This window comes from Nothobranchius furzeri, chromosome 15, assembly GCF_043380555.1.
Source record: "Nothobranchius furzeri strain GRZ-AD chromosome 15, NfurGRZ-RIMD1, whole genome shotgun sequence".
Classification (NCBI taxonomy): domain Eukaryota; kingdom Metazoa; phylum Chordata; class Actinopteri; order Cyprinodontiformes; family Nothobranchiidae; genus Nothobranchius; species Nothobranchius furzeri.
This window is the reverse complement of record NC_091755.1, coordinates 52176933-52247685: the sequence shown is the minus strand read 5'-3', so window position 1 is coordinate 52247685 and position 70753 is coordinate 52176933. Positions and strand designations below refer to the sequence as shown.

The 70753-nt window shown below is 40.6% G+C and overlaps 4 protein-coding genes across 7 annotated transcripts; 2 read left to right on the top strand and 2 right to left on the bottom strand.

Moving 5' to 3' along the window:
- Positions 1-12386: 12386 nt before the first annotated feature.
- mapk13 (mitogen-activated protein kinase 13) lies at positions 12387-28161 on the top strand. The gene is made up of 12 exons (XM_015968529.3): positions 12387-12587; positions 15346-15475; positions 15588-15646; positions 17963-18068; positions 20033-20062; positions 23786-23833; positions 24414-24528; positions 25001-25072; positions 25505-25584; positions 25750-25828; positions 26011-26184; positions 27772-28161. Exons 1-12 carry the CDS (start codon positions 12475-12477, stop codon positions 27855-27857), a joined length of 1092 nt encoding a protein of 363 aa, XP_015824015.1. The 5' UTR covers positions 12387-12474; the 3' UTR covers positions 27858-28161.
- Positions 28162-29189: 1028 nt separating this feature from the next.
- brpf3b (bromodomain and PHD finger containing, 3b) lies at positions 29190-37774 on the top strand. Its single transcript, XM_070545244.1, has 13 exons — positions 29190-29371; positions 30091-31643; positions 31800-31956; positions 32053-32184; positions 32650-32778; positions 33478-33790; positions 34033-34317; positions 34930-35484; positions 36001-36082; positions 36169-36254; positions 36367-36461; positions 36533-36687; positions 37364-37774. The coding sequence occupies exons 2-13, from the start codon at positions 30115-30117 to the stop codon at positions 37545-37547; spliced, it is 3702 nt and encodes a 1233-aa protein (XP_070401345.1). The 5' UTR covers positions 29190-29371; positions 30091-30114; the 3' UTR covers positions 37548-37774.
- Positions 37775-38563: 789 nt separating this feature from the next.
- nr1h5 (nuclear receptor subfamily 1, group H, member 5) lies at positions 38564-50201 on the bottom strand. 2 transcript variants are annotated; one of them, XM_015968528.3, is made up of 11 exons: positions 50088-50201; positions 46627-46764; positions 42438-42836; positions 42226-42366; positions 40461-40585; positions 39857-39955; positions 39677-39776; positions 39430-39546; positions 39260-39349; positions 39077-39190; positions 38564-38971 (listed from the first exon to the last, which is right to left on the bottom strand). In XM_015968528.3, the coding sequence occupies exons 2-11, from the start codon at positions 46721-46723 to the stop codon at positions 38766-38768; spliced, it is 1488 nt and encodes a 495-aa protein (XP_015824014.3). In that variant the 5' UTR covers positions 46724-46764; positions 50088-50201; the 3' UTR covers positions 38564-38765. The 2 variants fall into 2 exon arrangements, with proteins under 2 accessions (XP_015824014.3, XP_070401346.1); XM_070545245.1 differs by lacking the exon at positions 50088-50201 and having other exon boundaries at positions 46627-46924.
- A 655-nt stretch (positions 50202-50856) lies between these two features.
- On the bottom strand, positions 50857-55802 carry slc66a1 (solute carrier family 66 member 1). 3 transcript variants are annotated; one of them, XM_015968531.3, is made up of 10 exons: positions 55712-55802; positions 55003-55038; positions 54721-54856; positions 54100-54293; positions 53879-54008; positions 53677-53764; positions 53366-53520; positions 53190-53282; positions 52471-52656; positions 50857-51368 (listed from the first exon to the last, which is right to left on the bottom strand). In XM_015968531.3, the coding sequence occupies exons 4-10, from the start codon at positions 54288-54290 to the stop codon at positions 51273-51275; spliced, it is 939 nt and encodes a 312-aa protein (XP_015824017.3). In that variant the 5' UTR covers positions 54291-54293; positions 54721-54856; positions 55003-55038; positions 55712-55802; the 3' UTR covers positions 50857-51272. The 3 variants fall into 3 exon arrangements, with proteins under 3 accessions (XP_015824017.3, XP_070401347.1, XP_070401348.1); XM_070545246.1 differs by having other exon boundaries at positions 55003-55380; positions 55712-55784; XM_070545247.1 differs by lacking the exons at positions 55003-55038; positions 55712-55802 and having other exon boundaries at positions 54721-54857.
- Between the last annotated feature and the right edge of the window lie 14951 nt (positions 55803-70753).

Genomic DNA, 70753 nt, shown 5'->3' with positions numbered 1-70753 from the left:
TTGAAGCAGCAGTGAAGAAAATCACTGTTGCATAATTTAAATATAGATAGCAGGACGCTGCAGTACAGGCTTTTTGATAACTCTCAGAAAACTGGTAAATATAAAAGCCAAATGCAGAATTGAGCAATGTTATGTTCCCGCTGCTTCCAAAACCTTTCTTTAAATTTAAGTAATAAGCATCCAAAGTAATGAGTCATTTTCTTTTGATGAGTTTAAATATGGTTTATAGTTGCACAGATGTTTTAATCTTACTTTATGTTTCTGGTGTTCATTGGATTTCGAATTAAACTGAAAATTTACTAAATCCATTGAGTAATACTCGTGAAAAAAACAAATATGTTTTGCAGAATATATCCGTGTTTCTGGTGTTTATAACTTTAAATTAATTAGTACTCATTTCTTGCTTTTTACATTTTGCAGTGCCTGTGAAACAAAGAAGCCTTAACTGATAATGTGCTAAATAAACTGTGTTACAGGTTATTTGTCCATTGCAGTTATGGCTCTTAATGATTGTTTTTGCATTTTTGCATGTTTGAATGAATGATAACAAGGAAAATGTGTATTAACAAATAAGTTGAATTAAACCGAGTCTGCACAATTAAATTTATTTTTCTTATAATTTCACATTTTCATCCTTGAGTTTACAAAACTCTAGTTTAATAATTTATTTGTATGGATAATTTCCACTATTATTCCATATCTTAAAGATGTGGAACACTGAAAAACAATTTTATAATCATTATTTAATCATAATCGTTCACTCTGAGTTTTTCATGCAGGCTGAACATGAAAATAGTCTCCTGCATTAACCTCTGATAGAAAATAAACAATGAAACTGTAGGATTAGAATATCCTGACAGATCTACGTCACACTGTTACTTGGTATTCAGGGACTTGCTGCAGGGAAGGCTGTTGTTGGTTTAGTGTCCAGGAAACAGCAGAGAACATTTCAGCTAGTAAAAGCTACCTGTTAGCATTAGCAACTCAACCACACAGCAGAACTCCTCCAGGCATCAACATTGCCAAGCAAACCGGGTAGAGCCAGTTGCTGTTATCCAGTTCAAGGAGAGATGTCCAAATATCAGTAAATAAGACTCTAAATCCTGTCTTCTGAAACTACTTTCTCCTCCAGCTGACTTGTACTTCCTGATTCAGGTGTGTCTGAGCAACCCTCAGCAACCCTGCTGGCTCACAGATTGTAAACAAAGACTACGTCCCTCTTTAGTCTTTTTCATGGAAGAAAAACTGACACACACACACACACACACACACACACACACACACCCCAGCAGACTGAGGAGAAAATCTGCTTCATTGTGACCTTCCTTTCAACATAAATGAGACATTAGACTGTTTTATGATTATTTCACTGCAAAATTCTTATTTGTTGCATTTTTAACTTGTACAAAAATAAATAAACAGATAAAACAAGTGATTAACAGCGATAAGAAAAAACCCTTAATGCTAGAGTTGTTTTCAGTGTTCTGCCTGACCAGAGTCTTACTCGTCGTGCTGAGACTTTTTGTAGTTCAGAGTTACATTTGAAGGAGTTCTGCTGGGCTTGTTTTCCATGATTTTTCCACCAGGTGTTGCCCCCCCCCCCCCCCCCCCAACTCGTAGATGAAACTGCAACCCCAATTTCTCCTTCATTACGCCTTCCTTTAAAAGCTGTCGAACTCAGCAGATTATGTCCAGATTACAGTTTATCCAGAAATTTGCGGCCGCTTTCCTGATGGGAGTTAAGTGAAGAAGACAGTCTAATACTCCACTTTAGCTCCACTTCATTGGCAAGTAGAGCAATTTGGAATTGACTGTAAAATTTTACTGATCAGCACTTGCTGCCCTTTTCTCCTTAAAGTGACCTAATTGCATCACATTGTTCCACTGTTGCTGTAATAAAACAGCCATATAAGCCATGCTGAATAAAGACATAAAGACGTTTTGCGGACACGGGCAACTGTCTTATTACATCTCTTCATTCTCATGGCTCTATAACCTCTGTCACTATTTGTGTCATCATTCTCACAAATGAGTACACTAACCTGGATAACGCTCATTATTATGTCTTTTTCCCTCAGTTGCACGCCCGTGAATGAAAAGTCAATGTTCTGAATACTTTATGAGGCTGTAGTAGGGTCATTATGCCAAGGGTCACCTAAGTAACTGCCTCCAAGAGTCCATTATTGCTGAATGCTTTAGAGAGGCTGCAAACATGCCATGTATACTATTAGAACTGGCGAGCTTTGCTACAAAACAGCCAGTAGACAAACATTAGTAAAGCTGTTTGTTATGTGCTGGTCAGTAAGCACCATTAATGTGTGGGTGAGATGAAACATGGCACAGCAACGCCTCCAAAGCTCTGAAAAGTGGCACCACAGGGACTTCCTGTACTGCATGAAGAGCTATCATTGTCTGGGAAATGCACCAGTCTTTGCAGGTTTTGGCAATCTTACCCATCTGTTACTGAAAGTTAGTTTATGGTGGAGGGGGAAAAGTAAAATGCAACATCTGCAACGCTTGAAGAGTTGTATAAGATCATATATTTCCCTTTTCATCCTCATTACTGGGTGATCTGGGCTGACCTGATGTTTATCGAGATGGAAACGGAGCCAGGTGGCTGCCTGAATGAAATGGATCGTAATCCGTGCACGATGTGGATCCTGATTGTCACAAATGATGTGGCCGTTGGTCCTCAGTGGAAGCTGTGACGTCCCATTTTAATTGCGCCATTCTGTCATTTCAAAACCTGTGCATACATACACACACACACACACACTCACTCATAAACTTGTCTCTGCATATTTGTGTTGGCTTCCATTCATTGTTGGGACTCCACTATGCCTAACCCATACCTTATCCATAACCATTGCTGTTCTATTTCTAACCCTAACTTACACCAAAAGTTAATTCACAACATACCTCTAAAATCACATTTGAGGGGATACTGTTATTGTGTAGACCAGCCAAATGTCCCCACAATGTGGAAATGTCCACACCCTATAGGTTAAAGGTTAAAATGTGCCCACTTAAGCATATAACGACAAGTACACACACTTCAAAAATAGATCAAACTCTGACTTGAAAAGAATTTAAATTGCAATTTTGAACATTAAAATGAGAAACTGTGTGGGTTTTGTGCTCCAGACCAATCAAAACTCATTTTTATTGTAAAAAAAAAGATACTATTTTCAAAAAGCAGGTAGATATGATTTTGCTCCCCAAAAATACACAAATAAAACAGTAGCACACGTGAACGCTTTGGCACGGTTAAAAAAACAGTTGTTGTTTCCAGTCATTGTCACCAAAAGTGAATTTTAGTGTTTTTCCTATACAGATTTAACAACCAAATCATAATTTGGATGCCAAGAAGAGCAATCATTGTGCAGATTAATGCATCTGTCTTTTTGTTTGCAGCACACCTACCTCACTAATTCTCACAGGTCCTGAAATCTTTATCCTCTAAATGAAAGAATATTAATTTTTCCTGAATTCACTAAAAAGGTTTGAAAGCTGACAACTAAACAGTTGTGGGATTTTTGTTGCTTTAAACCTTTTTCTTAATGCATGACAGATTTTTTTAACTTCATCGAGTTTAATTCAGGTAAATACAGTTTTAGGTCTTTGTCATGTCATTGCCAGATGAATGGTATTCCTATGCCCACTAACCACAGTTGCTTATCCCATCAAAAGCTGTTTCAGCTCCACTTTGCATCATCTACAGTTCAAAAGCATAAAATAAAACCATCCAGCAATTTTCTTCAAATAGCCTCTGCAGTGTTATGAATATAATACAAGGCTTTTGTAGCCCAGTAAGCTCTTTGGCTGTAAAAGCCTAATGCAGTCCTCATTATCTCCTGTAACCTTCCTGCTTCATGAAAGAACTACAACATGAACGTACTCTGTGGAACATGATATGTGTTCACACATCTACTAAAATAAATTCAAAGGTTCTGACTGAAACTAAGTGGAGACATCTTCTGTATTTAAGGAGTAATGTAGATTTGAAGACTATTTAATCAGCCATAAGTAGACGTAAAAAATGAGTAATGAGCAACAGCTCAGCAACTCCAACTCTTGAACCCCCACACCTTGCTCTCCAGTCTGCGCCGACAGAGAACTGCAACCCCTTAATCTGGGCGGACACTGTGCGACCATTTCACTCATAGCACCCAGCTTCAGCTCAAACTGTACGACTTCCTCACAGGGCAGATCTCACGAGTCATGTGCTCACACTGTACGACCCAGTTCTCGGATGCGACCTAACTGCTTACACTGTACGTCTGGTAGCAACACGTCGGACCTAAAAATATGCTAAAAATAGCCGTTTTTACTCAACACGTCAGAATTTTTTTTTACTTGTTTTGCCTGTTGTCCTTCGGGAGTGCTGCAGGACGACACACAGGGATTTATGGGGGTTGGATGAGGAAAACGAAATAAAGAAAGTAAATCTCTGTTTTGTGATCAGTTTAATTTGACATGAACACGACAAACACACTTTCTTGACAATCTTTGTGAGTAAAAAAATGTGTAGAAATAAAAACGAACAACATGTGTTATTAGGGAAATAGCGGGCGAGCGGTGTTGATGCATGATTGCGCATGCGCCGTGAGCAGTTCTGGTACTTTTGGGGTCGCAGCTGCTCGTAGCGCCGCTTCAACAGTGCGATACCCTCACGAGGGACGAGCAAAATATCAAACACGCCAGAAGTCCGTGCGAGCTCACGATTGCTGATCGGTAGCTGGTCACGTGGTGTTGATCGCCTCTCGTAACCCCCTGTACACTACACGACGCTCAGCGCTAGACTCGCCCCGATCTTGTGGATTCTCGCACGAGTGGAAAATCGGCTCAAAAAAGTGAAAAAGTCGCACAGTGTACGCCCGGCTTTACACTCACTACTGTAAAGCTACTGCAGGGGGGAAATCCTGGTGTTGCCCCTAAACTGAGCTCTGTCTATGGGTCGTGGCCAGTCTATATATTTACATAAATACGATGGCTTTTATATTTACTGGGGTTCATTAGAAACACAAATACCACCAGTAAAATGTGCTACTGGTGCATCCAAGGGTTGAGTACAGCATAGTTCTGCCAGAATTACAGTCTAATACAAAACAGGCTTCAGTGTGAAGGTTTGAAAAATAAACTGCAGTTTTGTGTGATATTTAGGAGATTGTACATGTATTAAGGAGACAGCAAACACAATTTGGAGTTGGGTTCGCATGGACAAGCCATTTTTTTAGATTGTCAGTTATTTTATGTATTTTATTATGTAATTACATAATAGCAGTACAGCATTACTAAATAAATAAAATTGGCCCAAAACATTCACAGAAACATTTCAAAATGGCCGAAATGGCACTTTGAAGTGTGTGAGCACTTTCACCCTCCTTTTTCTTGAGCTGCATTTGGCCTTCCTGGGTCTTTAAGGAACTACCAGGAGTTCACTTTACAAAGAGTGATGACACATTTCGGTCTCGTGTCATCTGAACATCCCGAACCGCTCTGACATCACACCTCTGCATCCACACCACCGTCCACTGAAGGACGTTCATGTGTATGCATGTGTGCGTTTTGGTGTGTTTGGATGCTGAGTGAATGGGTGTTCCAACCAGACCCCCCCTTCCCCCCAGGAGGTCACTTTGAAATGGAATAGATTTTTCAACATCTCAGCCAAGGCTGTAGGGAAGGTCAATTCATTAATCACAGCTAAATGCCACTGTCTGCGTGTCTCCCTCTTTAACCATCTAACACCCACAGATAACATCATTGATTGATACTAATAATTAATTCTCAGTTGGTACAGGACAGCTCAGAGTATCATTGAGTGTGGAGCCTTAATTACTATGTAAATCCTCATTAGGTTAATGTCATTGTACGCTTCGTGGCATGGGGGCCAACACATGCCTTCCTCTAGCTGTGGCCTTTAGTGAAACACGACTCCCCACTCCCCCATGCTCCTTTTACTTCCTGTGTTGTGCCATTTAAGTCTCCCTTCTTCACTGATTCAGTGTTGCAAAATGCCAATTATGATATTGCTTGAGAAGTTTTTGGTAGCTGGAAAAAGGACACAAAGAGTGCATGGCTGCTGCATGACTCTTTTGTATTTATGTCTGCAGTGACGTACATTTATATATAAATGTGTATGTCTTGACTTTGTCTCGTTCACATGCAAGCCACAAGTCATGCCTGGTATATCTGCATCACTGGCAAAAATAGAGGACATGCCAAGTTATTTTATTCTCTGCCCATCTACAGTGTGCAAAAGGAGCTGATGTAGTGTGCGCCCAAAGGCTTTCTCTTTTAAAATAATAGTCTCTGGCATGTTCACATAAATAAATGTGCCATGCTACCATCTTTTTATCTGTTACCAGTTATTAAAGAAGAGTAAGGAAAGCTGTTAGCTGCTCTGAATAGTTTGTGGAGATCTTTCCTGGGACAAATCCTCATTCACACAGGAAGTGATCCATCCATCCATTTTCTGAACCCGCTTGTCCACATTGGGTTCTGGGGTTTTTTTTTGGGGGGGGGGGGGGGGGGGGGGCTGGTGCCTATTTCCAGCGTTCAATGGGCAATCAGGCGGGGTACACCCTGTACAGAGAGCCAGTCCATCGCAGGGCAACACACACAGGGCAAACAATCACACACACACATACACACACACACACCTAAAGACAATTTAGACAGACCAATTAACCTAACAGTCATGTTTTTTGACTGTGGGAGGAAGCCGGAGTACCCGGAGAGAACCCACGCATGCACAGTCAGGGAGAACATGCAAACTTCATGCAGAAAGACCCCAGGCCGGGAAGCGAACCCAGGACCTTCTTGATACAAGGCAACAGCTCTAACCAGGAAGTTATGTGTTTTATATTTCTGATTTATCATGAACCAAAAGGGGGAAAAATCACATTTTCTGCATTTGCCAGGAAGTATCAGCTGCTGAAAAATCAAAAATCAACACTTATCAAAGCTGAAATACCACTTGAGGATAATAAAAATGTAAAAATGCGGATTTTTGGTTTATATTAGAAAATATGTGATGGTTTAACTAAAAACCAGCATCTGAACAATGTTGTCCAGGTTTCTGCTTTGATTCAGTGAACCATTTAGAGGTACTACTGCTTTGTTTACTCTTTGACATCAGCGCCATCATGTGGTCAGACTGACCAAAATGTTCCAGCCATTCATTCAAATTTAAATATCTGCTGTCATAAATGACAAAATCCGATTGAACTTCTGTGGGAAAATGATCATTATCCAGCTTCTCCTGATGGCATTAAATTATTTAACCCCGACTGGTGCAATGAGTTGCTTCTCATTTCTTAAACAACAATGTTGAAAGACCAATCTGGTGGTCGTGGAAAAGATGGTGGTTCGTTTGAGAAGAGTCAGATCACTGCATGCATCAAGCACAGAAAACAGAATAGAATAGAATAGAATAGAATAGAATAGAATAGAATAGAATAGAATAGAATTCATTGATCCCACAGTGGGGAAATTCACTTGTTAAGCAGCACACACACTTAGAAAGTAGGAAAAAAATATAATACAGGTAAAAACACAAAGGCAGTAGGCTTTTATTGTAAACTTCAAAAAAAATTATAAAAATAGAAATTTGAGTTTCCAGCATAACAGACACAGAAATACAAATGTTCATCCGGGTATTGCACAATGCATATCAGAAGATTGCAGAAACAACTAAAACTGGGTAACAAACTGTCCAACACATTATTAAAAACTGGTCTGATGAGTCCAGATGGACCCTGTTCCAGAGGGATTGGTGCATTAGGGTAAGAAGAGAGGCAGATGAAGTGATGCACCCAACATGCCTAGTGCCTACTGTACAAACCTGTAGGGGCAGTGCTATGATCTGGAGTTACTGCAGTGGTCAGGTCTAGGTTCAGCAACAGGATGTGCTCCAAGAATGAAGTCAGCTGACTACCTGAATATCCTGAATGACCAGGTTATTCCATCAGTAGATGTTTTCTTCCCTGATGGCACAGGCTTATTCCAAGATGACAATGCCAGGATTCATCGGGCTGGTGACACTGCAGAAGCTTATCGAAACTGCACAGCGAATGTGTGCCATAATCAAAGCCAAAGGCAGTTAAATGATATATTAGAGCGTGTGACCTTTTTTGTTAGTGGCGACCTTTTTATGAGCTGGGTAGAATTAATTCCTTCTGATTATGCTTCCAGTCTCCTCCCAGCGGAAATGCTCAGAAAAACTCTTGAGGGAGCCCATAACAACCTCAGCTGACTCCTTTTGATGAAGAGGAGCAGTGATTCTCCTCCAAGGTCCTCCAGGACAACAGAGCTCCTCTCCATATGTCTTAAGTCTAAACCCTGCCACCCTAAGGGAAGCTGATTCCAGTTGATTTGACATGACCTGACAGGGGTTATCATAGAGAAGGGTTTTGATGCCACATGAATGGATGCATGATGGTTAAGCTTTGGTTGCTGCGGCCAAACACCTGCATGAAGAAGAATCGGGTTTGGGAGCACTTGAGGGTGAAGGCTTGGGTGTGCTGATTTCCTCAGAATCTAGTTTCATGTGTGCTGATTTTTCTTCAGGGAATCAATCAAAAAACCTGTTTGCAGACTCACAAATCCTGAGAAAATCTCGAAAAATTGGTATTCCTCTGACATTTACTCAGGCAGAGTAGCGGTGGCCCCTCTGTAAGCAGTTGATTGAATGTGATTTAGGAAATGACCTTAAAACACTCGCAAATGCAACTGGAAGAGAAGGAAGAAAATAGATTTCTGATTAGTTTTGGCAATGTGAGCGAACAACAGATGTCTCTCAAACTGGGTTTTCTATGTTTGGATTCATTTTGTCAGCAGGGGAATAAAATTAATAACAAAAAGTAGTGCAAAAAATGACCTTGGTGTAATTTCCATCATATGAATTTCCCCACTGTGGGGCAATAAAGGGCCGTTCTATTCTATAGAAATGAATCTAGTATAGTACATAAAATGCTAAACTTAATAGAAAAAATAACCTTTATGTCTGACAAAATTCAGCTTCTGAATATTTTCCACCTAGAATATCCAATAAATGTTCTTTAATTGTAAATGTCTTTTAGCTTTGTTGCAGAGATGATTGCTGTTGAACAACTCTTGGCTTGTTTGCAGAAGCTGTTTGATATTTTCTGTCATATTAACGATTAAAAAAAATCAACAGAAAAAAGACCCTAAGATCAAAACCCTTTAGAAACTATTCATCCCAAACAGAGATTTGGACAATTTTGACACGTTTTTCACTCAGAATAAGCTACCATCAATGATCCGTGCATTTGCAAGTTTTTAGGCAAAAAGTGTTTTTGTGATTCAAAGATTTTTGTAAAGGGTAGGATTCTTTGGACCCAAAAATTCAGCAAACACACAAAATGTGACCAACAGTCCAGGTGAGGGCAAAGAGCAGGTGTCCAGATGGCAGGAACAATGTCATGCTCTCAATGACTCAGCTTAACCTAAAAATGCTGAATTTTATCTTCATGAAGCTTCTGATAATCTGACGAGGGATGCAACGATACCACTTTTTTCCAAACCGATACGATACCAATACTTGGATCTGAGTACTCACCGATACCGATTACCGATACTGATACTTCTACCACACAAAAAATGCAATAATTTGGAATACAGATTTTATTTTCTTCTCTGCTTTCAACAGGAAAAGACTGTGAGGTAGATAAAAAGTAAAATATATTAATATAAATCATCACAAAACTAAAATATTAGGTGAACAGAAATGACAAGTTACAGTGAAGCCATTTTCAAGCAACTGCATCGGTATCGGTTAACTTTTACCGATACTGATACTGGTATCGTTATCGGCGCCGATACCGATACCAGTATCGTATCGGTGCATCCCTAAATCTGACACCACGACTGTTGCTGGAAGGATTTTTTATCCTGCAGAGCACAGGTGATCAAGGTTAAGGGATTGTGTGTAGAGATGTGGAAAACCATTCATAGAAAAGGTGCAGACACATGAATCATGACACCTATTGGTGACGTAGTGTGCTTATTGGCTAATTTATATTTTGCAAGAAAATAACCTCTGCAAGCAAAGGTGAACTGCACCTGCATGCATGCTTTTCTCAGGTGTTTTTATGATTTCTAGAATGTACAACTAAAACCAAGACTACAAGGTAACTGAGTATTTTGCAACAGGATCTTTAGTACATCTTTTTGTGCTCAAAAAAGCTCTATTACATTTTTAAAAGGATAAACAAAATAAAGCCTGTTTATTGAGAAAATTAATGTGCTAAACACTATAGTGTCATGTCATAGCAAGGAGGGCCTGACCATGTGACCTCTCATTCACCATGGAGACCTGGATAAGGGCCAGACAGCACAAAAACAGAAGAATCGAAAATCAAGGACATCAGGTTTGGCACAGATTGGCGAGACTCGGGCTGCTGGTGAAAACACTCTCAAAGATTCAAAACATTAAGGGGGAGTCAATAATTGTACAAGGATGAGAAACGCTGTGGTTGTGTCTGCCACAGAGGCATCAGTAAAAACAGTGTTTGAGGAAGAGAAAGAAGATGGGGGAACTGTTCCTGTATTCAAGAAAGGACAATAAGAGCACTGGTTTATCATCAGCAGAAACATTAAGCCGTAGCCATTATACACCTTCGCTATTAGAGACAAGCACAGTAAAAATGGATATAAAAACACAAAGAACTACACATGCCTGAGGCCAAAGAGATCATTTCCTTACACTAGCAAACAAATTAAAAACATTTATTATCTAAAATGGTAAAGAAAACACTTGCAAAGTTAAACACTTGAAAAATATATACATAAATTGTAGTATTATTTACTTTAACTTTAGCAGTTGGGTCTGTCTGAACCTTAACAAAAATGGCTAAAAATAACATTTTCTGATATTTAATTAATTGTAAATGAGATCATTTGTGTTCATTTGACATTGTTGTTGTTGTTAGAACTGTTGTTAAAATGCCCAGCTCCAGTTTACTTTGCTGATATACGACTAAACAACAGATTATAGGCCTTGAAACACCAGTGAGTGTTTTCACTCCAGACACAGAGCCCGTAAAGTCAGCTTTAAAAGCATAAAAGCCCATCGGCCTGCTGAGTCACTAGTATTGATCCAAGATGCTTTCAACCCACACTAATATTTATATATTTCATTTCAGGCCATCAAGCAAAAACCCTTCAAAACATTGACATCATACTTTTTTTTTCTCTTCAAAAGCTGCCTGAATTTATGTTAGCAACATGAAGTAATTCCCTCCAATAGCGTGGCATTTTAGTTCCGTAGAAATTTACATTTTCTTTTAATATGCAGATCCAAACATGTACCAGGAGCACTTTTACATTTTCTATCATATTTTATACTGGATTAAATAATTTATAGTCACTATTTAACAGGATCTAGTTATGAGTATTCCTGAAAAGCTAATTTCTTTTAAATCTCAAAAGCAATTGTTTGTTTTGTTATTTTGTAGTTCTTATCCCACTCATACTGTGAGATTGAGACGCCCACCTGCAAACATCAACTTCTCATATGTATCAGTCAGTATATCGGTATCAGCAAATATCGATCAGCCATAACAGTGATCTTAATATCGGTATCGGCCCAAAAATGTCATATCGGTGCATCATTAATATAGATATATATCATAACAGTTGGTCATTGTAATGACTAAAAAACACGTTTTTATGTAGATTATTAGCTTAATATTTTTAACAAACCTTTTTACTCAAGCATTGTGTAACGTCAGAATCTGGTATTTTCATCTGCTCCTGTATGTATGAATGTCCCATTGTAGGCCTCCATGATTCATTCAGCTCTGGCCCCATACAGTAATTATTCATGACAAGTAACAGCTACAGCGTGTGGGTGGGAGCAAAGAAAAAAACGAGTCATGTTGACATGTTTCAGCAAGCAAAGGCGTCAAAATTGTTTATATGGGAGCCCTGGTGATTTCTGCACTGTTTAGCCGTTTGGCACACGGCAAATCAGTACTAAGTATACCGGTATGTTATTTTTCAGCCAGAGATAGTAACACGTTCAGGAGTTGTTCAGGGTAGTAATCAAGCGTAAAATGCGAAATTTAGCTTAAAATTGACGAAAAACGTTTGAGGAAAAACACCAGAGACACACTAAACCGGAACTTGTAATATTTCTTATAAAAATAAAGCGTTATTTCCGGAAAATCATGACTGGTTGTGCTCTAGTTTTATAGCTTATAAATAGTGCCGTTCCATCAAAAGTTGACAAAAACAGTTATTTTAATGTGAAATGTCAGTTGTTTGTTTTCACTTATCTTCCTCTCACGTTATGGCAAACAGCTGGAAATTATTTTGAAAAATCTTACCGGAAGTGAAAAGAAAGCGTCGTACCTGTACAGTGTTTTGCTTTTCTGTCTTAAGTCATGTGACAAGTGAGCAAGAGGAGGCAGGTGAAGTTTTCTGTTGCTTCGCCTGCTCCTCTTCATCATGGAGGCTCGGTCACATTTCTACCGACAAGAAATCAACAGCACGATGTGGGAAGTTCCGGAGAAATACACGCGCCTCAAACAGGTCGGAACCGGGGCGTACGGATCGGTTTGGTGAGTGACTACCGTTCACCGGACGCGGGAGTGTGTGTGGGGGGCGTTTGCGACTCGCTTGTGCACAAACGAGTCGTTAACGACTGCTACACTGGCTGCATGTCATCTTTGGTGGGCCTGAGAGACATTATAACCTGTATACAAACGTGTTTACATCACTGGTGACACACAGACAAAGTTGGCACCTTTCTCCACAACCTACACGGCTTTGTCACGTTTAAGCTCTTGACTTCCATCCTTTCTACCATAACGATTTTATTAACTTAGGAACAATATGGCTATTAAAGATGGGTCCTTATCACTAGCTTATATGTGTGTAGGGTGTTATAGCTGGAGAATATCGTGGATTTTATAACCATGCATTAATGTTTGTCTCATCCAGCTGATTATATAAACATAACAGATGGGGTGGTTTGGGATGATAAAGATTTTCAGGAATCTTTTAAGAGACCTGCCATTTTCCAGAACTGGAAATAAAATAAGTAACCTTTTAGGGGGATTTTTACTGGTTGTGCTTTTTGTTGTTGTTGCCGCCTGCTGTGGAATATACTGCACTATGCCTCTGTGATGTTTCGTGAATAACTAATATAATATTGTACTGTAAAGTCCAAATGTGTCCTTGACTGTTTAAAAAACAATATATGTATGTATATGTATATATATATATATATGTGTGTGTGTGTGTGTGTGTGTGTGTGTGTGTGTGTGTGTGTGTGTATAAATGTCACTCTTCAAAGTTGTATGGATAAAGTGTTATGTGGATAATAGAAGTTATTTGGTTGAGGACCTCTGCTGTGAGCTGGTCCTAATTTTTCCTGATTTCTCCAAAGGGAGACACCCCTCTTGTCATTAAAGAGGCGAAATCAGGCGTTTTAAACCTTTGAGAGCCAAAGTAGGCACAGCATATGATAGAATCGTACTGTCCGCTCTATTAAATTGTCATTTTATCTTAAATGTCAGCCTGTCTTTGTAACTAGAAATAAAAAGGTTTGTTTCAGTCAGCCCCACGTTAAGACGGCAAGGGAGGCACGCCAGCACACGCGCGGTTTGCAAGGACGGTTTCTTATCATTCATTGCTTTGTAGTGGTCCATGATTCTTTGTGGGTAATGAATGGGTGGAGTAAAGCTAAGTTCATAACTTAGATCGCAAACGTGTGTGTGAGCTGCGTCTAGGCAATTCAGTCGAACTGGGTTTGGTGGTATAGCGGTTAAAGCATCTGCCTTTCATCCTGTTTTGCCATTTCCTGATGATGGTTCAACCTCCCGTGATGGCAGCAATTGTTATTAGTGCGTCTTTGTGGACAGGATGTGTGATTTTTACGGCTGTACTTTGTCCCCAATGCAGAAGTATATTGTCAGAATATTCACTTTGGTACCAGTGGAGGTTTAAAGCAGTCATATTTGAAATGATGGTCAGACAAAAACATACCTAACTGTAGCATTGAAATTGACTGCTCTATACTCACAACTTGGATAACGTTGAGCATTAGTGACCTACTTCCAGGGAAGGCGTGTTTCAGATCTTCATAGGGAGGAGACAGGCCTGATGACACGCTTAGTTTTTATCTTTGTGTCGCATGTTTTCCCTTAAGAATCTGATGCAGTTGAGACAGGAAAAACGGGTTTGGGGGAATTTTTCATGAGAAATACCTATATCATATGGTAAAAAGCTCCTTAAACTGGATTTTCCATGATGGCCCCTTTAGGTTCTAGGCATTTTTCAAGGCATGTTTAAGCAGAAAGAATAGGGAAGAGACAGGTGTGTTAACAAGGGCTGCGTTTCCACTTCAGCAGCTGTGCATGGTGATTCTGTTAAAGATGCTTCCTCTAAAGTGAATGCAACATCTGTCATGAAATAGACCTATGATGCGTGGTTTTAGGTGTGTGCTTTAAAAAAAAGCTTTTTTTAAAGTTTTTTTGACTATCAAATAAATATTTTTAGTGGAAATAATTGGGATGGGCTCCAAAAGCCCTTTTATGTTTTATTTTTACATGCATCCTAAGCACTTTAGACCACACTTTGGACATTCAGACACCTCAGAAATAATTATGCGGTAACGTGACATAGCAGTTTTGGAGCACATAGTAATTCTTTCCCCACTAAAACATGAATATTAAAGCTGTTTATAACACAAAAACATCTTTATTTTAAATATTAGATGGTGGCAGAAGTCTAAAATTTTAAAAGCCAAAACATTTTGTGAACCGGTTTACCTTTGTTTGTAATTTTGCTCTGTTTAATAACCCACAAACTAAAGCAACAGTAGGTAAGATAAATAGAAACATTACTAACATCTTTCGTCTGTCCTGTCTGCAGACCTTGATGTGAATGTGCTGCTGCGGATGTAACTAACTATGAAATCCTACATTACTGTGTTGGTGTCGTAAACAGAGCTGTACTCACTGGATTGTATAAAGTGTGTTGGTGGATGCAGCTTGAAATAATCCAACAAGCCTCTCCTCCCACACATCAGTGCCCTGCAGATCACTACAAGCGCGCACATCAAAAGTTACCAAACATTTAAACAAAACCAATAGACCATCACTCCGAGTGCCCCGTACATTAATGTATCAGCATCTGTCATCGCTTGTGTTTGCTACGAAAGTTTCACCATTGAAACCTCTAAATCAATCATCCTGTGCTTTTCCCCACTGCTCTGACTTTGTCAGAGGTAAACCACAATGAAACGAGAAACGGTTGTGTAGTTTTGGCACTAAGCTAACTATGTGTTGTACTGTCTTTGGATTTTCTCTGCAGCTCAGCAATAATTGAGAAGACTAAAGAGAAAGTGGCCATCAAGAAGCTCCACAGGCCCTTCCAGTCAGAAATATTTGCTAAGAGGGCTTATCGAGAGCTCCGGTTACTCAAGCACATGAAACATGAGAATGTGAGTAGATTTAGCAAATATAAACGATTATAGGTCTTACGTGTTTTCTTTACTGTACATTTATGCCTTTTAGACATAATCACTTGTGATTATTCCCTCTCATTGCATATAGGTGATAGGACTTCTGGATGTGTTTACACCTTCCTTAGGCTTTGATGACTTCCAAGACTTGTGAGTACCTTTGGCGTATGCACCTTAAACTAACAACAAACAGCAGGATTATTACACATGAGCACGAGCCATCTGCTGATTTTTATTTCTTTTATGGTTTACTCAATTACTTTTTCTGTAAAATGCTAAAAGATCATTTCACTTGGCATACGCTGTCTTTTTTTGTGCAGGGGTAGATGAGGTGACTGTTCGACATGTTTCAACGTGTTGTGCTATAACAGAAAAAATCCTGGAGAATTAAGTCAAATGTTTTTGGTCATTTGGTTTGAATGAAGGTTTGTGTAAATGCATGTTGAGGAAACCGCACGTGCTGAAACCAAAACACCATCAAATGTCACTTTTTCACAACTTCTTCAGGCCTCAACTGGAATTACTGCCCTGAACAGTAAACATCAGCCTCAAAAAGAGTTAGCGACAGATAGATGAATCACTTGATTAGATGACCTAAATGTATAAATAAGTCATTAACTGAGCACATTTAAACTGGATGTAGCATGCAAGTTTGTAGATTTTGCGCATTAAGTGATTTTTGTGTTTGGTTTTTTAAAGTCTGTGTTTAGGCAGCTTTTCATAACAGTGTTAAACCATGGGACCGTTTATCTCGGGGTTGTCAGTCTTCCTGTTTTCAAAATGGCCTAAGAGGGATGTAGTCACTGTTTACACCCCTGCGGGGTTGCTGAGCCTGTGCCAATTCGGCACTGCAGTGCCAGAATTTGGAATTCAGCAGCAGCCGGGAAAACTCGTAAGCGTTTTCTAAAGATCCTAAGTAGGGATGGGTACCTTTGACATTTGAATCGATCCGGTACTAATTCCCGGTACCTAGGAATCGATACCGGTACTTAACGGTACCAATTTTCGATACTTTTGAGTGTTTATTATTTTAATTATCTTTTATAATTAAATATTTTTTTCTCAATATATAACAATATTTGATAAATATCTCGATAAATAACATTCAACTGTTTGTATTTTAACATCGTCCTTGTAGTTTTATAAGCTGATAATTAAACTGAAGCAAACATCTTTACTGTGAACTAAATTTACTGTGTATCTTCATTCCTTTTGCCGTCCTTTTTCATTTGACTTTTCCTACTGGGAAGTTAGAATTTCCGAGGAGAAAGCAAACGCACCATTAGCTGATAACAATGGTAGCAATGGAAGCTAACATATCAAGCTAACGTTATCTTAAACAGTTTATTTAGCTGCTGGAGCAGATTAAAACGATGCTGCCTCACACTTAGATCGTTGTCGCTGGTTTCATCTTCATCCAGTCACCCGTCGCATTTAGTAAAGTGAAGCCAAACTTTAGAGCGCGTTCATGTTCTTCCAGTCGGAACTTCGGAGTTCCGAGGAGAAAGCGAACGCACCATTAGCGGAACGGAAGCTAACATATCGAGCTAACGTTATCTTAAACATTTTATTCACCTACCGGAGCAGATTAAGATGAGGATGTCTCACTTAGATCGCTGTTGCTGGTTTCATCATCACCCAGTTACCCATCACATTTAGTGAAGTGGACCCAAGCTTTAGCGTGCGTTCTTTCTACCATGCTGCTCTGTTTACAACTGGCTCGCAGCGAGCGACGACATAACGCTCTTGCGCATGCGCAGCTGTCTTGGCAAGTTCTCGTTATGAAGGACGGGTACCGAAACGAGGCACCGTTTGAAATGACGTGAATCGGTGCTCGGTCGGTACTATGGAATTCGGTCGGTACCTTAAAAAGTACCGAATTCAGTACCCATCCCTAAGCCAGTAACAGGAATAACCCACAAGTAATTTCTTGTACCCCTCTTGTATCTTCTAGTGCTGAGCCATAACTGGCAACAGCCGTGAAACTCATGGAACGGTAATAAGAAGGTGACTCTGTGTTCAGAAAATGGGCTGCAGTAACCAAATTTTGCCACAGGAAGTCATCCAAGCGTCTCTCTTACATAATGCACCTTTAATTAAATTCAGATTAAAAGACATGAGGAGTTCATAGATTTCACATCATTCAATTAATGAATAGTTTTTTTTTTTTCATTTATTGGAGGATTTAGACTATCCTCAAAGTGTTCTTTGATTTAAAAATATTATTTTCCTTAGATCTGTAGTGGAATGCATTGAATTGTACACTTGATTTAGTTTAAGATACACATGAAAACCTTAAAGAGGCTGACTACTGTCTGTTGAACATTCAAAAATAACACACACTTCTAATTGAGAAGCTTAAACTGCACAAATTATCAGGATGTGGGTTTTAACAGAACATTAACACCATCCACACCCCTCTGACTACACCTCGTCTTGCTCTGCCTCTCCTCATATTTTTCTCAGCTATCTGGTGATGCCCTTCATGTTTACTGACCTGTCGAAGGTGAGAGGTCAGCTCTCTGAAGACAAAGTCCAGTTTCTTGTCTATCAGATGCTCTGTGGACTCAGGGTGAGACTTTTCCCAAATATTCTTTCTTTTTTTTATCACAATGCATCAGAAATGTGGTTTTATTAAAACCAGGCAAAGCTTCACCTTTTCCTGTCATTTTGGGATGTGTTTCTGTGTAAAAGTTAGTTTTGTAGCTAGCTTCCTAAACACGGCTAGTTGCCTAAATTTCCCAGCAGTTCCTATTTTAGTTTATAAACTTTTACAAGCTATCAATTTTTCATCACAGTGCTGTTAATGTGGGTTCACGTACAGTGTACAAGTGTACTTAGCAGCCTACGGTGGCCTAAAAGGTTTAATGAAGTATAAAAGCCACTACAACGTGGCAAAACATGGAAGAAGCCGCAACTCAAAGAGAAAAGCAACAACACAATGACAAACTCCCCAATACAAATACAATACAACAACAAAAACCACAACAGAAGTCATAAAAAACTTCTACGGGCGTTGTACTGGTCTTTCATGGTGAAACGAGAGCTGAGTCAGAAGGCAAAGCTCTCGATTTACCAGTTGATCTACGTTCCTACCCTCACCTATGGTCATGAGCTTTGGGTAGTGACCGAAAGAACGAGATCGCGGATACAAGCGGCCAAAATGAGTTTTCTTCTGAGAGTGGCTACTTGGAGTGGCTCCTTATGGGCCATTCCCATCTGTACCGGGTCGGCCCGGGCCGGGTAGCATAGATTGTTTACATATCTGGGTGGCCTGGTATTTTTCCGGGCCAACCAAGGCTCGTTCTCAGCCCTCTTCTCGAGGGGGTCTGCTTCAGGCCGACCAGGGCCAACACACCCATTGCTGACAGCAAATTCACAACTTCCATTAGAGCAAGCCTCTGATTGGTGGGTAGAATCAGCCCACATGGGCTTAAGACAAGGATGTGTGGAATCAACTGGGCCAGGCTGGGCCCGACTGGTGCTACCCGGCCCGGGCCGACCCGGTACAGATGGGAATGGCCCATTTGAGATAGGGTGAGAAGCTCGGTCATCCGGGAGGGGCTCGGAGTAGATTTGCTGCTCCTCCACATCGAGAGGAGCCAGTTGAGGTGGCTCGGGCATCTGGTTAGGATGCCTCCTGGACGCCTCCCTGATGATGTTTTCCGGGCACGTCCAACCGGGAGGAGACCTAAAGGTAGGCCCAGGACACGTTGGAGGGACAATGTCTCTCACCTGGCCAGGGAACGCCTTGGGATTTCCCCAGAAGAGCTGGCCCAAGTGGCTGAGGAGAGGGAAGTCTGGGCCCCTCGACTTAGGCTACTGCCCCTGCGACCCGGCTCTGGATAAGCAGATGAAAATGGATGGATGGATGGATGATGGATGAATAATAAAAAGAGATAAAAATTAAGTTAAACGATTAAAAACATCAGTACATGCCTCTGCATGCTATTGGACAACAAACAACGAAGTTCCAGCTGACCATGACTTTTCTTTTTTACTATTTTATTTTACTTTTATTGCTTGTCGATGTGTTGAGGCTTTTGTATTTCATTGAACGTTCTGGGCTACCATAAGCAGCTCATCCAATCCTCCAGTGTTCCAATCTAGCAGGAATTTTTACATATTTAAGAAAATAACCCAAAATGTAAAAGCAATGTTAGTAAAGTAATGTTGTATAAATCCGCTTTTGTACGGGCTGCATTCAGACTAGCTGTTAGCTCATTAGTCTTGTGGCAATAAAACAATTATCTTAAAATGTTCTGAAGTAATATTGAAACACAGGTATTTGATTTCACGCCAACTCAAACACAAACATGTTCCGGATTTACCATGGTTAATGAGGAAATATGTTAGAAATGCAATACTTCACAGTAATTTCATAATGCACAGTCTTCTCAGCTTGTGCTGTTAGATGAGTTTTAAGTACAACCATGATGAACCAATATTTAAATGAGCGAATTAAAACTCATGAAATGCTATAAATTTAGCTTGTGCAGTAAAAATGTTTGCTTCCTTTTTCGTTTGTCTCTGCAGTACATCCATAAGGCAGGAATCATCCACAGGGTGAGTACCAGTCATCACACAGGCCGACTTTTATCATGGAGGGATTCTTTTCAACAGAGTTTCTGTTGGGCTGGTTTTTTTGTTTGTTTGTTTGTTTTTAACTTTGTAGTTTAAAAAGTTATTTTAAGTCAGACTGGGACCTGCTCAAACAGGTACGATGAGTGGTGTTTAACTGCCTGGGGTTATTAGGCCACGCCCTTTGGTTCCTGTGGCAAAACTTGTTAAAGATATTTGCCAGACTCTGCATGAAAATTGTAGAAATTAAGTGTAACAACACTTTACTATCTATAAAAAAAATTAACTGGGTTCAGTTTGTCATTTTGTTGAGAAATTTTGTCATAAATCATTAAAGGAAATAAAAATGATCTCCTATAAACAGTGAAGAGCTGTGTTTTGCATATGTCACTCAAAGACGTCTTACAGGCCAGCTGCTGCTGCCAGTACATCGTGATTTGCGGTATTTTGTTCAAATTTGTGCTCTCAATCATTATGGAAATTTGCCTTTACAGCTACAGCAAAGATTTTGAGACCTACAGACATTTCTAACTAACATGAGTTTGATTTAAAATAATAACCTATATATTCCATTTGGAACCTCTACCGGTGCTTATGGCCGCCTAACGAGTCCCGTTAGCATGACTGCAGCAATACTGCTAACCGTGTTAGCTCCAGTAAGAAAAAAAATAAGTCATTTGGGAAAGCTACGAGACACGCACACATAAATTGGATATAAAAGATGATCCGCTTATTCACATTCAGCATTAGATCCTCCTGTGATTGGTAGAACCTCTGTTCCATTCTGGATTACTACAAACAACAACCAGAGCTAGCGAGCTACTGCAGCATCCCAGTCAGTCAGGAAAAGAGTAATTCTGGTAAGTTAATTAAAAATGACAAATTTTCCAAAGATGTATCAATGTATACACGCAGTAGTAACACTGGCAGCACATAGTTTTATTTTTCTGTAGATTATTGGATTATATGCTGGGACAGTTTGATGGAGCTAAGATCTTTATAGTCCGCTAAGAACTTGACAGCTGAGAGCTCCTGGTGGGAGTGCTATGAGCACATTAAATATTTAATAAAAGTAAAGAAACTGTACCGGTTTTGGTTCTGAAGATAAACTGAATCCTCCTCGGTGTCCAGGTTGGCTCGTAGGTCTTCTGAGTCAAACTGTCGTTCCTTAAAAACATAAACAGTCCAATCTAAGACATAATCACCTCCTAGCTTGGATTTTATTGTTGTCTCCTGATTATCCAACTATTAAATGATTAGATATTGGATAAATATATATTAGGGCATATCAATTGAAACAAAAAAAATGTGAACAGTTTTTAAAGTGATTTTTTTAGTATGATTGTGTTAATGTTTTTTTTTTTTGGCACCTTTGATCCAAAGCTTTCCATACACCCCCTAGTGGGTGAGGCAGGGGTGTGAAAGAAGGTGTGTTTATAAAGTGAGAACATCTATGGTGCAGGAGCAGTTTTTATATAGTTGATGTGGCATTTTGACCGTGATGACATCTCGTCAGAGGTAGCAGAGTCTCTCAGTAATCGTAATAATAATAATCTGTTAAAAATAAAAATAATCTGCACTTTTGAGTCTAGTCAGTCTGCAAAGCGAACCATTGTCTTGTGCTCTGCACTGCAGTTGTCCTGAATGCTGCTGAAACCACTCAAGGACCCGGGACTTCCTGTTTTCTCTTTGTCCCACAAATCGATTTGATGTATCACTTCTCCCGGCTTTTCCTTGTGGATGAGCAGCGATGTAAATCAAACATTTGTTTTGGGACATGCTAACGCAGAAATCTCACAAATACAAGATTACTGAAGTCTTTCTTTGTCTAATTTATAAAAGATTTTGTTCTTCAACTTGCATTGAAAAAGCTTTAGTAAGAATGCATGATATATCTGCATAAATATTCAGTATGGGCTGATGTTGGTCATTTTTAACATATCAATATCGGTCCGATAAGTAAAACCGAGCCAATACTAACTACCGATATTTTATTTTTCATCTTGTTGCCATTTGGTCATCTGTTTAGAGGGTAAGAGGAGTGATGTTGCATAATTGTTTAGTCATGTGACAGTGATGGCAATCATCTCAGAAGCGTAAATGTGTGTGGTGTGTATATATTGGGAGGGGTGGATGTGCGAGAATATATACCATATATATCTCAATATTAAACAGAGGATACAATATATTGCGATACTAATGGTCGGACAATATTTGCAATTTTTTTAGACTGAATTTAAAGAGCAAGTCACCCCCAAATCAACTTTTTTTGTTGATAAATTATATAAATGAGTGTCTAATCGCTCTGTAGACACGTGCAGTCAATAATTTGGCACTTTAGTTCATCTTAGTTAAAATTTAAGTAATCTGCCTAAAACTGTCAGTATTGCGCCGTCGTCAGGTAAAAACTGCACTGCATTTTAATTTAAATCTGCCATCGCTATTGGCTAAGAGGTACACTATGACATTAGCTGGTACATTATGATGTCACAATGCTGTTGTGAGCCTGTGTATGTGTGCATATGTTAGCGGCTCCACCCTCTTGATCTTCCAGGCAACAGCATTTGTTGCATTTTTCAAACATGAAGTGGGAGTGGAATAAGACTCTGATAGGGGTGACTTGCTCTTTAATTGAAAACTGGTCAGACGCTTCTAAAACACACCCAGTGCTATCAGGAGATCTTGTTCCATCTGAATGAAGGTGGTGATTACTGCTGCTACCTAGCAGTCAGACTTGAATTGCACCACACAAAAGAAATAAAGAAATGTTTGCATGCAAATCCTCAATAAAAAATCAATACACTGCTTCTTTATAGCAGTTCAATACCTGAACACAAAACGTAGCAATATTTGAGTGTATCTTTATTTTCTTACATCCCTTCCTATATTCATTAAATGTTGGTTATCGGATATAACAGTGACTTTAACTTCGGATATCAATATCTGCCTACATTTTCACGTTGGTGCATTCCTGGTGCTTAATTTTTAAATAAAAATACAAAAAATAAATGTATTTAAATCAAATTCCTCTGAAATAAGATTTATATCGATATGGCTTTAATAGAAATTTATCATAATCTTACAAAGAGAAGGGCTTTTTTCCCACCTGGCATAAAAGATGTTGTGTAAAAGGTTGTCATGGTGGGCAGAAATGACCTGCTGTAATGGTCTTAATTGCAGTGGAGCTGAAGAAGCCTTTGACCAAAAACACTTTGCCGTTTCATCAGTTTTGTTATATAAGAACTTTTAAGGTCTTTATTATGTTGAGCGACTCGTGCGGCATGAGAACGACATTAATCCTCCTTGTGTTTCCACTTTCTTCACTCCTTAATTTTATTTAGCTATTTTAATGATAACATACTAATTCATTGTTGCACATATTAGCTGTGACATTGGATGGATTGTAAACATTTGTGTTTGTGTGTAAAAATGGTGTTACCCTGCTATTACTGTGTTCATTTGTAAAGAGGTTGAAGTGTGAACACTCAGTGACCAACTTTATCACATCTGCAAAAATGCAAATTGGATTTTATGCTTGATTTGTTGCCGAGTTGCATAATTTAAACATTCAAAGAAAACAGTATTCATGCATTGAGACAAGCAGCCGACCCACCTGGAATTAATACAGAGAGTTTGGAGTCTAAGCTCTAAAATCTCTTAATTGCTACGTTCTGTAAGTAACCATCACTCAACTCATTTTCTTCACAGGATCTTAAGCCTGGAAACTTGGCTGTTAATCAAGACTGCGAACTAAAGGTTGGTACTTGTGGGGATTACATTAAGAAACTCTTACATAAAATGGCAACTTCAAGAGCAAAATCAGGTAAAAAGTGGATTTGTGTGCGGCATGGCTCAAAAAGGTTGCCTCGGGACACATCATACAATAGTTTATGCTGTGGAATAGGGATGCAAGAAAATATCAATACACTGAAACATTGCAACATAAATATATTGTTGATGTAATATTTATAATGCCATAACAGTGGATGTGTCTTGGAAGAATCTAGCCTGAGTTTTCCAATTAAATTCAGTCTTTAAATGGCTGAAATGTTGTATTATCTCACCTGTATTTTGATATGCATCATATCTTCAGATTCTTGCTAATACACACCCTTAATGTGGAATGCATGAAAGTATTATGTATGTATGTTTTAATGAATGTTTACCATTGGAGTCCAGGTGTAAACTGTAAAAAAAGGTGTTTGAATCGATGGGGGGCTACTGATCGTGATTCTTTTCTCTAATTTACCGCTGGTATTAATCTCTAATTTCCCTCTGGGATTAATAAAGTATTATTGAATTGAATTGAATTGAATTTTGCTTGCTTCTCCATCAGATCCTGGACTTTGGGCTGGCTCGTAGTACCGACGCAGAGATGACAGGCTACGTGGTGACCCGTTGGTACCGGGCGCCTGAGGTCATTCTGAACTGGATGCACTACACCCAGACTGGCAAGATAATTGTAGCTGTTACATATTATTACAGTAACATTGCGCTGCAGATCACCCTGGTTTCACGGGTCAGAAAGCTTTGCTAAGTCATTCACTTGTTTCTGAAATGAATTTGAAGATCCAAAGACAGACAGGATTTTTCTTCTTCAGCTGGATAGTGTTGTTGCTTAACAACCAAACTGCCAATGCAATGAGACTTTCTGACCCAGGATTTGTGTTTCTGTTAAATAAGATGCTCTTTTTGGTTTTTTAACTTCTCCTGCTGAATAAAATGTGGCACAGAAATTGACCTTTGCACCCTTAAGACAATCTCACTCATTAAACTCCCCCTTGGTTGAACCAGCACAACAGATTTAGCTCTCTGTTGTAAATAAAAACCGGACTGTTAACTTTATTGGACTCGACTAAACTCAAAGCTTTGCTGTGTGATCTTTTTGTTTTACTGACGTTTAATTTCTGTTTACGTTTCTAGTGGATATTTGGTCTGTAGGTTGCATCATGGCAGAAATGATCAACGGGAAAACCCTCTTCAAAGGAAAAGACTGTATCCTTTCATGTTCTTTGTTTTTATTCTTGTAAAAAATTGCTTCATAATGTAAAGATGGAAGTGTTGTGTGATTTCTAAGCAGTTTTTTTTATTTATTTTTTTTGTTTTTACCTTGCCAAACAGCAAATTAATAACTTTTTTAATTAAATGGTGACCGTTTTTTTATGGACACAATATAAATCAGCATGAGTAATTAGAGGAAATCACATGCAATAAAACCAACATGCACCCTGAAGGAAACGCCTATAAAGTTATTATATTTTACTGATTTATGAGGCCTGCTTACATATTAAACGATCAGTTTTATTCAGCTGTTTCTTTAGCAATATTATTCTTTTTTATGGGGTTTCTTGGTAACAATATATCCAACCTATTTGTGAACATTAAGCTTAAAAAAAGAAAAAACTTCCTTTACTTGTTTACTACCAGACATGGACCAGCTGACTCAAATCATGAAAGTGACTGGAGTACCTGGACCAGAGTTTATTCAGAAACTGGAAAGCCAAGAGGTCAGATAAGTCCTCACAAAGTTAATGAGTTCTACTTTTTTATTCACTGGAAGCGACTTCTTTTGAGATTCATTTGTTTTGTCCACTGTTTCATTGTCTCCTATCGATATATTAAAACTCATTTTATTTATTTTCAAATCTGTTTATCTTTTGGCTCCAAAACAGGCTAAAACTTATATAAAGTCCCTTCCTCGTTACCCAAGAAAAGACTTCTCAACATTGTTTCCTGTAGCCAGTGAAAGGGGTGGGTATATATGTTTGTTGTTCTCAGTGTAATTTGTAGCATTAATAAATGTGATCTTTACTTTTAGTAATGGGTATAAAAACCTGCCTTGTGGAGCACATGAATTAAATTTTTATTGCTTTAGGTTTTGAGATTTTATTTTACGCTTGATTTAATGGCTGCATCTTCTGTTATACTTTCAGCCATCGAGCTGCTTGAAAAGATGTTGGTTCTGGACGGAGATGAGAGGCCCACTGCTGAACTTGCTCTGGAGCACCCGTACTTTGACAGCTTACGGGACCCCGATGACTTTCCTGAGCCTAAGCCTTATGATGACAGCTATGACAATGCAACACTGGCCCTGGATGAGTGGAAACGTATGTGAGAAAAAATATAAAATGAGCAAACATTCGTAGAAAAACAGTCCATGTGTTCAATATGTTAAATGCAACATCAAATATAATGACAATTGACATTAAATCAGAAATCCAGAGTTTCCCCCCTTTCACGAATTGGGTATGATTTCTTAGAAATTTATAAAAGCAATAGTCTTACCCTGTATTGTGATATAATGTAGGCAGTATGTCAAAAAAATTTATTGCTATGCCCATCCCAGTCCTGTAGAGCCCCATGCACTTTGAACTGGGTGCCATGCAGCATTCGCCAATAGCATCAGACATCTGCCTACTTACTATGTCAGTCACAGAGTGGAAATACCTAAAATGATACAGAGTTGGCAACTTTTCTTAGGACAAGTAATTCTTTAAAATATATTTATATATGAACAAACAGCACAATGTGAGACTAATATTTGTAAAACAGCATGTTTTAGCAAGAGGCATTGCTTTTGGCCGTAAATACAGAAGTGGGGAGAACGGCTTAAGGTGCAATGCACTTTTCTGCCTTTAGATGGTGCTGTCAGATAAAAACTCCAGATTTCTGCTTTGTTTTTTGAAGGAGATGAAGAAGAAGAAAGTATCATTTCTATAGCACCTCTCAAGATAAAAATCACGAGGCGCTTCACAAAAACAAAAAAAAATTAAAAAATATAAAAAAGCATTTAGAAGATGTTTAAAAATAAAATGAGGAAAAATAGGCAATTGGGATTTAAAAGAAAAATGTTAAGAAAGAGAGAGTGAATAGGAAAGAGGGAAATCAGTAGATCCTGAGGAGGTGTTTTGATGGAGCATTTCCTGTCATATTGCTTGAAATTCTCTTCACCTACTGATGGCAACCATTGAATTAAATGTTTACTCAAACAAACAGAATAGTTTAATCGCTTTGAAATGTACAATCCTGGAAAAACTTGTCCACTCATTGTGAACATCTCGTTGTTAAAGATTGGATCCTTATCCTTCCATCAAATTGCCCTCTGACCATCTCTCCCTCCCTCTCCACATATCCCTCTTTGTGCACGAATCGTGCATTCTCAGTTCGGAGCAGCTGAACAGCAAGTCAAGCCAAATCTCGGCTAGCTATATTAGTTAGCATACTAAATTGTTTTACGTTTATTTAGCCTGAGCAGAAGTGGTATAGTGTAATAAGCCCAGTACATCTCACTGGATCAATGTGCCAGGCTTCCCTCTCTTCAACTTTCAGTGCAGACAGAGTCTAGAGAACTCATGAGCAACAACAGAGGCTTCACTGCTATTAAGTAGGTGTGTTACGTTAGGAATTATGGCAGAAAATGTGCCAACAATGAGTTTAAAAGAAAAGATAATGTTTTGTTATAGTTGTTTGACAGTATCCGTTGAGTCCGGTATTCTCCTGTATTCTGCAGGCATGGCTCAAGGGAGCCTGAATAAAGGGGGATAAACATTTGAAGCGTGTATTTTAAAAATTTAGCTTGCTTGAATGACTTTTCTAGGATCATCTACCCTACCTTTAATAAAAGGAAATGGTAGAAAAAATATTCTATAAATATGCTTCACACATGGTAACCTAACTCTGCTCTTTTCCCATAGGGTTATGTTTCAAAGAGGTAAAAAGCTTTGTGCCATTCCCACGGAGAGACTCCAAGAGGAAAAACACTCTGACTATGACTCCTTGATCTGATGAATTCAATCCACTTCCTGGCGGCCCAACTTTCACAGCATACAGGCGACTGTGCCCTTGTTTATTCCACACCCACACTATTTCCTCCACTTTTGCTTTATTTAGATTTTTAATCAATGTTAAGAATTGTGCTTTATTTTAAAACTGCTCTCTTCTTTTTATGTATTGTGGAATAATTTCCTGAGTGTAGATTGTTACACATTCCCTTTCAGTGTTGCAAAGTATTTGTCACTAAAAGCTAACAGGTTTCCTGTAGGGTTTACTGTAAAACAGGTTTACAATTAAACAATGTGATACAATTTGTGTGGTGTTGTTTTTGTATGATAACTTACATGTGTACCTTATTAAGTCAACCTCAGCCTTGTGGTGCAAATACTGAGCATAATTTGCATGACTTGGTTTTGTCTATGGTTGCTTCAGAGGCCCCAGAAGGTAGGCAACCAGCAGCTACTACTTTTCAAATGATTTACTTGAGGGATTAATGCATCAAGCTGCCATCAAACGTTCAAATGCTTTTACAGATGGCACAAGAGTGAGTATCCTCATATAAGTTGTTTTAGATTAATAAAATCCTTCAGAGTACATTTTTAAATAGACTAACTCATAAGGGTCTTGAAGGAGAACCGAGCTAAATGACAATAGGATGAGAGCTAAGGACAATTTGAGATGAACCTCCCGTTAGGTCGCCTGCGCGCGAAAATCGTTGTCTAATGACGTCAAAAGGGGCAGGTTCTGGGCAACTGAACTTTTACCAACCAAGGTAAATCACAAACTGACACTAAGCGGAAGTGATGCTTTCCGTCATCAAAATAAAATCGTTATGTTAAAAAAGGTGTATAACTTCTTTGATGTATCCTGCAAACCAAAACGATAGCTTAAACGACAATTTCATCACTTGAAAAAGATTTTCAGAACCTACATAATACGCTAATTTTTTCAAAGCCTGAACATGAAAATGGCTCCTGCTGGCTTTGAAAATTATTTCACTTACAACGTTTTGGACATGTCCAGTAAAAATCAATGTTGTAAATGTAAATTGAATGATGCAAACTTTCTATTTAATGTATTTACATTTCCATGCGTTGTTAGTCGCTTATTTAATCCGTGTGTTTTCTTTTTATCTTTATTATTTTGAAATTTGTATCCGGAAGTTATGCTTTTACTTTTACGCTAACTCCGGACTCCAAAAAGCTAGCCGACTAGCAAAGAGAAGCTAGTATTTTTTTCCCTCATAAAATTGATCGATGATGAGATGTCTCTCAGGTTATTGGTGCTAATTAATTAGTGTTGTCTCCGACAAGTATTGAGAATCAATCGTCTGCTTTAAAAAGAGCGTGTTGTGAAGAAACAGAAGCGTCAGAAGGTAACGAATTACACCGGCTGTATTAGCAGGCTAACCGAAGCGATTAGCTTCGGAAGTACTGCAAGAGACGCGTCTGACTGGGCAACCAAAAGCGGCTTCTGACCGCTGGCTGTCGAGCTACCCTGGTCAGTCAGTCAACATAATAGGTAGGATTTCAAACATGTATTTTCGCTAGCGTTTTTTTCTGGTATTGAGTGCTTTCAAACTTTTATTGCCTTTTCACCTTGCCACAGATTAGTGTCATTTTTATTTTGAAAGTGTCAAAAAGACAAGTTACGGTCAGAACTACCCATCTTGAAAGTTAGCTGATAATTTTTACCACAAACGGTACACTGTCAGAAAACCATTATATTGTTATGTTATTCTTACAGTCGGTGGATAAGTAAATTAAAAAAGCAACCTTAATCAAATGTCAAGATGTTAATCGCTTGAAAAGCCTTTTAATATTGTTTTAAAACTGTCAATATGGCTGACATTTCACTCCCGAACTATGGGACTCTTATCTGTTGAGTCTATAATGCTCTACATGCTGATTGGCTCTCTGATGGATCAGTCAAACGTACTTGGAAGCTGATTGGATGAAACCCTTGCGTTGTGGCACACCTCGATTCAACAAACATGTGAGACAAAGTCTGGAAAAAATCTACCAGTCGTTGCAACTTTTGTGTTTCTTGTGTTATAACTAAATATACTACCTTACAGCTTCACACATGTATAACTGTCATTACGGTGGTTTGCCTATGTGGCTAATTTGACCAGTTTTAAATCATCTGAGTTAATGTGATGGAATGTTTATTGTTTTACATGTCTTTAGTAAGAGTCAGACACCACATGTTTCACAATTGATTTGATTTTTCTTTGATAGAAGTGAAAGTGTTATTAGTGGCCTATGAGGAAGCCACGTCGAAGGGGCCCGGTGGCCGGAGCAGATGGAGAAGACATCAACAATTCTAATGGGACAGGAAGCAGGCGTGGGGTTGCTCGCCAGCGATCTCCATCCCCTTACAGCCTCAAAGCATCTCCTAGCAGAGAAACCCTTAGTTATGCCCAGGCTCAGAAGGTGGTGGAGGTGGAACTGGATGGTAGGCTTCATCGTATTTCCATCCTGGAGCCTTTGGAAGTCATTACAGATGATGAGATGATGGTTCAGGGTGAGTGTAACAGCAACAAAGAGAACAGTGAACAGTCATTATCTTCTACTGCCAGCGCCCCAACATCTCTTAAGTCTGTCACACCTAGAGGCCGTAGAAAAGACTCCAAATGCTCCTTCGTCAAGTCAGTAAAACCAGCCAAGAAACACTGTCCCAATTCCCAACCTCAAACACCTGAAAAACTAAACACATCAAGCTATCATCACACAGCTCTTCCTGAACCTAAGTTTCATGTTCTGGAAACCTTCACACCTACCGAGGCACCCACCTTGCCTACAGCATATTATCGTTACATTGAATGCTCACCTGATGAGCAGGAGGCCAAAGCAGAATATGACATGGATGACGAAGACACTGCTTGGTTGGATATGGTAAATGCTGGCCGGACATCCGAGTATTTATCTGCTGTTTCACCTGACACGTTTGAGCTGCTGGTGGATCGGTTGGAGGAGGAGGCGTACAGAGAAGCCCGGAGCCGAGCACCCTCTCAAAGCACCATTGATGATGATGCCTTCTGCTGTGTGTGCCTGGATGACGAATGCCTCAACAGCAACGTCATCCTCTTCTGTGACTCTTGTAACCTGGCTGTGCACCAGGAGTGTTATGGAGTGCCCTACATCCCTGAGGGTCAGTGGCTGTGTCGCTGTTGCCTGCAATCCCCTCATAAACCTGTAGACTGTGTTCTGTGTCCAAATCGAGGTGGTGCTTTCAAACAAACAAGCGATGGCCGCTGGGCACATGTGGTCTGTGCTATATGGATCCCTGAAGTTTGTTTTGCTAACACCGTTTTTCTGGAGCCTGTGGAAGGGGTCAACAACATCCCTCCAGCCCGCTGGAAGCTCACCTGTTACCTATGCAAACAGAAGAGTCGGGGCGCATCCATTCAATGCCACAAGGCCAACTGTTACACTGCGTTTCATGTCACGTGTGCTCAGCGTGCTGGATTGTTTATGAAGATTGAACCCGTTAGGGAAACAAACCTCAACGGCACCACGTTTACAGTGAAGAAGACGGCATTTTGTGAGACTCATTCTCCTCCTGGACAAGAGACCGGGTCGGACGAGGAGAGTGAAGGTCGGGTTGTGGGCAGCAGAGGGAGAGCTAGTAGAGGGCGGAGCGCCTACTCAGAAGGTCCAGCTACACCAAAGAAAGGTAGAAAGGCTGAAGATGATGGCTCAAATAAAAAGAAAGGGAAGAAGAATGCAGTGGAAAAATCACAGAACACTGGTTCACCACATGCAGCAGTGCCTCAGATACCTACAAGCAGGTAAGCCTCTAACGATTACTGTTTAACACATTATTATCATTGCTGTTTTAGTAGTGATATCACCCAGTGAAGCCCACGTTGCTCTTTTCTAGGTGAAAACGACATTTGAGGGGAGATGCTTGAATTGATGTAAACATGAACATTTCTGTTTTACAGACTAAATATAATCAGCAAAGGAATCCTCCTCCAAAGGAAAAACCAGTTCATGCAAAGACTGCACAGCTACTGGTTGTTAAAGCGCCAGTCAAGAAACGGTGTGCCACTGGTTCGACGATTAAATTCCAACTTTCAAACCCAACGGACTACCGAACAGGTAAGGCCAAGAAACGATTCTGATGAAGAAAAAACAACAGAGCGCCTTATTTTAGATGTTTCTGATGTGTTGTTTCTGTGTGTGTGATCCCGGTAGCCTGAAGTGGACGAGAAGATTTCTGCTGCAAGAGAAGCTCTGAGATATTGGCAGAAACTGCGACATGATCTTGAAAAGGCCAGACTGCTGGTGGAGCTAATACGTAAGAGAGAGAAGCTCAAACGAGAGCAGGTAAGAGAATTCTTTTATTCTTGGTAATGAGGAATTATGACTTTACAGTCAATAATTTCAATACTAGATAACACTTTAGGAAACAAACTAAAGACTCATTCAGACTAAGTTGTACTAAACATCCAGTGATTTTTGGGCATTAAAAAATACCCACAGTGTTTGCCCTACATAGGCTCAGGCGTGGCGCAGCACCACACCTGAAGCTCCAGCACCACAGCTAAGAAATTTCGTCGACCCGCCGATACGGGAGATGCACAGAAGTAACACTTTCCACATGTACAAACGTGCCCCCCTCCGTCACGGGAAATGCACGGAAGAGTAACGTTCCAGGCACAGACAGCCCCTCCACCCTTTTCCCGCCACAGCTGTAAAACTTTCTGGGGGAAACACTGTACTCTGATGCACACCAACTTTGTGTAATGTCTTCTTATCTAAACATTACAAAACATGTTATGTCCACTGCAGGTCAAAGTTCACCAGGCAGCTTTGGAGATGCAGCTGACTCCGATGGTGATGCTCCTTCATTCCACTCTGGATCAGCTTCAGGAGAAGGATACGGCCCAGATTTTCACCAAGCCAGTCGACATAAAGGAGGTCAGATATTTGTGTGAATATAACGTAGACTCCAAATTCAGTTACTGTGAATTTCTGCATTTCCAAATGTAAACAAAAACTCCAGAACACACAAAAATGTTGCTACTTGTGTAAAAAACCAGCAGATCAGTTGCACACAGAAAATTGTTTTGTCTGTGAGAATTTTTATCAGGGGCTTTGAACTCAGCTTTATTTCTCATACAGGGTGTTTAGCCTCCACACACAAACCTGTACTGGTTCCAGTAGCTGGTCTGTTTTGTTTTTATTGTAGCTGTGATGAGGTAACTAGGTTATTTAGTTTTTTGACAATCAAGGCAAACACAATTAAATGCTGTTTTTATACTTGTCACAAAGAAGGTCTTTTTACATAGATTGAAGCTTTTTAATAATATAACATTAATAAGAAATGTGATAAATAACTAATTTACAGCATCAAGCAAACTTAACAGGAGTGGGAAGCCATGCCCTTGTCCACAGTATTAAAGCGGTTAGTGTAAACTTGAAAATAAAAATGATCTAGTAAACATTTTTATAACTTTGGTTCTGAGCACAACAGATTTCCTAAATCATCAGGGCTGTTTTCATCACGTTGAGTCTGTGCAGCAAAGTGTCCATCTTGTTTTTTCATAAGACTTGGACCAGTAATGCTTCCTGAACTGGCAGGTTCATCCTCTTTTGTAACTTTCATCTTGTCTGCAGGTTCCAGACTACCTGGAGTTCATCAGCCAGCCTATGGATTTCTCCGCTATGCGTTCCAAGCTTGAAAGCCATACTTACCGCTCAGTGGCTGACATAGAGGCTGACTTCAATCTCATGGTGTCAAACTGCCTCCTCTACAATGCCAAAGACACAGTTTTTCACAAGGCGGCACTGCGTCTTCGTGACCTGGGGGGCGCCATATTGCGTCATGCCCAACGACAAACCACAAACGCCGGCCTGGACCTGGACACTGGCATGCATCTCCCAGAGTCCCCGCAGAAACGGGACTTTTACAGCTGTACCTGGGAGGACGGTGTGTCATGTTGCTGTTATTGTAAATATTCCTGTTTAGTACTTTAGAAAGGAGAATGGTGGTACAATAACTCATGCTACTGCTACCTTTTCACTCATCAGTGTTTATAATGGAAATATAGCTCCTGTAATTACATTTACCATCATTTGTTGACATTCTAACCTGAACAGGAGATGTTTGTTGTGTAAACGTGATCTGCTTACACGGCGCTGTCTTTTCGCTAACGTTATACATCTGTTCAGTTGACAGTGTTCTGGATCCGGAGAACCGGCTCCACATGACGGTGGATGAACAGCTGAAGGAACTGCTGGAGAAGCTAGACTTTGTAACGTCAATGCGGTGCAGTGGAGCCCGAACTCGGCGCATTCGCTTGCTTCGACGAGAGATCAACAAGCTCCGCTACAGACAGGGCCAACACCCGAGCCACAGCCTCCACAATGGACAGCTCAAAGAGGATGATGAGGATGATGAAGATGAGGAAGAGAACGACAACAATGCAGATCACGGTCTTTCATCCTTAGACAAAGGTAAACTACAAAATATATAAAATTATTTCCGCATGAACCTTTGAAAGCTTTTTTCTCTTAATGAGATCGGTTGTGAACATGAGCTAATGGAACATTGTCCTCAGGTAATTGAGCCAGGGTCCCCCCCACGCACCAACCCCAACCACCCCACTGTCTCCAGTCTAGTAAGTAGGGGCCCAGAGAGTCTCGTTAGCCATGGCTGCCTCACAACTCCTCTCTCCCAGTGCACTCTGTCTGCACCTCCTTCACACATCACTCTCATGGATTCACCTCTCTCCTTTAGCCACGTTCAGTCAGTCATGCCCATATCATCCCACCTCTGACCACAGACTGGTCCAGTCAGACAGTCACAACAGCTCAACAACACCCGTGGTTCTAGTCATTTAAAGCTGCCATGTTGGTGTCGCTGGTGTCCAGTGGTGAGGAGGTTCTCCACCGTAAAACTCCCTTTGGGCTATGGTTAGAGTGTAAGAATAAAGTGCTTTCATTACAAAGTGACACCATTTCCCACTGTGAATACTACACTACCACATCATACTACATGCACATGGACGTTCTTCTTTTTTTAGGTGAGAAGGGAAATTAAATTATTTTCATCTCCTCATTTTGCAGAGGACTTCAAATCTGTATCTCCCCCAAAACTGGAACCAACAGGCCCGGCCCCCCCTCCACGCCAGGGAGATACACCTCTAGATCCTCCGACACTGCGGCCAATCACAAGGGAGTCCCAGTCATCGTCTTGGCACCGCAAGCGCCTTAAGATAGACAGTGACCTCTCAAAAAGCATTGTAGAGAACAGTAAGTGCCCTAAAGCACAAGAGGGGTCGGAAACACCGCCTCCGATTTTGCATAGCGAAGCTCAGGTGGTGTCCAACGGCCTCCCGGAGTTCAGCGTCTCTCCACAGCCCGCCACCGGGGGAGTCGGACGACGGACTTCTGTGTTGTTTAGGAAAGCAAAAAATGGGGCCAAGCTTCTCAGAGACAGAGACAACCCTTTGTTTAATGGAAACGGGCTGCAGGATGAAGTTACAGCACCCTCCTCCACAGCTTCTACACATTTGTCAAAGACCCCCCAAAAAAGCCCCGGACCCCCGACGCTCAGTGAACTATGGACGCCTGATCGAGACTTGAGTTTGGATACCGAACCTGGGAGAAGGCTGGAAAGTGGTGAGCGGTTTAATTTAATGGGACGTAATTTACTTTTTTAAAGGTTCGGAAACAGTTGCTATAGACACAGATGTGGTCACGCTCAACTCTGTTATTTCTACTATAGTTTGTGTTTTTTTAGAATCAGAGAATTTAAAGCAACACCAAATAGATGTTCTGTGTCTTCCTCCTACTGGTTGAAATTGGATTCCTTTTGTTGTCATTTACTGTGCACAAAACTGTTAAGTATGGTTTCTGGTCAGCAGAGGAATACGGAGTGCTGTCAGGTGTGAATTTGGGCAAGTTTCTACCTCAAGAACCACTGAAACCAGATTTAAAGCAAGATTTAGGTTAAAATGTAAAAATAAATAACTGTCGTCATAAAAGCCAGCAGAGATGCAGCAAAATACTTTTGGTTCATTATTTCATCTTTTTTTTCCCCCTGCAGTTTCATTGTGACACTATTATTTCATGGTTCTGTTATTTCCTCGTACTTCCCATGTGAGCTGCTCCGTTATTCCTGTGATTTGTCTTTAGGACTGACCAACGGCTTTGACAGGCACAAAGACGGCAGCTCTGACTCTGAACCCAGCTTGTGTCCTGTCCTGCACAAAGAAATGTAGGACACTGTTGTGTTTGCTGTTGTTGTCTTGTCTGGTTTAAAATATCACCGATAATAAAACATTATGTTTGATCACGCCGCAGCTCAACCCCCAAACGAAGCCTTGGGAAACCGTCTCTCTCCAAAGTTCCTCTTCTGGAGATCGTCAACGGAGATTCCGATTACACCAGTACTCTCACCTCTTATCGCCCTCTTCATAAACCCTGGAGCTAGTTTACATCTGTCCTGTTGATGTTCTTTATTTTGCTGAAATTATTTGATTATTTTTTGTTGTCTTGAAGGCAACAGCGTCCAAAAACCGGAGGATGAGGTAGAATTGGAACCTTTAGACCTGGTGTGGGCTAAATGCAGAGGGTACCCCTCCTACCCTGCTCTGGTAAGCTTTTTTTCTGTTCTCTTACACGTTTAGGTAACAGACTTTAGCTCTAAAGCCTTCTTCTGTTCTAGGTCATTGACCCAGAGATGCCTGAGGAAGGGCTGCTGCTTAATGGGATCCCCATTCCAGTCCCACCCAAAGATGTCCTCCATCTGGGCGAGCAGAGACAGGAGGAGACTAATGAGAGACTCTACCTGGTGCTTTTCTTTGACAACAAGCGGACATGGTGATTTCCACATGCATTCAGACACAATTCAATGCTTTTGTTATCTCTGAGTTCTGCTACAAAGTCTTAGAGAGGAGATTTAGATGCATTTATTTGTGCTGAAATGTCTCAGCTTCTTGGTCACCCTACACCAGCGGTAGAAGCTTGTGGTCCTAAAACGTAAAAATATTGATGAGAAGTAGAGACGCTTCACATAACTGGCTGGTGATTGGAATTGGCTAAATCAGGGATCAGCCAGTCTGAAGCTCAGAAATCACTTTTTGTTTTTGTTTTTTAAATTTCCTTTATCTCATTGTTGCCGAGCAACAATAAAGAAAATCTGGCATTTTCCCAGTCTGTGAGCTCAGCTGCTTTTACTTCAAGAATCTTGTTCTCTGAGATTAACTGGAATCAGCCTAAATGTGTATCGGTGAAAATCGGTAACAAAACCAGAATTGGTCCATTTATATACAAAGTACTGACAGTTGTTGCTATTCATTTATACATTGCTAACTGGTCATTACAATATTTACTACTTCAAACTTCCAATAAACAAAGAAGAAGACATTCAAGTCAGATATTTTTTCCAATTAAGCAAATTAGAAATTTACTTTAGTTTTTGACCAAACTTGAGGCGTAGGAGCAGGTCTGCACTCTTGTTTCTCACTAATCTATGTTTCTGTCATCGTTGCTGTAGGCAGTGGCTCCCGCGAGACAAAGTCACACCGCTGGGTGTAGACGACACCGCCGACAAGCTGCGGATAATGGAGGGACGTAAGTCCAGCATCCGAAAGTCGGTGCAGGTGGCTTATGACCGGGCCATGATCCACCAGAGCAGAGTCAACCACAACCACTGCTTTGTGGCCTCAAACTACATGTAGAGGGTGACTGTGAGCTCTCACACTTAGGTGTGTGTCCTGGTAAAGCAGCAGGTTCTGTCCATGTCAACAATGGTCTGAGGAGGTTGGACCTGTCGCTTCTCAGGACCAATAAATCACTGGTGTCTCTGTGCGGTGATGCTCTGTTGTTGTTGAGAGAATGTGTGAAGGAAGTGACTTTAAGCCCTGCGGTGCTAGGGTCAGTGAGCAGAGGAATGGAGGTGTCTGCTTACGCCACCTGGAGGTCACAAAGCTTCATGTTTGGATCAAATAAATGAATTCCAGGCGTTTTGCTGCCCAGGGATCAAACTGCAGGATCACTGCCTTCTTTTATACTATAGCTTTTTTTTTTTTTTTTTTTTACCTTTTATTCTCTTACAGAAAGATTCTTGTATATTTTAATGATATGCTTGTGTACATATGTGTGTAAAATCAAACCTATTTTAATGTAATGTTACTGTTTTTAATGCGTATTTCAATCAGCCGTCTGGGCGAAGCCAAGCTGTGAATAGTGAAGACGAAATAATTCCTGACGTGTGTGTGTGTGTGTGTGTGTGTGTGTTTCAGCAAACACAATGAACTGATCTTTATATTTGAAATCTCTTTTTGATACAGAGAGAAATAATTTATTTATGAAGACAGAACTATAGAAATAAAGTTATATTGGTTAAATGGAGAATTCTTATTTAAAAAAACACGCAGCCAACATTTTCGACAGATTGCTTCTTATTTGTTTTTACTGTACTATCCATCGCTGTTGATGCTTTTATTTAATTTATTTTCCCGAGCCCGGTTTTATCAAATGAAAAAGTCCACCTTTATAAGCTTGTACTGCTGTCATATTTTACCTGCTCACCAATTTTGTCTCTAACTCCTATTTCCTTGTTTTGGGGAAATAAATATTCTGTTAAAAACACATTTGGTGTTTTTTGTTTTTATCTGATCCTAAATGTTTTACACTGAGAACTCTAGAAGACGTCTTTTTGCTTTGACTTGTGAACGCCAGTTGTTAGGTGCTCTGAACTCAAAGCTTTATTTTACAAAAAAATACTCCAGTTAAATGTTCTGGTAGGGTGTTGGAGCTGATATAAAAAAACTTTCTTTGGCCAGATTTAAACACATTTCTGAAGCAGAAGTTCTAAAACAAATGCAGTTTTCCTACAGGTCCGTCTATTTGTGTGGATTAAAAACAGAATTCCAGCAAGAATTCCAACTTTTCCTTCATCTGAATGCTCGCTGGTGTCTTGTTAGGAGGAGGTAGTTGTGATGGAGGGTCCGTAGCTCCGTCAGTCTACCGAGCAGACGGCCGAACCGTTGGGGTCCACCTCGTCCTGCTCCAGAATGAGCCCTGCACACTCTGGACAGCAGGTCCAGGATCAGCTCCTGCATTTTCTCAACACAGCTGGCTGCCTGCAGGGATGCCCGGTCTGCACACCAGGGGCCAAAGACGCACACGTTAACAGAAACATAACTCGGAAGGTGAGATCATATCTGAAGTTGGACAGGATCTAAAGACGAGGAGCATCTCAGACCTGAGCAGAGAAGAGCTGTGGCGGTAAGCAGAGCGTATTCAGCCTCCGTCACACGCAGCACTGCCGTGCTGTGGAGGAAGTTGAGCACAAACCCCAGAAGATCCTCTCTGCTTCCTGTTTACAACAGCAGATAAATTAACTGGATGTAGCATTTGTAAGACTGGAGGTCAGGTGTGACCTCACCTGAGCTGATCTGCATCCTGCTCTGGAAGTTTTCTTTGGACTCCGCATCTCTGGGCCAGCTGTGAGTCGATGTGTTAAAAATCTGCAAGACTAGAAGTAAAGTGAAGGATTAATGTGTTTAAATGTGTTTTTTGATTAAAGTTTTGTCTCCATCTTGAACATCGGTTCACCTGGACTGGGACTCGCTGGGTTTTGGGAGAACTGCTGAGCTGAGAGCAGGAACATGACCTCCAGCAAGGAGACGGACAAGAGAGCGATCTGGTCCGAGAAATCCAGGAGGTCGAAGCCTGTGAGAGGAGCGTGTGTTTAATTTATTTGTTTCTCTTCAGTGAATTCTGTTATAATCCAGAATGACCGGAAATGACATCACTGTGGATTCAGAACCATAAAAAGCAAGTTGGTGTTCGTTGGTCTTACCAGGCACTGTCCTGGCAAACAGCAGTAGTCTTTGTAGGTGGGGGGGTACGTTACCAGGCGAGACCCCACCATCTTCCTGTGTATTTTGCCATTCAAACAGCTGATCAGACAAAAACAGGTGACAACATGAGGACCACACAGCTGTTAGGGTCTAAATATGGCCTCCTAAATGTGAGGTACCATAAGGCAGCTGGGGTCTTGACCTCTGAACTGGTGATGAGCCTCCACCATCCTGTCCACCATGTGTTTCTGTTCCCGTGTCAGACCAGCAGACAGAACCTGGTAGGGTGTGAGGCAGACAAGAAAATATAAACATTAAAACGATGCTGTCTGAGCACTAAAAGAAAAACACGCTACAAGCTAAACCAAACGTTTCAAAACACAGGCCCAAACCAACACGGCCCCCAAAAATGTGTTTATTTTTAAAAAACAATATATATTTTTTATTTCCATCACATTAATAATTATAATATTATTAATAACAGTAATAGAAATTTCAATGATAGAATAACCATGCAATAATTATTTAGTTTTAGCAGAAATGATCTGTAAAATGTTGCTTTAGGGAGATTTGATAGATTATTGGATGGTTTTGTACGTTTTTTTGTCTTAAAAATAAAATTTAAATCATTATCGGCTACTAAATCTTTAACTTTACTTGAAAGTAAGAAATAAAAATTACACCATTCTTGAAAATGCTGTTCAGGGCTGCACAGAATCACTCTGAGGACAGCACTTAGGACATGTAAGCATAGCTGTGTGCATGCATGCGTGTGTGTGATACCTGTGCAGGTATCCTGCTGGTTGAGCTGACCCTCCTGCTGTCCGTGTTCTCCTCTTCCTCCTGTCCTCTGCTTTTTCCTCCCTTTCTCAGTCGTTTAGATTGACACTGCACCTCTGTTAGAAGGCCTTCAGAAAAAATAAACAGACATCATGTGCAAATTAGCAAAAATAAATATTGTGCAAAAAATCCTCAGCTGAGCATTTCCATATATTTTTCTTCAAATGAGCTAATTTTTAGATCCATTCTTCAGAATTAGATTAAATTTTCTGGAAGAAAATGGCTGCTTCTGCACAAAGTGATTAATTATGCTAGATGTGTTTTTTGAGTTTGACCTTTCCTCTTTGTCATGGTGGGACACAAGGACTGCACAGGAACCACTTTGAAAGATTATCTTTAAGACATTTTAACTAATGTTCACATTAAAACAGTCATTTACGCTAATATTTATCAATGTGTGAATTGCTGAAAGCATCAATATACAAAAAGAGTAGAAGGAGTCACCGCTCGTCTGGGAAAGGTGCTGGATCAAAAAGTGGAATAAACAAAATAAGGATCCGCACACTTCAATCTGCGATGTAGGAGTTTATTGGTCAAGCTTTCGGTCAGAGACCTTCATCAGGAAAGAATTAATATGCCATATCCTTATTGCATGAAGCGTTAGGTTATGCATATAACCGCTGTTCCCTGAAGGAGAGGAACGAGGTACAACGAAAGTACTATGGGCCATCACGCCCTCGTGTGCCCTGGCTGATAACTCATCTAAACACACCTGTAAAGGCAAATGAACGTGACGCTGTGTGTAGGCCCCGCCCTCCACTTATAAGCGATAGCGTCACCGCCACTCCCCAGTTCGATAGCTGCTCTTCACCTCGCTGAGAACATGTCTTTATTAGCTGCACTTTTGAAAACTAGCTTAACTGCTCGTTGGTGCTTCTCTGCTGCCTGGTATTTTGCCCACCGAGCTCTACCGGATGCAAATGTCCTGTGAATCGACTGAAAGGGAACAGTTTCTCTAATCAGGGGTGGTGCTAAGAGAGTCCAGGGTGGGCCAGTGCCACCCTGATGGCAAGTTTGGACCCCCACTGCTTTTCCACTTGCTGGGGAGCTGCGGAGCCCAAGCTTAAATAAATATGTGATAATTTAGCTTAACGGGAAATGTGAAACCCAAGCAGGCGATGGTGGCACAGGAGTTAAGTGCTCGCCTCGTAATCGGAAGGTTGCAGGTTCGAGCCCCGCTCAGTCTGTCGCTGTCGTCGTGTCCTTGGGCAAGACGCTTAACCCACGTTGCCTGCTGGTGGTGGTCGGAGGGACCGGTGGCGCCTGTGCTCGGTAGCCTCGCCTCTGTCAGTGCGCCCCAGGGCAGCTGTGGCTACATTGTAGCTCATCCCCACCAGTGTGTGAATGTGTGTGTGAATGGGTGAATGACTGATTGTGTTGTAAAGCGCCTTGGGGGGGTTCCAGGACTCTAGAAGGCGCTATATCAAATGCAGGCCATTTATCAGAAGTTGCTGGTGTAATACTATGATATTAACATCTTTTTGCTAAATAAGTTACATTTTGAAACTTATTGACAAGCTGTTGTATCCAAAGCAACATAGTTCTTCTTATATTGTTGTAGAATGTACAGAATAAAATTTGAAGTACCTAAAATCAATGTTTTTAATCTTTTCTTACAAATGTGCCTTTCTGACAGAGCAGCGGCCCCCCTCTAATGCTAGTCTAGAACCGCCCCTGTCTCTGATGCAACGGAAGCAGGTTTTCCTACACTCTGCCAGCATCCCGACGGCGCGACACTTCCTCAGCCGGCAGTCTTGACACTTTCTCCTCATGTACATGTCCATCTCACAGCAGCCGCCACTCTTACAGTGATACACCGCCTTTTTAGTCACGCTACGCCTGAAAAAGCCTGCAGGGAAAGAAAGAAAAGGATTACTAGCTCTAAATTATTTAGGAAAAATATGCTAATTAAAGACATACCTTTACATCCCTCACAGGTGAGAGCGTTATAGTGATACCCTGATGCTTTGTCACCACACACAACACACAGCTCGTCCTGACCTCTGCTCTTCCCTCCTGAACCCACTCGAGACCTCCGGCTAAGAGGAAGTCCCACTCCGCCAAAACCCTGGGCCAGGCCCCCAGAGAAGGGCTCTGTCCTGGGATCACAAGGGGACTCCGGGAAGTGGGGGCTGAACTGGTACGGAGGGTGGCAGAGCTGAGAGGATGAAGCAGAAGATGATGGTGAGGGGGAGCAAGAAGGTGGAGAACCATAGTGGGAGAAGGGCAGGTTGGGAGGGAGGTACTGCTGTTGGCTGTAAGGAAGCAGCTGGAGGTCAGGGTCCTGGAAGGGGTAACCCAGAGGGTCGGACAGCATGTCTGAAAGGTAGAAAGGATCATCCTGAGACATGGATTCAAATGTGTTGGGGCTTAAATCCCAGAATCTCAGATCTTCTAACTCAGCTTTCACATGTGATCAGCTGCACCAGCAGGACAAAAATCTGGCCCAACATTTGAAAACACACAGTGACGCCGGTCCCGATGGAAGAGCGTCACAAGACCGTGACTTCAGCGTTTGTCTGACTCCAGAGGGAACCAGTAAAGACCTGATAGTGAGGCCTTGTGAACTTGTTCAGGCTGCTGAAACAGGATGCAGCGGAGAGCTCAGAGTGCTGTTAAGGACTTTACGATGCTTGATTCCCTCTCTAATGAACAGTTGACGTGTTGTCTCTGCAGAGAAAACAAGTGGCCACTGGCAGCTTCTGAATGTAAAGCTGGACCGGTCTAAACAGAACTGTTCTGGGACCTGTTCTGTCCCCTGTAACTATCCTAACCGTAAATACTCGACTCGTCATTGTGAGTTGTACTCTCAGATGGGATGGCCTGCTTTGACCATCAGGAGGAAGTCTCATTTTTTCAGATTTATATATAAGGCACTACTTGGTCTGCTACCTTCCTATACAACTTCCCTACTTAAAATGAAAATTGCAGGTTGTTGTTCTCTTCGTTTACAAGACACTTTGCTGCTTTCTGTCCCGTTTGTACATACTGAACTTGGAAAGAGAGCTTTTGCCCATTCAGCGCCATCAGCTTGGAATGAGTTGCAGGAAAAATGGAAGATGACAGAATTCATTTCATTGAATGTTTTTAAATCTGAACTAAGAAATCTTGAGACTAACTCAATAACATGCAACTGTTTAATTTAGACTGTTTTTATTTTTGGGCTTGTTTAAAGTTTTAAATATTTTACTTAACTTTGTTCTTGGAAATTTTATTTGAGATTGTTTGTTTTCATACAAGTTTAAATTGTAAGTTTTGTCTTGTATATTTGTGTGACGTTTGCTGCAGGACTCCCTTGAAAAAGAGGTTTTAAATCTCAATGGGACCGTTTTTCCTGGGTAAATAAAGGTTAAATAAATAAATAAATAAAACTAGACTGTTAGGACTCCCAGCTGTGGATTAAAGTGAATGTTAGACATCTGTGATGCCGTAGTTCTATTGTGGATTTTTTTACATTATTTATTTTAGTTTTGGTGCATCACCCCAGGATTATCAGTTGTTTCGAAAGTGGAAATGCTGATTAGAAATTAGAAATGAACCCTTCTTAGTTCGGTTTATTCTCTCTTCTTCGTTTTGCTCAGCAGACAGATGTTTCCAGTCTTCACCAGACAATGTCAGCAGTGGGTCTGGGAGGGGGGGGTGGCTCCTTGCTTTCTTGGCGTGTGACAGAGCAGAGCTCGTACTATTTGTAAACCATCTGAGTGCTGTCTAAACACTCCTCAGCCTCCCTTGCATCCCACGCACGCCAGGGAGCTAAATGACACTAACAAACTACCCCCCGTGGCCCCCACCAATAACAGGGACAATTTGTTGGAGATGCACATCAGTATAAATAGGGCCTCTGATGCACGCTCAGTCTCGCTGCGCGCAATAAGAGCAGTGAGCTGGCTGAATGACCTGAAGAGGTTTTCTGTTCTTCTCTTCTCTTCTTTAAAGCTGCAGCAAACTAGATTAACACTTTACAGACTGTAATCCATCCATCCATCCATTTTCTGAACCCGCTTATCCATGTAGGGTCGCGGGGGGGCTGGTGCCTATCTCCAGTGGTCAATGGGCAATCAGGCGGGGTACACCCTGGACAAAGAGCCAGTCCATCGCCGGGCAACACAGAGACACACAGGACAAACAATCATGCACACACACACTCACACCTAAGGACAATTTAGACAGACCAATCAACCTAACAGTCATGTTTTTGGACTGTGGGAGGAAGCCGGAGTACCCGGAGAGAACCCACGCATGCACAGGGAGAACATGCAAACTCCATGCAGAAAGATCCCAGGTTGGGATTTTAGGCCAGGACCTTCTTGCTGCAAGCTCTAACCTCTGCGCCACTGCGCTCCAGACTGAAGTATGAAATAATAATTTTAATGAAATCTATTTTTAACTTAACTATTTACTGGCTAATGTTTATACAGCAATGACATCATATGTTTTCTTTCATGATGTTATAAAGCAATACAGTACTAATAAAGAAATAAAATGTGTCCTTTCCACCTGTAGATCTACCACAAGGGGGTAGTAGACATGTACAGGAATGGACATAAAGATGCTAATCTAAATACTCCATCTGAATGCAGACATCCCGAGTTTTTTATGAGAGGGCACAATCTAGAGGCAGAAAAATGCATTGCACCTTGAGCCCTATTTTTTTTATATGTATATATGAATTGGCGAGCGTTTGCTTTGTGTTTGACATCTGTACGTTAGCAGATGTCTAACACTATTAACTAATGCAAATTCAAATTGCATGGAGCTCTATGACATGGAGGGTCATGCAAAGCAAAAGCAACAATTGGCACATTGCGTACATGATATCACAGTACAGATTAGGATTATCATTCAACAGATTAAAAAAAATCACACATAATTTCTGGGGGGAATCCGGATTGTTGCTTAAAGGACAGAAGTGGTTTGATGGGAATTTGTGACAAATGCCTAGAAGGAGTTTATGAAAGCCCTTCAGGTAAAATACATATAAAGATGGTGGATGTTTGGAAAAACATCAAGCCGTCTTATATATTTATTTTCTGCTTTCCACAAGTTTAAATGTTTCAGATCTGCAAATGAATTCCAGTGTGAAAGATAACATGAATAAATAAAATTCTGATTTGATTTCCCTTGTTAAATCATGACTGTGATTAACTTAGTGAAAGCTTAGTTAGGGTTGCTACCTGACCAGTATAAGAATAAGAAAACACTTTAGGCACAAGAAGTTGGCTAAAAGATCTCAAAAGCAACACATCACATCTTTTTCTAAAGAAACTCAAAAACAAAAGAACCTAGAACATCTAAAGATCTGCAGGCCTCACTGGTGAAGGTCAAGGTCAAAGGTCATGACTCAACATTCATCAGAAAAAATGAAAGACACGTGGCTTATTAAATATTGTGCCAACATAGAAGTGGTAGTGTGATGGTCTGGGTCTGCTCTGCTGCTTCTGGACCTGGACCACCTTCTGCAGCTGATAGAACCATGAATTTTTGCTCTCTAGTGGCAAAACCTTAAGAATTTCTGACCTTTGACCCTAAACAGGCAGTTCAGGCTGGAAAACCCTCTAAATGTGACTAAATTCAAGTAAAGCAGAGTGAGATACAGGGATGTGAGCGATCACTTTTTTCATACAGCTTATCATTTCAAAAATGCATTTCATGTTTATTATATTTGCTTTTGACCGATGTGTTTTGATCCTAAACATTTACGCAAAACAAGAAAAAATCTGAAAGGGGAAACACATTTTCTGGAAAATTCTGACCGTGAGAAATAAAATTTCAATAGGATTAAATTTATATGAACGCAGGTCGTTGATATTAGAAGATAGTTCATGTTTTCATCTGTTAAGAAGAAAAAAAATGACTAAACTAAAACGTTCTACTGAAATATCAGCCGATTTTTCACGAACTGATAATATTAAATTCAAATTGCGTTGAAAAGAAACAATGACATTTTTCAGGCAATCAGTTGCTGTTTTAATATTTTAAAGTTCTCTCTAAAGACAGACCTTGATTTGTCAGATCTAAAATCCTGAAAATGAAGAAAAAATAAATAAAAATGGTTTTAAAATGAAGGAAAACTTTAAGTTGAAGATGAAGAAGCAGAGGCAGGGCTCACCGTAGTATTGGAGCTGCTCTGTGGAGCAGTAACTCTCTGAGGTGGAGAGAAACCCCCCAGCTGAAAAGCTCATCTCAGCCTCCGTCCACTCTCTCATCTGGACAGAAAATCCTCTTTCTAGCTCTGGAGCAACTGGATCTATCCTCACAGAAACAAACGCACTCAGTTACTCCGAGGATTCACACAGATTATTGAGGTTCTGGGAAGTGAGGAGACATTCCTCAATTCCCAAGATGCGTTCAGGTCTCTTAGCTGTCCTGGCTGATATTTCTGCCTATTTTTAAAAAAGGCCAGAGAGGAAGAGTGCAGCTGAAGCTCTTCGTCAGAGGCTGCTCAAGTGCTGGAGGAGGGCCTACGTGTCCCTGAGGGGTAGACAAAAGGGAAAGCAGGGACACCCAGGAAGGACGGGGTTGGAACTGTGGTCCAAACAGCTGGATGTGACTTCACAGATCAGAGGACAGCAGAGACAGGGGTGGTGGTGGTGGTGGTGGGGTGAGGGGGGTGACCTTTTCCTTTCAAAAGCATGGAAGAAAGAATATGAGCATAAATAAACCATGAAAGTTGTTTTATGACCAATGAAACGTGTTTTTGTTCCAGAAGAACAAGTCTTATTGGTTATATTTGGCATTTTCTTCGGTTTAGTTCATTTGAACGTTCCTGCCCGTGTTTGCCCTCCAGGCCTGGGGAGTGTGTTGACTCTGCCTTTTGTTTACTGCTGTTCTGTTTGTGTTCTAGTTAATATTAGACAGCAGTTAGATTTAAAGGGTCTTGGGGACCTCTTCCTCCCCCACAGAGCCCACATAGTCCTGAAACACAGAAGAAGACAGAGGAGTGGACACCCCCCCCCCACCCCCCCACCCCAGCACAGGCCTGAGAATCTCAGAGGGCGGCCGTTTGACGCGCAGCATGCTCGCTGAGGATAAATGGTGTCCTCCCGCCCTCCTATCGCCCCGTTTACTAATTCAATCTGGGAGTGGGTGGTGGACCAGGCTTAGAGGGCGGACTAATTATTCTTGCTAACAGAGTTTTACTGGTACCATCATGATGACTCTTAGTGAGAAATGAAAAATGAATGTGGCTGCAGCCTACATGTCTTCTTTTATCTATCAGGTAGAAAATCCTCTAAAATGTGATTCAGGATTCACTGCACTGATGAATGAAGTAAACAATAAACCCAGGCTTTTGGTAGCTTTGTCTGTGAACATGTGCTGCATCAACAGCGAGGCAGGCATTGTGCATATGCGAGCTAAACAAACAGTAAAGCAAAACAAGAGCTTGTCGATAAAGATTAGAGGTTTTGGAATAACATGTGCTGAGCAGAATCTTTGATTTTGTCCAAAAGGTTAAGCTCATGTTTGTTGGGTAAAATATTTTAAAAGCTATGTTTTTGTCTGTGTCAGCTGTGTGATGTCAAAGGCTGACATTTACAATCTGCAAAGAGAAATACAACTAGTTACACTCTAGCACAAGTTTAAAATGCAATCGTAGATGTTTTGTTGCCATATTACTTTAAGTGCTCTTCACATACCAAAAGCAAACAATAAAATAATATTTTACTCTAAATTAATAATTTTAACCATCTTTGAAATGTTCAATGCTGGAAAAATCTCATCCATTCCTAATGACTGGATCCTGATCCATCCATGAAGCTTAATCCTTCCCCTCTTTGTTGTGTTCGGAGTTTTTCACATGTTCTCTTTAGAGGTTTGTTTTGGTCTTGATGAGAAATATTTAGGTGACGGACCTGTTGTCTGTGAAGGCAACCTGGCTTCTGTCGGCTGGCAGAGCTGCGTGTCTGTGAGCTGCTGTGATTTTGGAGTTTTGAATAAACCAAGAAAGCTAAAAACTGCCATGTTTTTCATAATCCCACTATATTAGGCAACATACAACATTACTAAACAGTTATGTAGGTGAGTTACACTAGGAATTATGGCAGAAAAGGCTCCAACAACAGGTAGAAAATGTTAAATTGAATCATCAGGATTAAACAATGTGCATTTCTGTAGTCTGGCTTAGGGGGCAAAAAAGGGGTTGGACCTTTGACTTGTGTATTTTCAGATAGCTTGATCCAACAGCTTTTTCACAAGCTCCTATCCTATCTTTGGCATTGCGATGTAAGGTGGCCCAGTTGCAGGTTTCAGTTCCGGTTGTGGTCTTTCTGCGTGGAGTTAGCATGTTCTTCCATGAAGGCATGAGGGATTTGATTCTTCCCAAAGACCAAAAACCTGCATGTTCAAGTTAAATAGAGACTGTAAACTGTCCCTAGGTGTGAGCCAGCGTGTGTCCTGAATGACAAACTGGAGACCTGTCCAGGGTGTCCTCTGCCTCCCACCCAACACCAGCTCCCTGTGGTCCTACTGAGAAATGATTTAGATGAGTGACTAAGTTATCTTTTGTAAAAGTTACCTTTTTGCCAAATGTAGCAATGAATCATACATCTATTGTTAATTCGATAACTTGTTATTTTTCTAAAGATTGTTTTCTGTATTTTTAAGCAACTTCTTTGTATTTTATCTCATTTTCAGTTTCGTTTCAACATCTGTTAAAGTGGTGATAAACCATCCACGGTTCTAATCTCTGAAAATGAAAGGAGACCAGATCCAGCTGTGTAGGAGACAGCAAATGTCACCATGGGTCTTCTGGGGGTGTCACATTGTTGAACCCAGTCCTGACTGTGATGGCTCCTCCCAAGGGAGACGAATGTCCAAAACAGAAGACAAAGATGAGGAGGTGACTTTAAGGGGACAAGTACATCAACAATAATTAGTTTAACTGGCCTCTGAAACTGGATCAAGATTCCAAAAACATGTCCACATGGGAAAATGAGTGATGGGATGAATGCCATGGAAACACACAAACTCAGTTGGGATTCTCTAAACAAGCTGGCTAAACTGATGGCGGTCAAACCCTTAAACCTCATTAGTCCCAAATCACTCCAAACACAAGTCCAGAGATAAATTCAGCACTTCATAAATCCCATTCTGGTCCTTATCGGACGGGCTGGTAGCTGCAGCTCGATAACAGCCTGCTCTGTTTACTGACGCCCGCTGGAACAGACGCTCACATTAAAGTGGCCCCAGGATTTAGCGAGTGAAGTCCGTAGCTTAGTTCTGAGTAAGCTGGGAGGCAGGGAGAGGATTTGGCTATCAAGAGGAGGAATGCAAATTATCAAAGGTTACTCTGACCATAACGGTTTCCTCTCACAGAATGAAACCTTCAATGTTTGATTGCTTTTTAAAACATTTTCTTCCTAAAATAACTAATTTTATTTGATGAATAGTGAATTTCCTTAAAGAAACCGATTTTAAATTGAAAACAGGCTTTCTGAGATTGAAGAAATATGTTGTTTCTAAAGTGTTCTCATGATGGCTTCTGTTATCGCTAAAACAAAATCCAGTTACTAAGACCAATAAATGTTTATTTTAAAATCTTACTTCTTCATGCTAGAGGGGTGGACTCACCGGTGAGTATGGGTGATTTCGTCCTGTCACATTTGTTGTCCAGATTTCACTTTTTGTAACGTCTAGAACAGCCTCTGTACTCTCCAACTCTCTCACACACACACACACACACACACACACACACACACACACACAAACAAAGTAAGCACAACCTTGAATTGGACAAGTGAGGATGTGAACACAGATTTTCTCTGATGCCAGAATAAGTTCAAGTTGCTAAGAATTAAAACATAAAAATCTATTTTTATTCTATATGGCTTTTTTTTTTTGTTTTTGCTTGAACTTGCAGAATCTGTCATTCCCAGCCTGCAGGAACTGGAACCATCTCATTAAAAATTCCCAGCATGCAGTGTTTATAGCCTGTTGTTCATCCCTGGTGATGGATAGATCCGACCTATCACCAGCTCAGCTTGCTGACTCCTCAACCCGCTACACACACACACACACACACACGTTAATCTTCTTGTTTTGTTTTTACTCGACGTCCTCGGTGAGTGGGCCCTTCCTGGCTGCGTCATGTTTAATTACATTTGTGTCACAAAGGAGGTGGGAGAAACGCCAGAGGTCAGAGTGATTCTGCTAATGAAGAAAAATAACGCGGCTGTCGAGGCCCCCCAGGAGCCCCAGGAGCAGGTCAACAGCAGCGCCTGCGGGTTCAAGTCTGAAGGTCAGAGGTCAATGTGAAGGACAAGATTTGACCTCGACTTCCCCGATAGAGATGGGAGGGAAGAGGAGTTAAAATAAAAACATAAAAAATGAAACAAGAAAATGAAAAATGTTCATTTGTTTATTTGTTTACAGTACACTGACTGAATGGATATGTTTAACATCACCTAAAGTACAAAACCGACTTTTGCATTAAATCGTGCAAAAAGCGGACAATACAAATTAAAACAAAGCAGCAAAAATCCACTCAAAGTAACTAACAACACGAAGTGCAATCAAAAATGACCACAAATTTGTTTCTATTTTAAAAAAGGAAATAAGTGTGAAAATGTTTTTTATTGCACAAGTTTAATAAAAAACTGTTTAAAATCCTTTTGGCACTTAATGTAATTTTGAATTAAAAGTAACAAAAAACAAAATAAATTACTGCATTTTTACTGATGAAAAGGCTATGAGTTGAGAAAGTGTTTTGGAACTGAGGGTGAGTTTTTACTCGAGCTCCTCCAGAACTTTTGGAGTTCAACTCCCAATCAGAGGCGCTGTTTCTTCAGCTGTAATGCCACCGTTCACGTTCCAAACCGGAGCGTTGCGGTAAATCAGGAACTGTACGGATATCTGAGAGGGAGAGTTAAGAACGATTTAAACGACTGTTCATCTGTAAAAACAAATGGTAAATGGCCTGTATTTGATACAGCACCTTCTAGACTCCAGGAACCCCCAAGGCTTTACAACACAGTCATTCACACCCTGGTGATGACGAGCTACGCTGTAGCCACAGCTGCCCTTGAGCACACGGACAGATTCAAGGCTGCCGTACACAGGTGCCACCGGTCCCTCTGACCACCACCAGTTAAGTGTCTTGCCCAAGGACACAACGACAGACTGGGCGGGGCTCAAACCTGCAACCTTCCGATCACGGGGTGAGCACTCGACTCCTGTGCCACCGTCGCCCCGTATTGAAAACTACAGAAAAGCAGGCCATTGTTTTTAGTAGAATAGTTTGTCAGATTAACACTCAACAGGCTGCATTGTGGTGCAGCTTGTAGAAGTAGTGCCTCGCTGCAAGAAGGTTGCAGGTTCAAATCCCTGCTGTAGCCTTTCTGTGCAGAATTTGCATGTTCTTCCCATGCATGTGTGGACTTCTTAGGTGTGTTCTTGCTGTGTTGTATCTCTAATTCCACGCTGTAGCTCTTTTTTAAAACACAGAGCAGTTTTGTTTACCTGTTTTCCCGCTACGTAGCGGGAAAACAGGTAAACAAAACTGCTCTGTGTTTTAAAAATGAACTACAGCATGGAATGTGTGGACTTGTTCTTGGTACTCAAGCATGACTGTTCAGGATATTGAACCCTGGTGTGGGAGGTCGACCATCCAGCATGTTTAGAGGTTTCAGCCACTCGGAACTCAAGAAAGACTCAAACATGTTTAACTGTAGGTTTTCAAAGTGCTTGTGTGGTGAAATATTTGTTGTCACTGCTTAAAATGTGCTCAAGTTTTCCTGATTTTACACGGTCTTAACGTCATGTAAAGCTACAACAATCATTACTGCAGACAGGAGAAGCGTCGTCCCTGCATGTATTTGGACCTTGATGCTGACAGCAGCATTTTCACTCAGACTGAGTCAAGAAGGAACTTCTTCAGACCGAGTTAGGACACGTTAAAACTTAAGCGATGGCGTTTATGCAGTTTTCCCGAGCTGCTTTCTCATTTAAAGGATACAATGAGGTCTAGAGAGAGGGTGCCAAGGCTGCCGATGAGCCAGGGTAAGTGATGCACCAGGTAACTGCTCTCTCCCTGGCCCGAGTCGGGGTTCTTTAGCAGGACACTCAGACCGTATGTGGTGTTCCCCAGGATGACGAGTGCAAACAAGAAGTAGGACACTCCTTCTGTAGACTTCCTCTTAAACTGTGGGGGGAAGACAAGACAACCAGAAAGGAAGTGAACAAGGCAAAAACAAATGTTTGATGTTATCTCAGCAGCTACAGAACAGAATAGTTTTTTAGTTTTGGTGTTCGGTGTTTTCACAGAATCCATTTTCTGGGTTCATGTTTTATAAATAAATTTTAGTTAATAGTTGTACAATTTTATTTAGTTCTGTTGTTTTGAAAATGTGCATTTGGTAGCGAGACTTTTAGCTACAAAGTTAAAAAGTGAATTTTTTTTAATTATAGGAGGAGTGTACCATTTTGGAAGCGTGTTTCCGTCACATCTCGAAATAACGAAACGCTAAAACACGTTAGTACAACATTATAACATTTTGCGTTAAAATGACATTCATATAATTATATAACAAGAACTGATCTTGTTATTAAAAAATTATTTTTATTTTTTCCTTGCATGGACGGAAACATGCTTCCATATTAAACACTGACATTTGGAGCTCAAATGTAAACAGCTGCCATGTCCAACTGTGATTCCTGCCGCTCTGTTGTACTCACGTTGGTGTACATTTGAGGAAGTCTGGAGCAGAGGTAGAGGACTGATGACAGAGATCCGATGGTGAAACCAATAATCTCTTTGGTGGTAAAAGCCTGACGTGATAGATGAGACATTATAGTAATTATAAAATAACCTGTTTTTGGTTTCTTTCCTCCCGCTCTGTAAAAGGCCTCACCTTGATGGAGTCATTTTCCGTGGCTGAGAGCAAGGAGCGACTTCTGAACCCAGAGGAAATTGTTTCAGGTTGATGCTCCAACCCCGAGAAATGAGCAAGGCTTGCAGTAAGACTCAGGACACAGGATAAGCTGAGCACATGCAAAACTGTTCTGCCTGGTAAAGATGCAACAACGGAGGTTACCAGAACTACTTCTAAATAATACGGGATTAAATCTGAGTAGGACAAAGGATGACCAAGAGGTCCAAATAAGAGACACAGAACAAGAAAATAATTTAGGTTTGAATAGAAATACCTACATTAGCACTTACTTTGAGACCTTTTGTGTCTGAACTTGTAGTACGAGTACATGCCCAACATTACCAAATCGGCCACGACATAATAAATTGCAGTATATCGCTGGATAACAAGAATAAACAAGCACAATCTGAAATCATTGACTGCTGCTTTGGAAATGTATAGACTCTTGTGTAAAACAGACTTTGGACTCAGGCAATCAGTGTCCTCAGTCACCTGAATTGGAAGTTGGTCTGCCAAATAGGAGCCCACCAGATTACAGGAATCCCCTGCCAGCCACAGCAGCAGAAACCAAATGGAAAGGGCGCTGTCCATGTTGCCCGACTTACACGAGCTGTAATACTGTCTGCAATCAGAGACAAATTAGTTATACGCTGCATTTTAATAAAGTCAGTCGATCCAGAGCTGAAAGAGTGATTTAACCCAAACACACGTACGGAAGAGAGGACACCATGAAACAGACAATGGAAAGGAGACCAAGGTAGACACTGGCCATGTCCCGCCCATCCCGGGCACATTCCCCAAGGCCCTCCCAAACCCATTTGGACCCATTAGGACACAAGGATGTAAAGTTTCCTGGCGTGCTCCATCCCAAAGTGCTTTGTGCGAGGACTCCGTCCACCTCCATGATCTACAGACAGAGAGACTTTTGCTGGTAAACAAAAACAACTTCTCTGTAATAATTATGCCACCTTTGTTAATAACACTTTCTTAGATTGAACAAAAATATTCTAACTTCTCTCTGTGACAAGCTTATAAACAGTATTTAGATGAATTACAGTTACATAACAAAGAAATGTCTCGACCATATGGTACATTTCACGTGAATCAACCAAATAAAGAACAACATTTATTAAATGAATCCATCACAAATGTATCACATTTCTAAAAGATTGCTCAACTGTATGAAAAAAACAATCGGAAGGAAATTCACCAACCGGCTAACAAAAACCCTAAATATGGCGGACTAATTGATGCCATGAGTGGCGTTTGATTTAAAAAACACCTTTAGTGAACCAAAAAAATATTATTCTAAAGAAAATGTGTTTATTTCTTACCTGTGTGGACGCTAAACGGAGTCCTTCCTCACAACAACGCAACCGTGAACAAAAAGCCAGCAGACGACAAACAAGTTGAAACGAGAGTCCGAGAGCTGATTGGTTGTTTCTTGTCACGTGACTTATTCCTTGTGACCTTCAAAATAAGATATCACAGGTGTTACGTGGAGATGTGTCCCCCCTGGAGAAATGTTTTTCATACCATTTTGGCTTTAAACTCAGTTGTTTTTTAAATAGTAATAATAGTTTATGAACTTAAGCTTGATAAAATAATTATTTTACCTTTTTTATTTCTGCCAGGGGAAACAATCCTGAAAACTAAATATTGCCATTAAATTAGATTTTCCTTGAAAATGAATTGAGACATTTCACAAGTAGCTACTACATATAACTGATTCCTTACTTCATGAAATACATATCCTGGTATTTTTATTTATACCTCAAAAATGTGATTGGCAAAGGCTTGAACAGATCAAACAGCTGAACTCGATTATTAGAAATCTAAGCAGATGATGTTCTCGATGGGGGACAGATCTCGACACAACACCGGTGTACATTTCAATAATTTTTCCACTTATAGTTCTGTAGCTATTCACCAGTCGACTACATTTTTGTTCTGCTGATTTGTGGAGCAACCGTCTTGCAGGTTAACTTGCATATCTGCAGAAAAGAACATGTTGTGAATTCTCACACTTCGCATAAACTCATCACATATCTGCGAGCATTGTAAACTGGATCAGGACTATTTGTCCTCGCATAATTGTTGGGTAATTCTTTTAAAGCAGTATAATCCTTCTGGGTATGCATTTTAGCACGCATACGTGAAAAACAATATACATTTATTACCAGGTTAATAAATCATATTTCATGAAAATGTCTTTGTTTCAAACTTTTAAAACTGAAAGCACATTTTAAGACAGATTCTATATTAAAAGTAAAGAGAGGGAAAATGTCTAAAACACGTGAGTTGAGTTGAAGATGTAGAACCTACCTGACGCTAACTCAGATGTTAGACAGGAGAGGAAAACCGGGCTTGTTGCTGCTGTTTTAAATTTCTGAAGTGTGATGCAAAGGGTCAGCTGACACGCTGTCAGACTGACGACTCAGCACCAGGCTTAGTGAGGTAAACTCCTGGGGTTTTATTTTCAGGTTTCCTGTAATGTCATGTGCTTTTCTCGGACATGTTCCGATCTGGACAAAAGCCGCTGATGCTGATATATCCATTTGGGAATTTAATAAAGCTAAAGCGGATTATTTTACAAAAAAATTAATAAACGATAAACATGAATAATTATTCTGCAAACTTTAGACCTGTCTCCTGAGATGTCAGCTGCTGTTATTGATCAGCCAAGGTCAGTTTACAGAGCAGATTTTATGTTAAGCCTTGTTTATTGTAGTTAATCAAAGTTGATCACAATGCCCTGCGCTACAGTACACGTCCATAGCTACAGTGAAACCTTAGTGAAATCTCAGTATGTACAGTCTATGAGTGAAACAAACGTAGCCCAGCCGGCTGCAAACTGTTTGTGCGTGAGCTAGAGGGGGAAATGGCGCCCTCGAGTGGCAACAAGTTGGAATTAACCGTAAAAGAACATTTTAGCCTTCCGCAGCTGAAAAAAAATCATAATCTTTGTTCTTGTACTCTTGATAGTATTGATTTTAAGGATAAGAAGAAAGAGGATAAGAAAGTTATAACATTTTAGCCTCCTTATCTGAGCTGAAAAATGAAACTCATGTTTGTTCTAATATTGGGTGTATTAATATCAAGGAAGAGGGAACTAATTTTTTGGAGTTACAATAGTCACTTAGTAGACACTATCCATCCATCCACCCATCCATCCATTGTCTGAACCCGCTTGTCCATGTAGGGTCGCGGGGGGCTGGTGCCTATCTCCAGCGGTCAATGGTCAATCAGGTGGGGTACACCCTGGACAGAGAGCCAGTCCATCGCAGGGCAACACAGAGACACACAGGACAAACAATCATGCACACACACACACACACACACACACACACACACACACACACACCTAAGGACAATTTTGACGGACACTTAGTAGACACACGATTTGCATATTATTTTCAAATAAAAATCTGTGATGTATTTGTGGTGTTGGCAACAAGGGAACCTGCTTTTTTCTCCAATTGCTTAACTTAAAGGGACATTACGGAGTTTTGAATTTTTATGCTCGTGATTGCCCCCTCAGGCCAAAAGCGTAACGGCAGCTTCAATAGTAGGCTCGTGCACGAGGCGCGCATGCTGTACGTGCACACTCCTTAACAAAAATAGCAGCTGAGACAGTCCTGTGTGTGTTTGTGTGTGTGTGTGTGTGTGTGTGTGTGTGTGTGTGTGTGTGTGTGTGTGTGTGTGTGTGTGTGTGTGTGTGTGTGTGTGTGTGGCCCGGAGGACAGAGGACAGGAGAACACGCAGCTAATTAATTAAATAATTTGGTTCTGTACCTTTCTCTTCAGCACAGCCGACAAAGGTTTATGATGGGTCAGTCCTCCTGCATGCTCAGATCATTCCCTTCCCTTGCTTGAAAAATTGTTCCAAAATGAAAGTTGAACCCACATCTTTTTTATCTGTGAATTCAAAGCCGTTCGGCGAGTCTCAAATAAAAATTTGGGCATCTTACTGTAAGAAAATTTACCATTAATGTAAAAAAGAAACTAACTGAACTGTGTTCACATCCAGAATTAAACCCAGGTCTTCTGCATGAGGGTCCGATGTTTAACTAGGTGAACTAAAGTGCCAGCAATGTCTTTTGTATCTGTAACATTTATATCCTTGAAGACAGCTGAAACAATGTTCAATGGCTATTTTGTTGCTAATTTGCAGGAAATATCTAGAAGAAAGTAGCTAAGGGTCCTCAGAAATGTAGCTAGGTTCATCACTAGACGTTAGGAACAGCTACAAAGTTGCTGAGTTGGCACTACCTCTCTCTCTGCTGCTAAATCTACGGATAGCAAACACTACGGGCTATGCCTGAGCGTGAACGCGCATAAAGCAGCCTGCTCGACCCGAGCAGCTCTCTTTTTCTGTGATTTTACAGAAAAACAGGCAATCACAATAAAAATGCCAGGACTCATTCTACAGGACCAGGGCATTGCAGGAGAATGTATGAAGAAGAAATGTATTACTGTATTTCTATACGTTTTGGCTGTCAAACTTCCATAATACCCCTTTAAAATTGAGTAAAAATTGTATTTATGTGACATTATTAAATTCAATGGTTGTGAAGAGTGTACTGGGGCTTTCATATCTGGGGCTAAAAGTCCTAAATGATGCAATCTGAGGTTTTCCATTGAAAAAATATAAATGAAGAGTTGAATTTACGCCGTCCAGTGGCGATAAGTAAAACTACACCCTGACTCTGTTAAGCAAAAGGGATGGGGATTTAGCACCCTCAAGTGGCAAAAGGCTGGAATTGTTCAACTGGACCCTCATAACATTTAAAGGATGTGAAGAGTTTATTTGGGCTTTCATATCTTGGGCTTAAAGTGCTAGATGCCACTACAATCTCAGAGGTTTTCAAACGGCAATTATTTATCAATAGAGAGGTGACTTTACGCCCTCCAGTGGTGAAAAACGGAACTACATCCTGGGTGTGTGTTCAACAGTTAAAAGCAAATGGGATGGGGATTTGGCGCCCTCAAGTGGCGAAAAGAAAGAACTGTTCAGCTGAACTGATAGACCCCTTATCTCAGTATAGCTGAAAAATAAAAACCCTCATGTTTCCTGTCTTCGTGGAAGAATTAATAAGGAGGAAACATTTTTTAAAAAGTTACAATAGTTACTTTGTAGATAGACTTTTTGTACATTATTTCAAAATAAAAGGCTATGATATTGTTACGTCCCCGACATGAGATGGTAAAATGTGAAGGATGGGGATAACATAAAAACTGGCGGAGGAGTTTAAAATGGGTTTATTTGTACAAAAAGGTATTAAAAACACAAGCAAACAGATGGCGAGCATTATTAAGATAATGCTAAACAAAAAGACTCTCAAAAAGGTCAACATTAAAAGAGCAGTTACCAACATTAAAAACACCTGGTTAAAACTTATTAAAAGTTTCACCAAAACAGAAGGTGTTTCTAAATCCACAAAGTTGATAAACGTGCTAAAACAATTCATTGACATAAAACACCTGGTTAAAACTTATGTTAAAAGTTTTACCGGAACAGAAGGTGTTTTAAAACCAAAGTCAATAAAATTGCAACAAACGAAGTTAACCTTAAAAACCAACGAACACAGTCAATACTAGGTGACATGCACAAAAGATCCATGTGGATCACTCAGAGTTAAAACTACCAAAGTTAAAACTCTTCAACTCAAAGGGGTTGAAAAAAAAATGAGGCCTGGAAAACAGCAGAACACCTGCACTGCTGCCACCCAGACTGCTGAAGGCTCAGCCTTTTTATCCAAGGTGTGGCTCATCAGGAGGATTCAGCTCAGCTGTGCTCCTCAGCAGCCTGGAGGAGAGGAGGAGGAGGGGCGGTGTCCAGTCAATCATCAGAGTTGGTTGATCCTGGCTGCTTTTCCCCTCTTCAGGCTGGCAGCCGGGACAGATATATTTATGGCTTTAGCAACAAGGAAACCTGCTGTTTTTCTCCAATAATTTAACATAAAGAAGAAAACTTGTATTTATGTAACAATGTTAAAGGTTGTGAAGAGTTTATTTGGGCTTTCATATCTTGGGCTAAAAGTGCTAGATGCCACTACAATCTCAGGTTTTCAAATGGCAATTATTTATCAATAGAGGGGTGAATTTACACTCTCCAGTGGTGAAAAGCCGGGACTACATCCTGGGTCTATTTACAGTTAGAAGCAAAGGGGATGGTGAGTTGGTGCCCTCAAGTGGCGAAAATAAAGAACTGTTCAGCTGAACTGATAAGCCTCCTTATCTCAGTGGCTGAAAAATAAAATCCTCATGTTTCCTGTATTCGCGGAAGAATTAATAATTAGGAGGAAGAACAACATTTATAAACTTACAATAGTCACTTTGTAGATAGACTTTTTGTACATTCTTTCAAAATAAAAGGCTATGATATATTTGTGGCTTTAGCAACAAGGAAACCTGCTTTTTTTTCAATTATTTAACATAAAGAGGAAAACTTGTATTTATGTAACAATGTTAAAGGTTGTGAAGAGTTTATTTGGGCTTTCATATCTTGGGCTAAAAGTGCTAGATGCCACTACAATCTCAGGTTTTCAAACGGCAATTATTTATCAATAGAGAGGTGAATTTACGCCCTCCAGTGGTGAAAAGCCGGGACAACATCCTGGGTCCGTTTGACAGTTAGAAGCAAAGGGGATGGTGAGTTGGCGCCCTCAAGTGGCGAAAATAAAGAACTGTTCAGCTGAACTGATAAGCCTCCTTATCTCAGTGGCTGAAAAATAAAATCCTCATGTTTCCTGTATTCGTGGAAGGATTAATAATTAGGGGGAAGAACAACATTTATCACAATAGGCATCACTTTGTAGATAGACTTTTTGTACATTCTTTCAAAATAAAAGGCTATGATATATTTGTGGCTTTAGCAACAAGGAAACCTGCAGTTTTTCTCCAATTATTTAACATAAAGAGGAAAACTTGTATTTATGTAACAATGTTAAAGGTTGTGAAGAGTTTATTTGGGCGTTCAAATCGTGGGCTAAAAGTGCTAGATGCCACTACAATCTCAGAGGTTTTCGAACGGCAATTGTTTATCAATAGAGAGGTGAATTTACGCCCTCCAGTGGTGAAAAGCCGGGACGACATCCTGGGTCTGTTTACAGTTAAAAGCAAAGGGGATGGTGAGTTGGCGCCCTCAAGTGGCGAAAATAAAGAACTGTTCAGCTGAACTGATGAGCCTCCTTATCTCAGTGGCTGAAAAATAAAATCCTCATGTTTCCTGTATTCGCGGAAGAATTAATAATTAGGAGGAAGAACAACATTTATAAACTTACAATAGTCACTTTGTAAATAGACTTTTTGTACAGTCTTTCAAAATAAAAGGCTATGATATATTTGTGGCTTTAGCAAAAAGGAAACCTGCAGTTTTTCTCCAATTATTTAACATAAAGAGGAAAACTTGTATTTATGTAATACTGTTAAAGGTTGTGAAGAGTTTATTTGGGCTTTCATATCTTGGGCTAAAAGTGGTAGATGCCACTACAATCTCAGAGGTTTTCAAACGGCAATTATTTATCAATAGAGAGGTGAATTTACGCCCTCCAGTGGTGAAAAGCCGGGACTAAATCCTGGGTCCGTTTGACAGTTAGAAGCAAAGGGGATGGGGATTTGGCTCCCTCAAGTGGCGAAAATAAAGAACTGTTCAGCTGAACTGATAAGCCTCCTTATCTCAGTGGCTGAAAAATAAAATCCTCATGTTTCCTGCTTTCGCGGAAGAAATAATAATTAGGAGGAAGAACAACATTTATCACAATAGACATCACTTTGTAGATAGACTATTTGTACATTCTTTCAAAATAAAAGGCTATGATATATTTGTGGCTTTAGCAACAAGGAAACCTGCTGTTTTTCTCCAATTATTTAACATAAAGAGGAAAACTTGTATTTATGTAACAATGTTAAAGGTTGTGAAGAGTTTATTTGGGCTTTCATATCTTGGGCTAAACGTGCTAGATGCCACTACAATCTCAGAGGTTTTCAAACGGCAATTATTTATCAATAGAGAAGTGAATTTACGCCCTCCAGTGGTGAAAAGCCGGGACTAAATCCTGGGTCCGTTTAACAATTCCAAGCAAAGGGAATGGGGATTTGGCGCCCTCAAGTGGCGAAAATAAAGAACTGTTCAGCTGAACTGATAGTAAGATCCCTTCTCAGTAGCTGAAAAATAAAAATCCTCATGTTTCCTGTATTCGCAGAAGTATAAAATTAAGGAGGAAGAACAACATTTATAAAATTACAATAGTCACTTTGTAGATATACTTTTCGTACATTCTTTCAAAATAAAATGCTATGATATATTTGTGGCTTTAGCAACAAGGACACCTGCTGTTTTTCTCCAATTATTTAACATAAAGAGGAAAACTTGTATTTATGTAACAATGTTAAAGGTTGTGAAGAGTTTATTTGGGCTTTCATATCTTGGGCTAAAAGTACTAGATGCCACTACAATCTCAGGTTTTCAAATGGCAATTATATATCAATAGAGATGTGAATTTACACTCTCCAGTGGTGAAAAGCCGGGACTACATCCTGGGGCCGTTTGACAGTTAGAAGCAAAGGGGATGGGGATTTGGCGCCCTCGAGTGGCAAAAATAAATAACTGTTCAGCTGAACTGATAAGCCTCCTTATCTCAGTGGCTGAAAAATAAAATCCTCATGTTTCCTGTATTCGTGGAAAGATTAATAATTAGGGGGAAGAACAACATTTATCACAATAGTCATCACTTTGTAGATAGACTTTTTGTACATTCTTTCAAAATAAAAGGCTATGATATATTTGTGGCTTTAGCAACAAGTAAACCTGCAGTTTTTCTCTAGTTATTTAACATAAAGAGGAAAAGTTGTATTAATGTAGTAATGTTAAAGGTTGTGAAGAGTTGATTTGGGCGTTCAAATCGTGGGCTAAAAGTGCTAGATGCCACTACAATCTCAGAGGTTTTCAAACGGCAATTGTTTATCAATAGAGAGGTGAATTTACGCCCTCCAGTGGTGAAAAGCCGGGATGACATCCTGGGTCTGTTTACAGTTAAAAGCAACGGGAATGGGGATTTGGCGCCCTCAAGTGGCGAAAATAAAGAACTGTTCAGCTGAACTGATAAGCCTCCTTATCTCAGTGGCTGAAAAATAAAATCCTCATGTTTCCTGTATTCGCGGAAAGATTAATAATTAGGGGGAAGAACAACATTTATCACAATAGTCATCACTTTGTAGATAGACTTTTTGTACATTCTTTCAAAATAAAAGGCTATGATATATTTGTGGCTTTAGCAACAAGGAAACCTGCTGTTTTTCTCCAATTATTTAACATAAAGAGGAAAACTTGTATTTATGTAACAATGTTAAAGGTTGTGAAGAGTTTATTTGGGCTTTCATATCTTGGGCTAAAAGTGCTAGATGCCACTACAATCTCAGGTTTTCAAATGGCAATTATTTATCAATAGAGAGGTGAATTTACACTCTCCAGTGGTGAAAAGCCGGGATGACATCCTGGGTCTGTTTTACGGTTAGAAGCAAAGGGGATGGTGAGTTGGCGCCCTCAAGTGGCGAAAATAAAGAACTGTTCAGCTGAACTGATAAGCCTCCTTATCTCAGTGGCTGAAAAATAAAATCCTCATGTTTCCTGTATTCGCGGAAGGATTAATAATTAGGGGGAAGAACAACATTTATCACAATAGTCATCACTTTGTAGATAGACTTTTTGTACATTCTTTCAAAATAAAAGGCTATGATATATTTGTGGCTTTATCAACAAGGAAACCTGCAGTTTTTCTCCCGTTATTTAACATAAAGAGGAAAACTTGTATTTATGTAACAATGTTAAAGGTTGTGAAGAGTTTATTTGGGCTTTCATATCTTGGGCTAAAAGTGCTAGATGCCACTACAATTTCAGAGGTTTTCAAACGGCAATTATTTATCAATAGAGAGGTGAATTTATGCCCTCCAGTGGTGAAAAGCCGGGACTACATCCTGTGTCTGTTCAACAGTTAGAATCATCGACATACATACTGGACAATTCGATTCCATAGGCTCCAATAACAAATTTTTTGTCTATAATGGGAGGTGGCCACCACCGCCATTTTGACCGTGTGACAGGTTCCGTCCATCCCAGACAATTCCATAATAGGGAAGAGAGGAGGAGCTGAGGGTGGGGCTGTAAGGCTGGGATCGACTGACGACACCCGGGCGAACTAGCTACAAGCTAACCTGAAGCTAACCCTGGCTAACTCAAAGCTAACGCGGAGGTGGGAGCCGAGCTAACGGATGTAGCTACCTAGCTTCAACCCAACCGGAGCTAACTGTGGAACACCCATCGACCTGAACCTCACACGAAGTTTAGGTGGAGGTTTTCGGTGCCTTTTCGTGAAAAGTACCTGGATTAAAAAAGTATTAAATTGGTAAGTTTATAATTTATTTTAGTAATGAAAACATTTTTCTTTGAGCAAGTTTTCAGTACCGTATTTTCCGGGCTATCGCTTCTGAGTCGCACCAGCCATTAAATGCATAATGAAGAAGAGAAAATATATTTAAGTCGTATTTTGGGGGGACATTTTATTATTTTTCTTACAAAATCTGAGACCAAGTGTTTCACATTGCAAGACAAGCACCGGTAACCATAAGAGAATGAACAACGCGGGCGCAGCAGCTTGCCATGGTCTCCAGCCAGCAGAGGAGAGGATGGCCGTGTTTCAAACCCTCCCGGCTGGCGAGGAGAGCTCATTCCTGGGCTGGAGCCGGCCCTCAGCACCCCGCCACAGGCTCCAACAGATGCTGGCGGTGTCTGAAACCCTCCCAGCGGGACAGGCGAAGTCATTCTTGGGTCGGAGTCGGCTCGCAGCAGCACGCCACATTCTCCAGTTGAGGAAGGCGGTTTTTGAAACCCTCCCAGCGGGACAGGGGAACTCATTCTTGGGCGGGTCGAAGTCGACCCGTAGCAGCGCGGTGTAGCCTACATATTTTGTTATATAAGTCGCTCTGGAGTATAAGTAGCAGGACCGGCCAGACTATGTAAAAAGTGCGAGTTATAGTCCGGAAAATACGGCAGTTATTAGTATTCGAGCTAAATTAGCAGCCTAAATACATTTCATATATTTCTGTTGGGTATTTTTATAATTGTACCTTTTTGAGGCCTAAAAGCTGCCCATTTTGTGTTATTAACACTTGGTGAATCTCTGTTTTTGCCGACTGTTGCTGTTCATGAAAGGTTGAGCAAGGATGTTGATTGTGGGTTTCCAACTGAAAACTGTACCTCTGCAACCTGAGAAGGCCCACCTTCTCCCCCATCCTTTTGCTGAATAAAGCCCCTGGGAAACTGAGGAGACTGGGGAGTGATGGGGGGAAAGCCTCGGAGGAGGTTTTTCCCTGCGTTAACTCTCCATTATTTTGGGGACTCAGGGTAAAATGTCTCCCTTATTGTCTTGTGTGTTATTTTGTCGCGTGCACGTCCCATTTGCCGGTTCCGTTAGAACTTATGAGACAATGCATCCATCAGGGTTCTAGGGGATGTCGGCGAGTTTTATCGTATCAGATCCGGGTTTGGACCTCCTAATTAGAATCGTGTCTTTTATTTTAAAGGTGAAATGACTTGCACGAATAGTATCCCCAGAGTAGTCCACTTCTTTTAAACTCGTTATCTTTTGGTTAAGATACTAGAGAGAAGTCTGGAGGCAAGCCACTCCTCTCAGCAATTTTTTGGATTATCCGGATTAATTGCGCCTCTAACAGCTTATGTGGGAGGTTGGTAACTATAAAATGATTTATGCTAGTTGATCAGGCTAACATAAGTTTATCAATTTATTTAATTAATCCAACCCTCCAGCTAACTAGAGACTTTTTCAACCTGCAATCAGAGCCAAAAATAACCTCTAATATTTTGGTTTTATCGCCCTTAAGACAACTCGTTACTCGCAAGGGGGGGAGAGTTAAACTCCCCTTATCTTAAGGTTTCTTTATATTATTTTATTATAAACTGTAAAGTAAGTCCTGATAATTCAGAGACCTATGATCGGCATGCTTACCTCTGTGCAATTATGGTCAGGGCTCCAAACGTGAAACTTTAGAGAAAACCTGAAGGAATCTGGATTATGTTTCTTTTCCAAAAAAGTTTATTACAAAATGTAAAAATACAAAAATGAGTAAAAATATATAAAAACGACTGCTATCCCCCAAGGAGGAATTAGTTCAAAATGATTAAATAAAAGAGTTAGTTTACACTAGCTCCTGTCTTCTGAGAATCTCCCCAAACTCTCGTCTTGGACTCCTCTCCCCGATCTGAGCTGCATCCTTTTATATCATTCCTGAGACTGCTCTAAACATTGTAAGAGTCACAATTCATTCTCTCCTGACAGTTTAGGTCAAGGGGTCATTTACCAAATACACTTTTTTAGCTCTACATAAGACATTTGGTATCATTTTCACTACATGCAGTATTCACATGAGGGCACAAAAGTTACATGTTGCACTCCTGGAATGGGAGCACAGGTCATAAATCTTCATGTTGGTAGCAAATTGTAGATCTTCCTTCAGCATTCCTGAGGACTTCTGGGTCCAAATGGACTGTCCTCACTCCATTCCAGTCCTTCTCTTCCCGCCAGAGGAGGAGCCAGGGGAGGGGCCATGGGTGGATCCAGAGAAGCCAGCCTGCCTTTTGACCTTTTGCCTAGTTCTGTCCCCGCTAGCAAGTCCTGAACTCTTGTCCTCTTGACCCTTCTGTGACCCTTGTCTCTGACCACTGTTTCTAAGTCGGCCAGGACTCGCAACAATTTCAGGTTCCAGGGTTATGGAGATTAAATATTACCCCACATGTAATTACGTAACATCTTGGTGGAGGATGCGGGCATGCAGAGCTGGAAAGCTGAAGGCTTTCCCGAGGAGCAGAGGGGGCCTGGTTAGCTCCATGGAGGGGGTTTCTGTGCCCAGCTCTCGCATGACGATTCATGGACATTACAAATAATCTCTCTCTCTCTCTCTCTGTGTGTCGTCCTTTAAGGTAATATGGGATAAATCTAAAATTACTGTAAGGTTATGAAGTTCATGGTTTTCAACTCCATACAGCTGGCCCCTGGGCACAATAACACCGTGTAGAAAAACCAAGGTCGGGTTGTTCCTCAGACTGTTTACATTCCAGGAGAAGAGTCCGAAGGAGAAGAAGAAGCTTTACCTAATCAAAGTACTTTATTCGTGATTAAAATTATTAAGCAAAACAGATGTTGATCAACAATAATCAAGTGAATGATCTGTGAAATAAATATGTCATGAATTATGTTTAATGAAACCAGGACTACGGTGCAGACATACTGATCCTCATCTCCATAGAAACGCATGACACATTGTTCCAACCAATCAGAGCTTTCGGCTGCCGCAGGAGAATCTGGTGTTGACTTCAAGTGTCCAATCTACTTTACTGAAACTTATCAACAAGTCAGAGATATAAAACAAGGCAACGCCATTTTAAGTCAGTTCCATCTTGACTTCAGTTCTATTCACCATCATCCTAAAGACAAGCGCAGCCTGGCCGGATGCGTTTTCTTTAAACTAAGAACTGTGAAACGGGAGATTTTCGTCGTTTAACAACCAGACGACGTCCTTTCAAAATAAGAGCAACTGCTGACGCTGCTGAATCGTACCGGGCCGACCCTCCAGACGGGTTTTGAAACGTTGTGACCGCTGCACCGACAGCTCCATCGTACATCCGAGGTTTCCAGACCTGGCAATTCCTGATCTACTTGGGAGACCCCACTGGGTACGTACACGGCAAAATAGCGGCTCGTGTCATCACTTTATAAGCCTCGTGATATCTAGTCATAACAAAGACGACCAGATTCGATTACGTCATCCTAGAGAATCTGAACCAGACCCACACACACACACACACGCACCAACACAACATCCGAATCCATTCTCATCCATCACAGAGTAGTCCTGGTAGATTGTTTAGAATTTATAATTCAGAAATTAAAGATTCTCAAACGATCCCATATATCTCTCTTTTCTTGTCTCAAAGTCAATACAGAGTGTTTAATTAAACTCCCTGATGATAAAAACAGCCTATTCTTCTGTTTATAAAAGTGAACTACTAACAGTGTATTAAAATACACCTTTGGTTAGTTACATCACTTTGATTCCGTTACATAACCTATCAATTTCCAATATGTAATACCTGTTTGTATCTTGTACAGCCAACTAGCCTTTATTCTGGACTCAGTACAATTCACCAAAAGTAAAAAGACATTATACAGATGAAGAAAGCACAAGATAACTTACTGGAAGACACGAAATTATCATGAGAACCAGAACAAGAGAGCCTGATAACAGTCATGTGAAAATAACAGTTAAAAAGTATGTATGTATAATAGAAATAAAAATATATTAGAATTAGTGTAACTCACTGTGATCCAAATAATAAATCAGCCATAGCTGATTAGTAAATATGACATGAGGTCTGGGAGTTTTTAAGTTTCATTCTTTTATTACATTTTTTTCTTAGAACTGTTAAAAGGTCACCATGGCAGCCTGTGTGTCTTCAACATCAGCTACACAACGCAGCAAGTGTAAGTTCCAAATACCTGTCTTGACCACTTCATGTATGGTTTTGTACTTTAAACAATTATGACAAACCTGTTATTTTTCCTCCATAGCCATTTGGATCATCGGTGACAGCTGAGTGAGGCGTGGTGCCCAGAGAGCTGCAGAGACCCTCGGAGACAACCTTGGCCTCCCTGACGTCTGTGTCTCCTGGTTCGGTTGGGGCGGACTGCGGTGGAAAGACCTTCTCCACTTCTTTTATCACTCCCTTCATGGAAGAGCAGCTCCTCATGTCCTCATCATTCACTGCGGCGGCAATGACATGGGGGTGGTCAGCAGTGTGAAGCTGGTCAACATGATGAAGGAGGACCTGCACCGGCTTCACCTTCTCCACCCTCATATGACCATCATCATGTCGTCCATCACCCAAAGGCGTAGATGGAGGCCAGGTGTAATACCTGCCAAAATTGAGAAGGCCCGGAGGTTCGTCAACAGTGTAATGGCTACTTTTATTTCTAGTTTAAATGGTGCAGTTATTGTGCATCCTCACATCAGAAATTACAGTCCAGGGATATTTTTGTCAGACAGAGTTCATTTCACTAATAGGGGAAATGATATATTTTTAACTAATATTGCCGATTGTCTTAATGGCCAGCTCCAAAAGCAGTGAAAGACTTCCAGGTGGGAGTCTCGCTGCTTTTGAATTTGGCCTTTATGACAGATTCATTTTCAGACAAACAAGATAAACATATCCCTGACTGTTATAGCTAATGTGTTGATGTAATTTATCTGTAGCCATTACACTGTTGAACTGTTCTTCCTTCAAACCACAATGTTACACTCACTCTGCAGCTCTCTGGGCCCAGTTGAATATTTTACGTTTTTTTTAATGTGTCGACACTTTGTGCCCTGTTGTTTTATAAAATGTAGTGTAAAAAATAAATGTTTTTGCTCAATTACTGGAATTTCTTTGGATAAGACTACAAAGTGAGGAATAGTCATTTACAAGTTATTTGTACAACAGGCCCATTTTAAATCCCAACAGTTTCTTAGCAGCCAATAGAAATGTGTTCTTTACTAACTTTACTTGGTTTAAAAATCTTACTAAAATAAACAGAGTGCCGTATTGCAAAACCCAATCATACTTGTTATGTAAATATTAGCTTTGTAGATATTTGTGTGCAACAAAAACCAAACTTAAATAATTTGTCATTCTTTATTGAAAAACAACAAAATACAGGTATACAGAAAGTGTTGGAAAATGATAATGTGAAAGTATTGCTCTTTAAATGAAGAAAAGAAAAACTCTAAAAATGTCCTGTACAGCAACATGACAGAAGAATGGTGGTCTGTCTGTCAGAATGTGCTGAACAGATTTGCTCTATCAAGAGGAGCCTTAATGTGTACGAGGTTCCCCTTGAGTAATATGGGTTTGGGTTAAGTATTGCCACATCAGCATGTAAATGCTGAACCAGTCTGGAATAAAGACTGCTGATAGAGGATAAACAAGTAAATAAGGGAAAAATAAATACGACTAGGAAACCAACATAAAAACAGCAACCAGCAGCTGCACCTGTGAAGAAACATTTCTAAGAGTCATCAAGAAAACGTGGGATGAACAACTATAAACATGTAAACCATGAACCACAAACATCATGAACAACAAACATCAACAAGCATGTGTTCATGCGTGTGCGGGGATGTGAAGTGTTAGACCGCCAAGGATCAGGTGCACTCTGGAACGGCCAGAAAACCTTGCTACAGATAAGTCAGCAAGGCCACATCCAGAACCGGGCTGACACGGGTCATGGGCCACAGGACACAGGAATCACACAGCATTTCCACCTGAAACAGAATCATTAAAATTAGAATCAAATACAATACAATACATTGTTCAGTATGACATCAAATGGATTTTTAAAGAAGGCAATTGGACTTCTTTGGTTTCATGAATATAGGAGGGTTGATCTTAAGCCTGATTCATGCTTCTCCTGCGTCAGTGCTGAGACACGCAACTCCATTATCCGCCCTTGCGTAGGGCCCCAGCAGGCACGCAAGTACACACGGAGTCGAGCCCACTTTTTTAAACATCCGTTTAACGAGACGGACAGCGCAAGCTTGTGATTGGTCAGGATGCCGTTGTCGTCTACAGCGCCGCCATTGCGCACTCAAAAACAAAGAGCCGAGGATAACTAGCGACGGACACGGAGAAACTTGAAGAACAACTCGCAAAAAAACTCTAAAAACATGAACGTTTTTATCCCCCGTGACTGGAGGAGTGAAATGATGCACAGCAAGCGTTTTATTTGTAGACGGAAATGACAGGAATCGTGGGTTTAGAGGTGGCAAGCCCATGAAGAGGTGTAGGAGAATGAGACAAATTTGTCTGTTAAAACGTCTCTTATGTACAAAAAACACAATATCGTCACACTATTTTGGACCGATACATGACAGGATACCACAGAACAGCTCTCCGCCCTCTGCTGTCCGGTCCGGGAATTGCTTTGCAACACTCCCCAGGAGACGGAGAAGTATAAGAGCTAAACGTCTCCGTCCGTGCGTGTCTGTCCCTGTTGGAGCGGACAGAGAAGCATGAATCAGGCTTTATTGTAGCTGTCAATTGTTGCTTGATAAGCAGAAACTGTCACCTTCAAAACATCTCCTCTGCACAGGTGTTTCTTTGTAATTAGGAACAGGAATAAAGTTATAGAGGTCAGCAGGTAAAAGATCAGCTTAAATTAATTTCACCATTAGACCAAAGGATGTTGTGTAGGCGTGAGATCACCAAAGATGATAGGGTCTTTTAAATCTTACTTTCAGATAAGCTGATGACGTT

Excerpts from the sequence above, each read along its gene's own strand:
- mapk13 (XM_015968529.3), top strand. The coding sequence starts at position 12,475 with ATGGAGGCTCGGTCACATTTCTACCGACAAGAAATCAACAGCACGATG. Across the intron at positions 12,588-15,345 it reads GGGGCGTACGGATCGGTTTG|CTCAGCAATAATTGAGAAGA; the intron begins GTGAGTGACTAC and ends TTTTCTCTGCAG. Across the intron at positions 15,476-15,587 it reads AGCACATGAAACATGAGAAT|GTGATAGGACTTCTGGATGT; the intron begins GTGAGTAGATTT and ends CATTGCATATAG.
- brpf3b (XM_070545244.1), top strand. The coding sequence starts at position 30,115 with ATGAGGAAGCCACGTCGAAGGGGCCCGGTGGCCGGAGCAGATGGAGAA. Across the intron at positions 34,318-34,929 it reads TCTTTCATCCTTAGACAAAG|AGGACTTCAAATCTGTATCT; the intron begins GTAAACTACAAA and ends CTCATTTTGCAG. Across the intron at positions 36,083-36,168 it reads CCTGTCCTGCACAAAGAAAT|CTCAACCCCCAAACGAAGCC; the intron begins GTAGGACACTGT and ends ATCACGCCGCAG.
- nr1h5 (XM_015968528.3), bottom strand. The coding sequence starts at position 46,723 with ATGAGAGAGTGGACGGAGGCTGAGATGAGCTTTTCAGCTGGGGGGTTT. Across the intron at positions 39,956-40,460 it reads CCAGCAGGATACCTGCACAG|GTTCTGTCTGCTGGTCTGAC; the intron begins GTATCACACACA and ends ACACCCTACCAG. Across the intron at positions 38,972-39,076 it reads CACAGCTCTTCTCTGCTCAG|ACCGGGCATCCCTGCAGGCA; the intron begins GTCTGAGATGCT and ends CCTGGTGTGCAG.
- slc66a1 (XM_015968531.3), bottom strand. The coding sequence starts at position 54,290 with ATGGAGGTGGACGGAGTCCTCGCACAAAGCACTTTGGGATGGAGCACG. Across the intron at positions 54,009-54,099 it reads TTCATGGTGTCCTCTCTTCC|ACAGTATTACAGCTCGTGTA; the intron begins GTACGTGTGTTT and ends CTCTGATTGCAG. Across the intron at positions 53,283-53,365 it reads CGGAAAATGACTCCATCAAG|GCTTTTACCACCAAAGAGAT; the intron begins GTGAGGCCTTTT and ends CTATCACGTCAG.